General features: G+C 34.5%; 2 protein-coding genes and 1 long non-coding RNA gene across 25 annotated transcripts; 1 reads left to right on the forward strand and 2 right to left on the reverse strand.

Annotated features, from left to right (window-relative positions):
- Positions 1–1,295: 1,295 nt before the first annotated feature.
- LOC143469823 (adhesion G-protein coupled receptor G7-like) lies at positions 1,296–18,898 on the reverse strand. Of its 5 annotated transcripts, none has more exons than XM_076967669.1 (23): positions 18,723–18,898; positions 16,309–16,614; positions 15,418–15,729; positions 11,988–12,056; positions 11,457–11,501; positions 11,348–11,389; positions 11,115–11,228; positions 10,256–10,381; positions 10,093–10,181; positions 9,791–9,952; positions 9,620–9,702; positions 9,424–9,536; positions 9,131–9,286; positions 8,648–8,835; positions 8,251–8,406; positions 8,064–8,170; positions 7,711–7,933; positions 7,503–7,639; positions 5,634–5,766; positions 5,285–5,450; positions 3,251–3,353; positions 2,971–3,027; positions 1,296–2,833 (listed from the first exon to the last, which is right to left on the reverse strand). In XM_076967669.1, exons 1-23 carry the CDS (start codon positions 18,805–18,807, stop codon positions 2,797–2,799), a joined length of 3,009 nt encoding a protein of 1,002 aa, XP_076823784.1. In that variant the 5' UTR covers positions 18,808–18,898; the 3' UTR covers positions 1,296–2,796. The 5 variants fall into 5 exon arrangements, with proteins under 5 accessions (XP_076823784.1, XP_076823793.1, XP_076823776.1 ...); XM_076967661.1 differs by having other exon boundaries at positions 1,298–2,833; positions 16,297–16,614; XM_076967688.1 differs by lacking the exon at positions 18,723–18,898 and adding an exon at positions 17,211–17,521 and having other exon boundaries at positions 1,298–2,833; positions 16,297–16,614.
- A 2,963-nt stretch (positions 18,899–21,861) lies between these two features.
- On the reverse strand, positions 21,862–41,448 carry LOC143460521 (adhesion G-protein coupled receptor G7-like). 19 transcript variants are annotated; one of them, XM_076958066.1, is made up of 46 exons: positions 41,116–41,447; positions 37,237–37,299; positions 37,036–37,083; positions 36,885–36,944; positions 36,632–36,691; positions 36,314–36,361; positions 36,087–36,146; positions 35,896–35,943; positions 35,475–35,534; positions 34,523–34,570; positions 33,829–33,876; positions 33,602–33,661; positions 33,411–33,458; positions 32,982–33,041; positions 32,725–32,772; positions 32,301–32,339; positions 31,662–31,700; positions 31,422–31,481; positions 30,890–30,949; positions 30,525–30,584; positions 30,079–30,117; positions 29,839–29,898; positions 29,185–29,232; positions 28,818–28,865; positions 28,438–28,476; positions 28,167–28,226; positions 27,965–28,012; positions 27,750–27,794; positions 27,594–27,626; positions 27,273–27,386; positions 27,026–27,151; positions 26,855–26,943; positions 26,608–26,769; positions 26,294–26,376; positions 26,090–26,202; positions 25,818–25,973; positions 25,541–25,725; positions 25,256–25,411; positions 25,049–25,155; positions 24,734–24,956; positions 23,906–24,042; positions 23,650–23,782; positions 23,262–23,427; positions 23,032–23,134; positions 22,738–22,806; positions 21,862–22,522 (listed from the first exon to the last, which is right to left on the reverse strand). In XM_076958066.1, exons 1-46 carry the CDS (start codon positions 41,192–41,194, stop codon positions 22,489–22,491), a joined length of 3,672 nt encoding a protein of 1,223 aa, XP_076814181.1. In that variant the 5' UTR covers positions 41,195–41,447; the 3' UTR covers positions 21,862–22,488. The 19 variants fall into 19 exon arrangements, 18 of the variants coding, with proteins under 18 accessions (XP_076814181.1, XP_076814173.1, XP_076814200.1 ...); XM_076958058.1 differs by having other exon boundaries at positions 21,862–22,525; positions 41,116–41,446; XM_076958085.1 differs by lacking the exon at positions 30,079–30,117 and having other exon boundaries at positions 21,862–22,525.
- On the forward strand, positions 26,880–33,608 carry LOC143460616 (uncharacterized). Its single transcript, XR_013117919.1, has 3 exons — positions 26,880–27,185; positions 27,842–27,942; positions 33,369–33,608. It is a non-coding gene; the product is annotated as an uncharacterized LOC143460616 (long non-coding RNA).
- Positions 41,449–53,061: the final 11,613 nt, after the last annotated feature.

A 53,061-nucleotide genomic window follows, 5' to 3' on the forward strand; every position in this document is an offset into this window, starting at 1 on the left:
AAGCATAGTAGCCTACTACATACAGGTTTATCAGCAGGCTACTTGTTATAATCTTGGTAAATATACGTTCAGAAAAGTTTACTTTTTGCAAATCAAATGCATTATGTTACCGTTCAACTTAAAATGTTGGTTCCTCAAACATTGTTCCTAATATAACAGTAATTCTGGTTCCTGTTTGGAAGGGGCAAAGTCCAGAGTGTGAAGATCACATGTCTCTTTATCTACTCGAACAATATCAAAGTAATGCTCCGCAATTATCTACGACAACTTTGCTTGACAAAACCACTACCATACCATACCAATCTACCATCAGTGAATTTAAACAGATTAACAGTTTAAAAACGAAACTTAAACTCCCCACTCCAACTTTGTCCAGTCACATTTGAGGGCAGCATTAATTCATAAAATGATGCAATAATTTTTAACTTTATTGCCAACAGCATAAAGTTTATATAATAAGCTTAGTAACAGTCTTCTCGAACTAGTTGGTAAATAGGTCACACTAAAACAATTATCTCACCATTACCTAACTTCAGCAAAACTTTGCACAGAGAAAATTGTAAGAAATAAATAGCAATTAAATGAAAACCAATCTTACAAAGCTTATTGTCACTATTGTTGATAATATCTGATCTAGTAGTTCATTTTGACGTTCTAATAATGTTTCTTGTTCCTTTATTACCACCTATTCGACTGCGCCAGAATAATTTCAGATGGAGTGTTTTTATCTTGCACAAACAATCCAAAGAAGCGTAAATATTTCAATGGTAAACAGAAACTTAAATTACACGTCGAAGACTATAAAAACATTATTCCAATTATTAAGCCTAAATATAAAGACTAATTACTCATACATTGAACAATGCAGTTTTGAAAAAATAGCGCTCCTTGTAACATGGAGCTTATTGCAAACCGGTTTAAAGCAGATGGGCGGCGGTTTCTGTCATACGTTAAGAGGTTAAGCAAACCGTTTCGATCATGAAACGTAACTTTTAATTGGAATTCCTTGTTGTGGTACCAATCAAGGTTGCTCTGATAAGTCGGGCGCTACACGTCTAATTAAGTGCACCTTAAATTCTTTCACTTGCTAGTATTAGTTGTATGCCTAGGTTTATTTAATTCGCAAACCACAGTTTGCAACCAGGTTTACAGTTACACGAAGTCGATACCCTGTGCACTAGTGTATTAAACCTTGCTAACAGGTTGTTTATTAGTGTTCTTAAAACGTGGACAATTTGGGCACCATAGCAATAAACAGCGGACACCAAATCAAATTAAAGCCAAGATGAATAATATAATCGTTTTCACAGTTTATTAACAATCTAGCTATTGTGACGTAACCGTCACAATGATGGCTTTGATTACATTACGATGCCCGTATTAGGTTGCAAGTCTTAGAACTTATACATAATACTTACCCTTGGGCAAATTGTGTTTAAAAGTGGTTTTACAAATCTCTTGCTTTTACGCTGCTTTGTCTCCGAGGTGGTTAAACAGGACCTTATCTTTCTCAAACACACCTAGTTTGTTAACAGTGAACTCAGGATGTATGTTCGTATTGACCACGTTTAAAATGTCGGACTATTAGCCCAGACGGTCGAACAAATAAAACAGTTAAAAATTAATATGTGTTTATCTGACCATATGCATGTCATTCCTAGCACAATTACTAATCAGCAATAATCATGTCTTGAGATGAGATTCTTCAGTATCGAGGAATAGCTGTTAACGCCTTCAACTTCACTGTTCATCTCGCTAGATTACAGGAATGACAGATAAGAATATAAAAAGCTCAATACGATGAATTGAGAACAGCTTTTATACATAAAATTTCAGCTAATCACCAAATTGATGACTTTAAAACAAGATTTGCAAGAGTATAAAAACGTGTTGCTCAAAAGAACTTCATTGCACTCAGCGCTGAATTTGAAACATGGAAACAATTTGGTAGCTAAGCGTTATTGCTAAGCTAGTATCTTATTGTAACAAAATGTTGCAAGTAATTCGCAATTGTTTAAAATTTAACTGTTAGTACTGTCCACACTTCTTGGTAACATGTTAAAATAGGCTACAACTCACTTTAAAACAGAACTTTGCGTTAACATTACAGCAAGAATAAAGCAGCAAATTCGATCTGGTATGCAAACCCTTATAATTCCATGTTTAATCAAGCATTAAATCCACAACTACGTGCAATCCACACAATACTTTGTCAATCTCAGTTTAGTGTCATTGCCTCATATTATAATCGAGATAATTGTCAATAATTAACAAGTAAATAGCGACTTATACACGGTTAGGTACTGCCAAAATTAAAAATGACAGAAACAGCAGGAAGGGTTGATAAAAAGTATTAACAAACAAACATACATGTCTAATACTATTTAATTGTAAAAATTAGCAGGTATAGATTCAGACAAACGACATACTCCTTACGTCGAGATCACCTCGTGTTTGATATCGATACGTGCAGAAACAATATTTAGCCATAAAACTTTGGAAAAAACGATTTACGAAAATAACGCTGACCAAAGCCCTTGCAGAACGTTTTAACATATATCCAATCAAGAGCAACATATTGATAATAATAATTATTGATACAGTTAGTTATGAAATCTTGTGAGAATCAGAAGCTTTGTGCTTGCTTATATGGTTTCAGTTTTCACTCTGATATTTCGCCGAATAAAATGGACTACAAATCAGTAAAACAATATGATGGATCTTAATTTTACAATTCATTAAGTACTCTAGGAAGCATTTATGTTTTGTTGTTAACGCAGGAACGTTTGCAGCCCGCTATGTACTGGTTGTTTTAACTTCATTGGTGGAGGTCCTAAAAATTTTTTTCAATTACAACACTGCAAGAAAAAAATGGCAACTCGAAGCAAAAACGCTATTTTAGAAAAAAACAAGATTGAGTTATGAAGCATTTAACATAAACATAAAATGATTAGAACCTATCTCACTTACCTGGCAGACATATCGGGACGAGGTATTCGAAAATTGATTGCAACACCACTTGCCAAGCTAAATAACCAGCGTGAATAAACATTTAGCACTGTTAGTGAAATTGCACTGTCGATAAATCCTTATGAACATTGCGCTAATCTTATTGCTGGTTACGAATGATGTATGTTAATAACGTTGCTTCAGATCCACCTTTGACTTAAAATTGGGCATCCTAATAACTTATTTCTAAAAACATATAAATTATTTGAATAATTACTTCCAGGTACATTGTTACATTCACCTTAAAGTCGAAGTCAAACCCGAGTAGGCCTTCCTAGCAAATTCTTTAAACAAGTCCACCGTAAAGTATTGCCGCACAACAAAAAGCACGAACAAGAAAAAACCTGAAAGTAAAACGCAGTTAAAGTGCTTACAAAAATTTTCATTAAGGGAAGTACCCAGCATGACAAATATAATGGCACAGAACCAATATTTCTGGAGGATCAAGAGGTTTGTTGCCTGAAATTTTACAATGGCACCCGTTTTGCATTCGGTCTGTCTGTCGGTTCGGTTGGTTTTGTAGATTAAAAGACTAATATGCCTTTAACCACAGTGCTGGTCTGAACAGTATTATCACAACAATCTTCTTTTATCGACAAGTGACAACAAAATTAACGACATGAAAATATTGTGTTGTACGGGTGAATTTCACAAGGAAAAAATTCTCTACAGAAATTCCTTGTTACATTTCGATGGTTATTGCAAGGAAAAGTCAAACATCAAAAATTGACAATGCCACCATCATATCGTGTCACACCAATGTTTGATCCAGTTGAGAGCTGCCTGATTTCTTGCCTTCAAAATTATTTTATCGGTGCAATGGGAGCTCATGTCTTCGGTTCTGCCCACTTTCACTTTTGTTCTATTGAGGCGTACCTAGGCCCTTTTGCAAAAGTTTGATCCAGCAAATAAATTTTGGACGGTGCAAGGTGAAGCGTCGTTGGGTGGCTGGTGGTCCATTTCCTAACACTTTTTTTATCCTATCTGGAATGGCTCCAGTTCTTCTACAATGACAAAATTTTCTAGACTTTAGCCGCGTGTTTTATTTGCTTTGGAGAAGTTGATGTCTGAGATCATTGGCCGGTTAATGTCTTCCAATTTTTGCTGTGGTTTCGTCGTGAAGATTAGGTGGAGTTATACAGGTAGCTCTGCATAGGGCCTTGAGTGGGGTAGATTTTGAAGTGCCAGTTATTTTTCGGCATCATTTGTTCTATCTAGCTTTGGCTCTGCTTCGTGAGCATGACAAGATTATGCCCATACTGGTGAGCATTAATCTGAAGTGGAAAATTACAACGCCAGGGCTGTTTATCGCAGAGTCTTTGGGTTTGTTCCACAACTTGAGCTGGCCAATTTTTGTTTTAAGTTTTAGGATATGATCTTTGAAGAAAAATGTTCTGTCGAAGGTTACTCCGAGAAAAATTGGGCAGGTGCCATCAGCAAGCTCTTTTCCGTTCCATGTTAACATGAGACGTAAAACCGAATATAATATATTCGGTTTCTGGCTATTGTTACCTGATAGTTAGTTGTTCAAGTGGAAGTACACACCTGACTTTAGCTGTGGTTTGCGTAAAAGTACAAAACATTTGTATGAAACTGTTGGAACGTTACAAAAAATTCTAATGCTGTAAACATGTTAGTTAGACCAATCAGAAGGCAGCACATCCAGGTGTTGTTTTTCAGAATAAAAATTAATTTTGCAATTGGCGGATTTGAAGGTTCCCGGTCGCATACACTTTAAATGTAAAATAAAAATTGGTAAAAAAAGGCCATTGCTTTAGAAAAGCCGTGTGGCAGTTTGAGGTAGGTAATTTTGTAGGCATTTCATTAAGTTGTAGTTTAATAAGAAAGCATACTAAATCCACATGCAAAGTTTTACGAGCCCCAGACGCTACTTTGGGGGAAATGTGTTTATTATAGCTCTCTCTGCATAATGAAACGAACAATTTAGGTTTTTTATTGTTTGACACATCCTGCATGGCAGTCGATCTTCAAAAAGAAAGTCAACATTTCAAGGCCGCTTATTTACTAAAAGTCACCTGCTGTAACTATAACACCAGCAAAAATAAAAATCTGGTTACATAAGCGAATTCAATAAAGTGTCAGTTTCTAAAAATCAGAAATAGACTTTTTAAACCAACGAGTATTTTTTGAAACCGGTTTAATTGCACTGTCAGGCATACGTAATATTATTTGTCAGCAAAATTCATGGGTCACCATAAAAAATAGCAACTGTATCACAAAGTAGTTTGCAAGAAAAACACGATTTTTTCCATACCTTGCAAAGCGGTTAAGATACTGAAAACATAGGCAATGGCAAGGGACACGTCTTTGTTTGTGGTTTCCAATCCTGTCATTGGGAATGCGATTAACCAAGTTCCTCCAATAGTCACAAAGAGAGTCACCGACAAACCAAAGTTTTTACGAATTTCCGACTGTTGTTTCTAAAATTTAAAATCGCTTTACCTGTAAAAATACTTCACTTTCTACGCAATACTTTACGACAGAGCAAATTCACAGCAAAAATTGTTTTGCGGCTTTAAGCTATGATCAGATAGACCTTTTATAAAAACATGTACGTAAAATTGTTTCTCATAAAAACTCATGCAATGCATGCTTAATCTTACCGAATATAAAGTGGGCCTGCGCCTGCAGAAAACATTTGCCAAAATTACAATGTAAAGGATGAGATTGACGCCTAACATCACAGCAGCAGGAATAATTATCAGATAAAGTTCTTGATCAACACGCAACCAGCACCTAAATGCAAAAAAACTGTAACTACGGTACCTAAAAAGAGATGCTAATAAGTATGGACATAAATAATAACACAGGCCAACAAAAAAATTTTTTTTTCAAAAGGCATGATATGTTAGATCGATTTAGGGGTATATCAGGGGTGCTGAGTCCGAAAATGCCATTACTTTTGCTGAATTGGCTCTAGTTTTTGAGATATTGCTTCTTCCTACATATACCATGAAAAGTTAGAAATGTATGCTAGAGAGTAACATAGGTTAATAAAAAATGAAGCCATGTGAAGCAGCTATTCAGTTTTGCCCAATTGTTGAGTTGTTTGGCACAAATTGCTTTCTTGGGAGGTAAATAAGGCCTTAGATTAGTTTATATCATCTCCCATCAAGCACTAACGGTCGCTGGTCCTGAAGAAACTTTCTTATATTGAGCATAACTGTGAGATATGCGTTGATTTGAAAATGGTCAACTTTCTCTTAAGACAACAAGGCGGCCACACCAAGTATCCCTGCTTTATTCGTTATTGGGATAGTCGAGCCACCGATCAACACTGGATTAAAAAGGAACGGCCCATACGTGAACAGCTTGTGCACGGAGATAAAAACATTGTAAACGAACCTTTGGTCTGTCGTGATCGCATCATTTTACCCCCATTGCACATCAAATTGGGTTTGATGAAACAATTTTTCAAGGCCTTAGATAAAGATGGTGCTTGTTTTGATTACCTGTGCAAAGTATTTCCTGGTCGCAGTATTGAAAAGCTGAAAGCAGGAATTTTTGATGAGGCACAAATAGGAAAATTAATTAAAGATCAAGTTTTTCTATCCATTCAGTCACTCGGATCGTTTCCCTGAAAACCTCGGAAATATGAGTGAAGAACAAGGTGAAAGGTTTCACCAAGATATCAAATTAATGGAAGAGAGATATCAAGGTAGATGGGATACTCACATCTCACATGATGGCAGATTACTGCTGGTGCCTAATGCGAAGCTGTCCACATCAAGACTACAGGCGAAAGTCGTACAAGAGAACTTTCCTGCAGATGACTTCAAGCTAATTTGAGTAAATAACTAGAATGCATCTAAGAACTTCACTAATACACATCCTGAGATGGGTATATTTCTTTGTAAAGTGAAATGAATTTGACTACTCCGTGGTAAATGAAAAAAATTGATTGCTTGTTCATTTTGTCTGTTTTTACAAATTGTCGTCTTTCTTGTGTTGGCTTAGGCATGCTTGGTTTGTTATTACCAAATTGCTGCTATTTATTGTTCAATTCAAGCAAGTTTTAATGTGGTATTGGAAGCTTAGTCTCACAAATTGCAACAGGAGAATCTGATGAAAATACGAATAAATGGGGCATTTTTTGTGTTGAATATATGGAAAAAAATAGATTTATGCAGCACTTCTTCATTTAGCTAATCTCATTGTGATTTTAGCTTTTGCTCATTCTTGTGGTTTTAGTGCAGACAGACTTACTACAACATTTAATATAGGCTGTTCCTAAAGATAAAACGCAACCTAGTTTCAAATTTACAAGGTACCAAAAATATCGAAATTCGCTAATATCTTAAAAACTAGAGCCAATTTGCAAAAACTAATGGCATTTTCGAGCTCAGCGCCCCTGATATACTCTAAAATCGTTCTTACCTTCCATGCCAAAATTTTTTTGTTGGCCAGTGTAATCAACAGTATAAAGTTTATGAAAAATTTTATACAATTAAAACAACATTAATGGGAATTACTCGGCATCATTTCTTGTGTAGTTGTTTATGTCAACACCAGCGACTACAGCAACAAAGATTGCAGGCATCAGCCATCCCCATAAAATGGAAGGAATAATCACCATTAAATTGGTTAGCTCGGTACGGGTATACAGTGGCTGAAAATAAAATGTAACACAGGTCAAATGTATGTCTGTGGACTCAGATTTAACCAAACCAGGTCACCAACGTGAACGACTGCAACGTAAATGTTCACTCCTTCCACCATCATCCAAGCTAATGAAGCAAGCAAAGAAAAATGAATTATCACCGCTACCACCATGCACCATGTTGTTGATGTCTGCAAAAACGACTGTTCGCTTAAAATCAAAGAGATATTTAGAACCAACAAAGCCATGGCAAGATTGACCAACAAAAAGGCTGAGCGAAATTTTTTAGCAGACCGCATTTTCCTGACAAAATATATTAAAGCCAATTTGACAGATGTATAAATAAATTTTACATATAGGCTAACTAACTAACTACTTGGCATATTCGGTGAGATTAACAGAACACGCTGCTTTGAAAATTTACACAACCTACTTTACAAACGCATATGCTCCCAACAAGGAAACCAAACTAAAGATTGAAACAGAAGATCCAATAATTGTTATGAGATCAAGTTCCAATGTATTTACCGAGGTTGTGGACTGCAAAGAAAAACAACAAAATTGAAATCAAAAGCTCATTTTAATAAAATGCATTAAATTTGATTAGTCATTGCACTTACAAACAATGTGGCAAAATTTGTGAGATGGTTGAATTGACATTCAGCAGACTCAGCGGTGATATTTTGTTTAAGCAAACCCTCAACCGACCAAAACCCACTACCTGTCTCATTCCAAAACACGCACTTGCCTTCAAGGTTCTTATCTGACGTCACAATCTATGAAATCAAGTTAAGTACAAATTATATTTTAATTCGAGTGATTTTGGCAATAACATAAACAACTTGAACATCAAATACATGAAACAATTCGTAAAATACAGAAATTTGTTTTTGCCAATATTTTGTTTAACCATTTGGGTTAGCTTCGTCAGGCATAACTTAACACAACTTGAAATAATAATAACACAACTTCACATAACTTGAATTTGGACAAGATCATAGCCAAAACAACACTTACTGAAGTAAACGAAAATCGCATCATTACGGGTTCAATGAGATCTGCAATTGCCCTTGTAGCGTTAACTACTGTAGCTGATAAGACAACTTCTGAACCAATAAAATTATTGGTTAACGAAGATGTTTCACTTGTGGAGGTGACTCGAAGAAGCTTGTCATCGGGAAATGCATAGAAGCTGACTCGATTATCTGCAGAAGGTAAAAGTAGTTTATATTTTAAGTAGTTGCCAGATTTTTCAATAAACATATATTTTTTTATTGCATGAAAACAAGCAATATGAAACAAATTTATATACAAATGAAAGAGAACAAGTATTTAAAGACACAAAAAGTCTTATAGCTTTACACATTTTGACATTTATAACATATTTACCGTTCGAAGACAGCGAGTTTGCAACAGCACATTTAAACCTTATAATCAGTTTATGGAGGAAAATTCGTTCCAAAGTGGGGAATAAAATGAAAAAATTTTGAATGTTTATACCTGAGCCTTGTTGACGGGCACTTGGTGGTACTTTAATGTAAGATGATGCAGTTTTACTAGATTCATTGATAAAAGTACTCAGCTGATCTGATCTGAAACCCAGTTCATCTGGTATCGAAAAGGATGTAAATTGATACCCAATGTCAGATTCTGCATCTACATTTTGACAACAAAAATGACAAAACATATCACACCCATATGTTTTAACTTAGGTATGGATTAAAAACAGATGTTACCACCATCAATAGATGTTACCAACATACAACTGGAATACGAAGTTTTGATTTATTTGCCTTGAAGGGTTGGCTGCACCACTGCAATGGCAACTGTGCTGCTGACTTCTTCATATTCTTCACCATCACTCAATTCAATTTTTTCTCCGACCGAGTCCAGAGTTGAGATTAAGCTATTACAATATAATATGTGCTAAAATATTTATGAAATAAATATTTGCTTACTATCCAAATAAGGGAAAATGCACCACTTTACTTTTCCGCTTGACCACTCAGTTGAAGTTCTTCCTCAGGGACACTGAGTAAATTACCTACTGTAGCCACAACTGCAGATGAAGTCTGGAATAAAACAAAAAGAACTGTTTGTAGAAAAATTGTGAATACCAATTGTGAAATGAGCACATATTATTCAACTCTTCGTCGCCACATTTTGATCCAGTGTTTCTGCATCAACAACGTTGTTTAAAGCTTCCACAGTTGATGAAACATCATCTGACGTCAAATTGCCTGGATCTGATGTCAGAATTTCAAGGGTATCAGCTGCCTCTTGACGTTCTTCCGTAGAATTGAATGTTGCATTTATGAAACTCTGAAAATATACTTGGTTTAGAAATACCAGTTACCGTATATACTCGATAGTAAGTTGCGGCTTATAAAGTATTTTGTATCATCACTTTGTCACTTACAATCGAATAAATACTGTAGTGTATTTGCGAAGTAAAATTGTACCTCAGCTGCGGTGTTACATGATGAAAGCCATTTTGGTTGAAGCCAAGTGCCTTCTATACTGCATGATGCTGTTCCATAGGGTTTTCCAGCTGTCAAACCACGAAGTATTTTATATAGGTTACCAATTGTGTCTAAATTTACATAAGTAATAAAAAACAATTACCGTTTGAAGTATCCTCGGGACATTTATCAATGGAAGAAGATTGATATCCAGCTTGAGTATCGGGAAATGTAACTTTTATTTCATCTTCGTTGTTTGGATAATCCAAAGTTTGTGTTGTACAGAACACTAAAATACCAAAAAATGCAATTATTACTAGGCTACATAGTACTAAACTCTTGCTTTGCAAATAACAAATTTTCATTTTGTATCAAGTACAAATATACTTCAATATCATCTGTGAATGGGTGAATGAAAGTTACTGACCACTTTGCTATGGCTAAACAATCCATATTGGTACTGTCTAAATCAGGGTGGTCCACGACTGCGAGAATGAAGGGCCACTTTATGGTTTGACAAGAGAAGCGAGACACAAATAAGCGAAAATCCAGCGTTAGCAAAGTACTGAGTTTACTATTATAATCGACTTGATGTTTGCTGCACGACTAATAACGCAATTCTTGATACTTTCTACTTGTTTGCGACTGTACTTGCAACAAAAGGTTAAAATTATCGCAAGTATGTATCGTCACACAATATTGTGTTAGCCGTAAAAAGGCTTCATCACCTCTTAATAATCACATATTGAGTTGCTCCTCAATGATGTGCGACTTATATTAGGCTGTGGTTAATGCAACCTATTTAAATAAAACGTACGTGTATTTTAACAACTGCGGATTTTGCACTGGAAAATACAGCGTACCAAAACTTCAGAAATATTTGCGAGCCGCACAAAATCTGTCCGAGGGCCAAGTGTGGCCTGCATGCCAAGGTTTGGACCACCCTGGTCTAAATCACAAAGTTATACCATACATGGCTTCACAAAAAATGTAAATGCCAAATGCCCTTAGCGATAACTTACAAGGACTGCACTTGCCATTTGTTGGTTTATATCCAATGAAACACTTACACACGCAGTCACCCATCTCGTCATGATGACAGCTTTCGCAACCTGCACAACTGGAAATGCATGGAGCTTTGTATGCAAAATAAAAGAGTATAAAATTACACAAATAACTTTAAGAGCAATTTCCATGGAATCATTAGAACATAGTTAGCAATAAAAACAACATTGCTATAAAATGATGAACTTGCCAGAGGTGGAGGCGCTTGTGGCATGAAAAGAAGCGGTTGAATCTACAGTAGTATATATGGATTTCAATTCTTATGAATCATACAACTATAGCATGATTTTTGTACATACCTGTAGATCCAGGGGATGATGTTTTGAAATCACTTGTTGAAGTATCTAAAATAAAAAATGATCAGGTAATAATAAAATCATTACTAGGTTTTGTTGTGGAAAACGCCTCCAAATATTACAATGTCATGTCACAATGTTTCGACTTGGTCGCAATTAGTGTCCACAATCCCAGAAAAAGTTGATCAGAATATCTACACATGGAATAAATTAAGCAAATGACTGCAGTTATCAGGACGTATTTCTTGCGTATGTGTAAAAAGATTTCAGCAAAAAACTTTATAAAAGCTAATTTTAAATAAAACAAAAATACCTAATCACGAATTATATTAACATATAAACTTGTTAGCGGGTTATTGCTCATTTAAATCTTCTATAGAAAAGAAACTTACAAACCATTGTTACCCAAAAGTGACACATGCTTACTAATTGCAGTTGTAGTGCACAAATCAGGTAAAAGTATTTAAAAAAACATTATAATTTTATGTGTGTTTAACGCTACAGTAGTAAAATGTGTAAATACTGATTCTGTACCCTCTCCAGATCCAAATGAACTTCCTTCTCCAAATAATTCTGTTTCTGGTTTTAGCGCTTGCGATTTTTCTGTATTTAAAACAAAACAATTGGATTGCTAGAAACTCAAAAGCCAACATTTTTTTTGAATAAAATTCAACAATATACCAGGATACCGATCACCAAATTCACCCTTTACTATAGGGAGATCCTGAATCTCACAATTTTATTGCAATAAAATAAATTTTATTCCTGAGTTAAACCAACTAATTTCCAAAAGAATTGGCCTGTTTGTTATTTGCTTACAGACAATTGAAATGGCGAATGCGGATCTAAAATAAAAAGTGTCATTTTTGCCTAGAATATAAAGTACAGTATATGACATTATAGGTAATCATGTTTTCATCAGCTAAAAACACAGTATAGTGTTTACTGAAAAACATTGGGCCTATATTTAATTTAGAGCAATAATTCCTACGAATGATTAATCAATAGGCATACCTTGTATTTAATTTCTATTTTGTGTCCAGATTTGTCCGACTACAGTACACAAATTAATTTCTACTGAACGGTTTTCATTCAAACTGCTGAACTGAATTGCTTTTCAGAGTAGTAATGAATAGATTAAATGAACAATAATATTATATTTAAATAGATTTAAAAATAAATCCTCTACTTCAGTCATTTTTTCCAAAGATTCAACTTGACTTGAGTAGCTTTCCAAAAAGTACACAAATGACTCAATTTGACTTGAGTCGGTTCGCTTTGATTACGTTTTGGTGTTGAGTTAAAACAAATCTTTATTTATGGTCCGACTTGACTCAAGTCTTCTTAACCAAAAACTCGGCTTTAATCGAGTCATTTATACCAAAAGACTCCATTTGACTTGTGCGTTAAAAGGTAAATTACTTGACTTGCGACTTGAATTTGATGATTTAGTTACTACTGGCTACTTTTATGTAATTGTCTAACCATAACAATAGAAAAATAAAATTTGTTTCTAGTTGTGGTTTCAGTCCACTATATTGCTAATATTATTCAATAGCAAAATATAGCATAGGCCTACACCAGAGGTCGGCAACCTTTAGCATTAAAAGAGCCAATGTTCCCAAGTTTATTTAAATTAAGACCTATTCGGAGCCATAACATGTAACTGTCGAGTTGGCCACTAAAACAAAAGGTAATTATAGCCTACACTTCATGCAGAATTTCTTAAAATTTTTGCTTTGTACATGCGAATATTCTGTAATTTCAACAAACAAAACCCGACTATTAAACACAACACTTTTAAATAATCATTTATTCCACCCAGCTAATGCGATATTTGCTTCTGAATTTCACTGCACAGCACATCTACATTAGCTTGATAAGATGACACTTTGAGTTTCATCTGGGACTGCAAGCTCTCATCTGTTAGGCGTGAGCGTTGTTCATTTTTTAAGTAATTCATGACCGAAAAGCTTTGTTCGCATAAATATGTTGATCCAAATATCGACAGAACTCCAAATGCATATTTTTTCATGTTCATGTAAGAGTCAGGTATGGCATTCCACGTATCGAACACGAGCTTGTCTGGTTTTTGAAGCTTTTCAAGGTCACTCCATTTGTGGTTTTGACGAAGCGTGGCCTTACATATTTAAGATACTTACCTTACAGATTTACATATTTAACAAAGAGTATCTGACACTTTTAAACTGTTTACAAAATGCTACAGGCTACTACACACTGCATCGTGACACTGCCAGGTATAAGATAATGCTAACATTAATTGTGCGGTAAACACGTAACAATATGCTCTTTATCGTTTCACAGAGGGGGGCGGGCAAATCAGAATCTGTCCGCATACATGCATTGTAAGCCGTGATGAGCCGCCATTATTCCAAACAGTCCTGAAGGGTTTTTTTTCTTAGCAAGATAAAAGCATTAAATCTTAATGAAAAAACATACTAAACGGATTTGTAAGTCATAATTTTCAACAAAACTAGTTTAAACTATAGAGTCGTTATTAATTTACAACAAATTTTTTTGTATTGCCCAAGCTCGCAGTGTTTAAAGTCACGGGAGCCAGAGCAGAGGGCTGAAAGAGCCGCATGCGGCTCCGGAGCCGCAGGTTGCCGACCTCTGGCCTACACCATTTAATCGATTTCGCAGTCAATGATATTATTGATAATAAAACACTTTTGCTTTCATATGACATTAATATTGGCCTATCATCTTAGCTAGTTTATTTGTTAACATGTCAATTCAAACATCCTTGTTATTAGTTAGGATTTGCTCTAGTTTTTACGTCGTTTTTTACTTAAACTTACTCTTTACTTTATATATGAAAAAAGCATAGTAGCCTACTACATACAGGTTTATCAACAGGCTACTTGTTATAATCTTGGTAAAAATACGTTCAGGAAAGTTTACCTTTTGCAAATCATATGCATTATGTTACCGTTCAACTTAAAATGTTGGTTCCTCAAACATTGTTCCTAATATAACTAATTCTGGTTCCTGTTTGGAAGGGGCAAAGTCCGGAGTGTGAAGATCACATGTCTCTTTATCTACTCGATCAATATCAAAGTAATGCTCCGCAATTATCTACGACAACTTTGCTTGACAAAACCACTACCATACCATACCAATCTACCATCAGTAAATTTAAACAGATTAACAGTTTAAAAACGAAACTTAAACTCCCAACTCCAACTTTGTCCAGTCACATTTGAGACCATTAGGCCTAATTCATAAAATGATGCAATAATTTTTAACTTTATTGCCAACAGCATAAAGTTTATATAATAAGCTTATTAACAGTCTTCTCGAACTAGTTGGTAAATAGGTCATACTAAAACAATTATCCCACCATTACCTAACTTCAGCAAAACTTTGCACAGAGAAATAAATAAATGAAATATAATGAAAAATATGAAACAAATAAATGAAACCCAAAATTTTACAAAGCTTATTGTCACCATTGTTGATAATATCTGATCTAGTAGTTCATTTTGACGTTCTAATAATGTTTTTTGCTCCTTTCTTACCACCTCTTCGACTGAGCCAGAATAATTTCAGATGGAGTGTTTTTATCTTGCACAAACAATCCAAAGAAGCGTAAATATTTAAATGGTAAACAGAAACTTAAACTACACGTCGAAGACTATAAAAACATTATTCCAATTATTAAGCCTAAATATAAAGACTAATTACTCATACATTGAACAATGCAGTTTTGAAAAAATAGCGCTCCTTGTAAATTTGGAGCATATTGCAAACCGGTTTAAAGCAGATCGGCGGCGGTTTCTGTCATACGTTAAAAGGTTAAGTAAACCGTTTCGATCATGAAACGTAACTTTGAATTGGAGGTTTACGGTTACACGAATTCGATAACGCGTGCGCTAGTGTATTAGACATAAAAACTAGCTTTCGGAATAACAACTATTTTGACACTCATGACACAACTCACCTGTTGTCATTGAGGATGAAGCAGCACTTTCGTCGCTAAGCACATCCCCGGCGTCATCCTCACGACCTTCATCGATTACCACAGCTGCCACTCCGATAGTGTGCACAGTGTTTGCTGACAAATTTTTGATCTTTAGACTTTTTTCTAGAGCACTTTCTTCCGCCGTTTCTAAAACCTCGGTTGAGCCCATCTCATCAGTGTAATAGATGAGATGTTTTGTTGTCATAGATTTAATGTCCAAGTGTTTCCGATCAACTTCCAACGAGCTTGTCCTCACGTGCGATACTGCAACGTTGGTCGGTTTCTTAGGACCTAAACGTACAACAAAAGCATCTAGATCGAAATCATCATCCAGTGCATTTTAGTAATGTTAACTTTATATTATTCATTTAGCTCCTTCATCCAAATGTGACCAACTAACAGTGGCAAACATATTACAAAGTTGCGGTACACAAAGTAAATACCGTAGAGTAGGGCCATTCGAAACATACAAGCGATTTTAAACAAAGTTATGGAAAAATATTGTTTTTAATTTGACTCATTTGTATTACGTAACTAAAAGATAATGGAAAAGGAATTTAGATGTCTAAACTAGTGGGCCATGAAACAAAAATAGTTGGTAAAGTGGGCTGCGAATTAAAAACAGTTAAGAAGCAATGGTAAAGAATAATTTCCTTTGATTGTAATGTAGGTCGCTTTATTAACAAGAGTTTACCGTAACTATTTATTTAAGAATATTAATTACTAAAACTGAACTTTTTAAACTACAAATAAAAGTAACACAATTTCCCTATAACATAGCAGTAGCTTATAACAGATTTATCTCAAACACAGTAGCTGTAGTGTAGTAGCTCAAAACATTAAAAAACACCAATGTACCAACTAGTATACTAGTTCTTTTTATGGTCCAATCATCTGTGGCTACCCAAACAGGACTAGAAACACTTTCCGCTGTAGATGACACAATCGCTACAACTGTGATGCTGTATTCAGTATTTGCCTCCACATTGGTGTGGATAACCAAAGATGTTTCTGTAGCATCTGTAGTTTCTCTGAATCCACCTCCACTACCTTCATCCATTGGAGAATAATCAACTCGATACTTTGTAGTTGCTCCTTTATCCAAATGTGTCCAACTAACATTGAACTGGCTTGAACGAATGTTTGATATTGAGGCAATTTCTGGGGCTATTGGAGCTGAAATAGGAAAACAGATAGCCTAAATAAACACCAGGATAATTGGCTAAATCCTTTTACTAAAGCAAACCGTTAAGCTGGTAAAAATCAGTCATTTGTTACTTTACCGCTCAGCGATATCTCTGTTTGATTTCAATGTGACATGGAACAAATCACGCCTTGGCTAAAGCATATTAAAACCATGTCAACTGCAAATTTAGACCCTTGAGTTACCGTCGCAATTTTTTGAGTGGCAAGATTTTTTCAATCGCCTATACTTAACAATTGAAATTGTCGATCCATTTTGATTCTTATTTTTAATTACAAAAGTTCTGGGCATTAGATTGTATAAATTTCGCTCAGGTGAGTTACATATGGATTCCTTTACGCAGTAGAAAAAAAAATGAAAATATGTCTAATAGTTCTTATTTTAAAGTGGTTTGAATCCTACGCACTGGACTTGTTCGATATGACGTCTAGATACTTCAGGTCAGCGAAACATGCGACGTAAAATGGGTATGAGTTTGCGTATTATCTGCAGCGCGTTACATCTTAGACTAGTTTTGTTTTACATGTCAAGTAAACTTTAAAATAATCAACTAGAAGTAAATACAAACCGAACTAGTAGTTGGCCAGCCAACTTCAATTCAGATCGAAATACAGTATCAAAGCGGATGTGGTAAAGGTGATAAATCTTCCTAATCGCGACCGGTTCAATACGCAGTAAGACGTAGTAGTCGCAAAAAATCACCAGGCAAGCCATTCGGCGGTTGCAATCAGTCGAATCACTAACATTTTACATTCACTAATTTTGCTATTCTTGCACTTTTCAGAAGTATTTGCAATACCGGTAAAATGCAAATCATGCTGCAAAAAAATCATGTCGGCTTGCAAGAAAAGATTTCTTATGATTTTAAAATCTCTTCGTCGTTCTTGTAAAAGCTTTCTGTTTGGCTCAAATATATACTTATGGAGAAAAGTCCAACAATAACACGTTCACAATTTAATTTGCATTGTTGTTGGCCTAGCAGCGCAACGTTGTGAGCATTGACTTCTCTACTTTAAGCTTAGAATTTTGAAGGGTTTGAACGATTAAACTATCGAACACATTTATCAGGGTTTAAGTAAATTTATATGTCAAACATTGTAAAAGGTTTACTTAAGATAATTTTTGATAAGGAAAACGCTTACCACAGAGCGGGACAAACGGATTGACCGAAAGACTGTAGGGCTCGTAACAACAGGAAATAGCATGCAAATCGTTATGTTTTCTAAGTTAATGCAGAGAACAAACCGAAGCTTGGACAACACTGCCCGATTTACTGTAGGTCTATATTGTTTGGTTAAGCACTGTTTTTGTAACATGGTTATCTCACAAAACGTTACACGAAAACACCATTTAAAACTTTTAGTTTCAAAACTGTTGATTACTTTACTGTTACAATTCTTATATGACGTTTTTCTCCACCTTGCTTGCAATCTAAAAAAGATATCAGACAATTGATTGGTGTGGGCTAAAACATGTGCCGATTTGACGAAGCCCAGTATACCATAATTGGAAGAAGATCATATTTAAAGCAGTGTTTTCCAATCGAGGTGCCACAAGATTTCAGACTAAACAAAGAATTTACCGTGTAATGCTTAATCACTGTAACAATTTTGTTTTTTTTAAAACCCCGAAGTCAACTTTTGTACATTACTGTTGCTGGTAACCAGCTTGTTCTTGTTCATAAACTACGCAAAAACAAAAGATGGTAAGCAAATTAGGGTGCCACGAAAGTGTTTTTATTGAGAATGATGCCACAGACTAAAAAAGGGTTGGGAATCCCATGCTTTCGAGTACTCTAACCCATGATATGTGGAAAGTAAAATATCAACAAAGCAAACACCCAACGATAATTATTAATAAAACCGCATCTACAAAGGCTTAACAATCCCTAAAAATATACAATATAAATGTTACCATATTTTTAGATGGAAATGTGAAAAACCACCATTAAAAAATGTGATGAATCCTAACTTGGAGAAGAAAATTACTAATTTGAAATCACCAAACATTATTTCTCAAAACAAAATCAAAGAACACCAATTCGCGAAGCGCTGTAACACAATAAAATGAATTTACTTACTGTCAGCGTAAATTTGTACCAACTTTGTAGCAAATAAGAAGCCAATCAGAGATAATTGCTTGGGAATAATCACTTGACATTCCATTATAGAAATGCCTCGTTTATATTATAAACTTTGTAAGCTACCCTTTCTTGCCGTGTTCTGTACTGTTCAAGCTACTGTAGGCTACATCATCTCTTAGATACCATCATTGCAAACTTACCGGTAAATCATTAATTAACTGTTGAGCTAACGTGTTGCCTATGAGGTCATCACATTTTTTAAACCGATGTAGTAGTGATTGGATTTTCCAAAAAAAATATGTCGATTTGATGTGCAAGCGAATAAAAACATGGACTTTTTCCTATACTGTACATGAGGCACAAACATAGCTAAAATTGATTTTAAACATTTGACTTTTGTACAGAAAAATGTCCTCAAATCTGACAATATAGTTGTTCTAATACCATGATTAGCTTCTAGGAGAGCACAATCTGACGCTGTGATAATAGTATCATAAAAGATTGGCAAACAGGAGAGGGACAAAAAATCAAAGCCGGTTGCTCCAGCATACGCCATACGCCAATGCACGGGAACAATTGACAAAACCAAAAAATCTTTATACGGGCATGAAAATAATAATGATAATAACTTGCTATGAACAACTAGCACGGCAACTAGATCACGGTATAGAAAGAAGCTACAGCAGCCGTGATCAATGCGATGCTTATCAAACTGCATGCTAACAGTGCTACATCTAATTTTGACATCATGTTATATTAAAAAACATTACCTCAAACTCCATAGGCAATACTACTCTTGTTTGCTCTCAACACTTTGCTAGCAAATATTTCCAAAATATCACTTCCAGTTATCTTGGTTAAGTTTTAAAGGTGTTTTTTCTAAATACTTAATACGAAGTATCGCAAAGCCGGAAATTACTTTAGGAACACGTTACACTTGCTTACGTAATAAACATAGGTTTATATATAAGTAATCTGTCTGCCAATTAAACACGGCCGTTAACTTTATATATTTATTTCCTATTTATTTCAAAGCAATTGTTTCAGCTAAGCTGTATCTGTTTCCAACGTCAAATTGTATTTATATTTTCTTTAAAGATCGAAGCTAGGCCTATCTTATTATAATATAGTATAGTGTACTATACACCATGGTCCGATGAAACTTAAGTTCTAAATGTTTCAATCCTTAAAAGCAAAAGTCGACCTAATGGTTACTTTTATAACAGGTAGAAGATCCGCGGTTTGGGTTTGCTTTAATTTATTTGTACGAACTATATAGTGAATACATTTGCATTTTGCTTGTCTTATCAGGGACCTATATAAAGTATCATATAAACATTAAGTTCATGATGCCCATCACTTAAAAACCTTGTGGTTTGTAGAACCAAGACAAAAAAAATTACGTTTTATCACAGATTTACGTAAATGTAGCTAAAATATTGAACATGGTAAGCTTTTTTGTTGTTATCTTTGATAAAACGCTTTACCATGCGGTCAGGCAAAGCTCAGAGTTCTACTAAAAATAACAAAGTATGATAAAATAGATGAAAATTTAAATGAATATCAAAGATGCATACAAGACCGATCAAAGACCGATACAAGTCAACAACATAACCGTCAAAACACAGATTGCCATTATTACCATACTTAAACTGTTAAATTGCATTAATAAACATTAAGAAAATCAAAATATTAATCCAATTACTTACAAGCAAGGTAATTTCTCATTTGAAATGAACGCGCTACGTTACAGCGCAAATATTCGCCAATGGTTAAATAGTTCTTTAAGTGAAAATTTAATCCAACATCAAAGAAAGCAAGAAACCAAATAATAATGTAATTGAAGAGATGATTACAAAATGTACCTAAGTCACATTTTGGGCGAAATGGAGTTAGTACTTGTTTTGGACTGCCTTTACCGTCCTAAGTCACCTACCAAAATTTCCTAACTGGAAGATGTATCGAAATCTCTCTATTACGAAGCGCCTTTTCTCAGGATAGGGGGTTTTTTGTGCAAAATGTACTCAAGCCCACAGCTGCAATGAAAGAAAGACTGAAGTCCTAACAACCAATCAGATGACCCAGCTAACAGCACGTGACTACGAATGCCGCTGTGAGTCTTGTTCTTGCTAAGTTTTGCTGGAAACCTTCGTCCTTCTTCAATACTGGTATCTCATTCTTAGTAGGCAGATAGGCTAGGCCTAGTTGTTGATAGTAGTTTGTTCTGTAATCTTTGCATATGTCTGTATGTATTCTGGGATTAATGTAGGCCTAGTTCAGTGTGCAAGTTAGCTATTGTATGATTGCCTAGCATAACCAACCTTAATTTGGTTTTAGTTCATAATCATACTGTCAATACAGCATATTACATGGAGCTACTAATATTGCTATAGTATTGCCCTTGCTGGACTTACTGTTATCCTAGCATTGGGGCGAATAGTTACTTCACAAACTTGCATGTTGCTTTGTGTATGAGGTGGAAAATTGTGAAAATTACACTAAAAATTATGCAGTTTTGTGCTTACTAAAACTGCTTTCACGATAGCGCTTATGAAATTTCTTGGCCTATCTGTAAATGCAACTATGCGAAAGGCGCGTAACACCTATAAATTAAGAAATAAAAGATATGTTAACTTGAGAAGCTGTTAAGCATGTTAGCTTTTTAGCCTTACGCAATGCCTACTCTGCATTCTTACCTGTTAAAGAGGCTAAGCTCAAATATGTTACGGACCTTCTGAAGCATGTCACCGGGCCTGCACACATGACATAATTATGCAAATTAAAGTGCAACAGGCCATGCACGTCAAGGCAATGAAGATGAAGACGAAGAAGAATAAAGTTACAGTATGCCAACACACATTGTGTCCTATCTTGGTGATAAGTTAGTGATTAGTGACTTCGCATTGTTAGGCCTATTGGCATTCTTTGACACCATTTTTCCGTTTAAGTGTCTCCTGTATTGAGCATTGGGTTCTTTCCTAGAAGCCCGGCGTCTTTTTGGCCGTCAAGTTTTGCGCGCAATTTCGTTTCGGACCGCCATATCGCAAGTGGTGGCGATATGGCGGTAATTTTTATCAAAAATCACGCAAGTGGAATCCATAGCAACAGACGTTTTTTTTAAGAAAAAAGTACTTAGTCACACTTACGCAAAAAGTACCAATTATATTTTGTGAAATTTCTCAAAAACAGCAATGAGCCAGAGACTGGTTTTTATCTAGGAACAATCGTTATGGAACAGCACACAGAAATATGCCACAGGAAACGAAAATTGTTTATCCAGCTGATTCAAGGGAAAATTGAAAAACGTCAAATACTAATAGCTTATAACCGACATTTTTTGACTTGGGTACTTTTTATAATCAGCTCTTCAATTTGACGTGTTTGTAAATGTCTAATGCAAAAAATTAATTTATCGTTATTAAGACGTTACATTGCAGCATTGTTTAAAGTATAGAAATTAAAAAAGCAGTAGTTACGTATAATTATTATTGATCAAACACACTACTAAAGCAAGCATGTCCCTTCCTGTGGCCTGCTGTACATACTACAAAAACAAACAAAGACTCTTGTTGGAAAAACACGCGTGGCACATCCCACATTGGTTAGTTTCTCACTAGGCTTATGTACATCGCAAATCTAAATTGTAAAGATTATGAATTGACAAATAGCTGTATGGTACTTGGCTCTATTTAACATTAACACACGCCTTCAGAGATCTCTGTAATGTTTCCGTCATAAGGATTGCTTTTTACCACTCTACACCTTATGCACTTGCTTCTCCTTCAGTTGATGCCGATCTACTGTAAAGATCGATCGTTCACTTTTACCGGAATAAATTTAATTGTAAGTGAAAGTAACATACTTCATATAAGAAACCTTGTTTTTACAATGAATTAAATCTTAACTGTATATGTAGATCTACGAAATAAAAGAATGTGAAGATTCAATTAAGCTTTAATGTCATTTTTGAAAGGTCCGTAATTGCTGATTTATTGTACAAAAGGTAACTAACCTTTCCAGCACTAAGCCTGGACGTGGAATTTGATAGTTTTCTGTAGCACTTGTAGCGGTATTCCAATTACTGTAACACAGGTATCATTTCTGGTAAAACACCTTTTAATGCTAGTAAAATAACTTTTATTATGAAGAGGAGCGCTAAAAACTTTGGTAAAAACAAATTTAACAGTATTGAAATAACATTGCGAATGTTTAACCTGGCATGTAACGTTTAATGTTGTGGCTGGATTTACTTACAAAAGATTACAAAAATAATCTAAATTAAGAGGTAAGATATTTTCTAATTAACCTGAAAGGTGACGTTAGCTTTGAAAATGATTTCCTAGCAACATCTTTAAACAAATCCACTGTGAAATATTGTCGTACAACGTACAGCAAAAATAAAAAGAAACCTGCCAAGAAAAGAAAAGTTAAGCAATTACATGCAACGAGTAAGAGACAAGTTGCATACCATGGAATACATGAACTTAAACAGCTTTAACTTGGAAGCAATGGCAAATATTTTGTAAAGTAATGTACCTTGTAAAGCAGTTAAAATGCTAAAAATATATGCAAACACTGTAGAAACAACTTCGTTGGCGTTTTGTGTTGCTAACATTGGAAATGCGATCAACCAAGTACCCCCAAGCGTGGTAAAGAGAATCAAAGAAAGCAGCACATTTTTCCGAGTGTCTGCACGATGATTCTAAAATGCATGTATAGCATGCATAACATGCAACTGTTTGCGATTCCAACACCCTCAAATTGCTAATTATTCACTTAACAATTCATTATCGTCTGTACATCTACACTCAAGATGAATACTACGCAGGAACCAGATTCTATTTCAACAACAATAATAATTTTTACTAAAAGCAACACTAAATGTTCTTAACTTAATAACGTGTCAATTGTAGTTGTAAGTTACCTTGTTTGCATTTAGTTCCCGAAAGCACACAACACGTGCAAAAATTACAACGTAAAGAATGAGGTTGATGCCCAGGATCACTGCAGCAGGAATCGCTATTAAGTAGATTTCCACGTCTACGGACAGCCAGCATCTGCAAGTTAATTTGGCTTCAAGTTTTAAATGCCTGAGTCGTTTACATTGATTTCTTAAGAGTTTCTTGCTTACGCTTACCTCATATGATACGAGAACATTAAATTTCATTTCATATGCTTACTCTGAATCATTTCTTGTGTAGTTTTCTATGTTAACGGCTGCGACTATAGCGACAAATATTGCAGGCATCAGCCATCCCCACAGGATTGAAAAACTCACAATACGACGATTGTTAATACGGGCGCGAGCATACATCACCTGGAAGATCATCAAGACACATTAATACAAAGACTTCATAGATATTTGCTAGGAACTTATTTGTAACAGAAGCAATAACGCAAAAGGTAAAACACCTAATGCTTAAAAAATACTAGATAAAACGTTCCTATAAAAAAAAACATCGTTATACCAGAAAAATAAACTACGAAAAAATTAAGTCAGAAATAAAATATTTCGTGTAAAATTTGCTGTATATTTTCAGTAAAGTGTCGCTGTAAAATTTTAAACTTTTTTACGCATCGCTTTGGATTTGATCAATTGTAATATTTAAAGTATTTTGAACACATCAACGTAGCATGTTTTTTAGCCTTTGCATTCATTAAATAATTATTTATAATAACAATGACTGCAATAAGCTTGTTTTTATCTGTCAAACGTACAGCAACAAAATAAATTTTCACATTTGTATTGCCTTCATTAAAAGTGAGAATGACCGTAGCGAAGGTAGAATATTTACAAATATAAATAAAAGCCACATCCTATAATCGAGACCTTGTAGTCGTTATACTGTAACTACAGTAATTGAGACAAACAATTCAGCACTTATGACTTTGCTAGAAAGTATTTTTTATTTGAACGTTTTCTCAATGAGTGTTTTTGTTACAATATGGCGACATTCAGTTCCAAAAAAGTGATCGTTCTTGTTACATGGAAATGAATGATGACTTACATGAACAACCGCAATGTAAATGTTCACTCCTTCCACCATCATCCAAGCTAATGAAGAAAGCAGAGCAAAATGAATTATTACCGCTAACGCCGTGCATCCAGTAGATGGCGTTGGCAATGACGGTACCTCGCTTATGATCAGTGAAATATTAAGAATCAAAAGTGCAATTCCAAGATTGACCAAAAGAAATGCCGATCGGAATTTACCTTTAGTTCGCATTTTTCTGTAACAACATTCACATGAGAATATGCATAACTGGAGATCAAATATCTGATTTAAAAATGAGAAAAATAAGCACAAAGCAAAATTACCTACCTAACAAATATAAACGTTGTCAGCAGAATAATCAAACTAAAGCTTGAGATAGAAGATCCGATAATTGTAATGAGGTCAAGCGGAGTTGTATCGACAGGAATGACAGACTGCAACAATGAGAAGAAAAGAAATATATCGAGTTAAATTGGCCGTTAGAATATACATTAATCAATAAAATTACAAACGCTTTCAGTATAACCTACTTACAAAAAGCGTGGCGAAATTAGTAAGGTGTTTGAAACGACATTCAGCAGACAAGTTAGTAAAATTCTGGCTTAGCAAGCCTGCATTTGACCAGAAACCATTTCCAGTTTCATTCCAGAACACACATTTTCCTTCAAGAGTTGTGTTTGACGCCACGTTCTATGGAAGTGCAAAAAATGGTAGTCAAACGAAAAAAAAAATGCTCATGAAAAAAAATACTACAACATAAACTAAAATTGGTAAATTTAAAATAACTTTCCTTAAAACTTGATACTAAAACTTATTTACCGCGTTTAAGGAAAACTTCATTACAACTGGTTCATTGAGGTCGGAAACAGGCTCCGTGGCATTGACTACAGTTGCTGACAAGACGACGTCTGAACCCAGAATGTTATTTTCAGTATAAATTTCTCTTGTGTCGGTGGCTTGAAAAAGTTTGTCATCAGGAAAAGCATAGAAGCTCACTCGGTTATCTGATAACGACACAAAATTAACACAGCTAGTTCGAAGAGCGCTTACTAATTAAATGTAAGTTTTAAGCTTTCAAAATGAAACTTGGTATCACCTGATGTATCTTGCAGTGCATCTGGCGGTACTTGAATATAAGACGAAGCAGCTACACTTGGCGAGTCAAAGAATGTAATCAATTGATCGGATCTGAAACCAAGTTCATCCGGAATTGACAAGGAGGTGTATTGGAATCCAAAGTTTTTTTCTGCTTCTACCAATTTCACCAGAGTTTTAAGTCAAAATCTGCTGTTCATGATTTGTGATATATGAGCTTTGCAATTGGAAACCAAGAAATACTTGAAATATAACACATTTACAGTTTATAACCTTTACTAGTAGGTCGTACTACAGCAACGGCCACTCTGCTGTTAACTTCTTGAAACGTTTCTCCTTCATCTAATTCTACTTTTTCTCCAACCGAATCCAAAGTTTGAAGTAAACTGTTTTGGAAAATTGGAAATGATTGAACTGAAAAGGATCATTGCAAGACTTACCCTGCACCTGACTTAAATATTAAAGAGCTCTAAGTACTTTTCAGCTTGACCGCTTTGTTGAAATTGCTCTTCAGGAACATTAAGTAAGTTTCCAATAGTGTCTACAATAGCGGAGGAAGTCTGAAAAAAAAATAAAATTTTGAATTTCACTTACACACAGCCGTTTGTCTCACTAGGATTATGTAGGTTCTACATGCGCTACTATCATCAACATTGAGAATATTTGTTGACAGAAAGAAAACATTTCCTGCAAATATGTATCACATTCTTTTGGCTGTTCTATTTCTGCTTTCATTTTTTCAGTTAAGTTGTTTTTAAATTTTAAAGCGAATATTTGGTACAACGTTAAACCTCATTATTCAGTGTTTCGGCATCAGCAACATTGTTTAAAGCTTCCACAGTTGACAAAACCTCATCTAAGGTTAAATTGTCTGGACTTGAAGTTAAAATTTCAAGATTATCAGCAGCTTCTTGTCGAGCCTCCGTTGAATTGAAGCTTACGTTGGTGTAATCCTAAAGGTGCATAGATAACCATAAAATGTTTGTAAATTGTCTTATTACGATTTACAGTGATCTTTAAGTTAATAACTTGTAATACCTCAGCTGTTGTGTTACATGAGGAAATCCATTTTGGCTGGTTCCAAGTGCCATCTACATTGCATGACCTCGTACCATACGGTTTTCCAGCTGCGGTAGAAAATACTACAGTATAGTTTACCGAAGCTATTTAAACGTGCTTGACAATGCTTATTTCAAAATACTTATTTACGATTTGACGTATTTGGAGGACATTTGTCCGAAGATTGATTTTGGAAACCAGCTTGTGTTTGGGGAAATGTCACATTTATTAGATCTACACTGTTGGGGTACATCAATGTACTTTGTTGGCAGAAAACTGAAATGATCGAAACATGAAAGCGATTAATTTGGTAAGAAATCTGACAGATATTTATTCTAATTCAGCTGCGTTTCTTGCTTAAAACAGATATATTGTATAAGAAGTACATGTAACTCACTAGGATCGCATTTCCCATTTCCTGTAAGTTGATATCCAATGATACATTTGCAAACACATTTATCCATGTTAAAACCACAGCTGGCACAACCATCACAGTCTTGGTCACATTGTTCTTAACACAAACAGGTCATAACACTAAGACAAAGTTGCTGACAATAGCAGTGATAGATGTCGTTTGTATAGAGTTTTGTGATGCTATGTCAAGTTGGTTACATCAGTTAAAACCAGTTTGCAAGCCTGTATGTCTAAGACGTTTCGGAATGTCCAGTTATACAGATTATACAAGTTTCGCTTTTGTTTAAATTTGTTTCAAGCCTACCGTTTGTAGCTGTTGTTGTGGCAGTTGTGGAGCCTGTAATTCCATTAAAAACATCATACATTACCATAACTAACTTATCCAGCATTTCGAGCAGTAACTAATGAAAAGGTAAAGACGTAAACGTAGTACAAGTAGGCCTACAACGAAAGTACATACCACTTGTAGTGAAATCGGTAGATGGGCCTTCTAAAATAGTTGATTCTAAATAATTTACAGAAACTAAGAATACAACTGACTTTTTTGTGTAGTCAACGAAAATTGATAAAGTTCAGAAATAACAAGATTTGAGGGTTTTACAAAATATTTTGCGACACTAAGAAGAGTAGCAGCATACAAGGTGTGCATACAGGTATTTATGTTATTTTCTATACCTGTAAAAGTGTCGGTTGTAGACGTTATCAAATTGGTGGTACTTGGGTCTAGACAAAAAAAAGAAATCTAATCATATTTAAAAACAGATTTTACCATGATACATGAAAAATATGCAAGTAGTTTTTTGTATTTGCTAATTGCATATAAAATGTGAATTTCGCAAACATGGTAAATAAAATTGTTTACAGCCTCAATGTTTACCAGCTGTTACGGAGCTAGTAGTTTCTATGACTTCTGTTGATTTTCCAAATGTAGTAGCATCTATACATAAAGTTGATTACAGCAAAGCAAAGTCTAATTACTGCAGGTAAATGATTAGCTTAAATATGTATATAGCACATAGTCATAAAATATTTAGCAGTCAAACACGCTAATTGGCAGCAGGGTAGGCTAAGTATCAATTAAAGAATATTTTAGCTAAAGAATGAAATAAAATGAAACTCTGAATTACTGTAATATACAAACGTATTACCCGTTGTGCTGGAATCACCCGAAGTAGTTACTGTTGTATCTGTTGAAAACAAATTGAAGTACACCACAGCCTTCATGTAGCATTTGAAATAGTTTTCGCTCTTTTGTTTAAAACTGTGTAGCTTATTAACACAACTGGCAGCGTGTTAAGTAATAAATTAGGAAGAACTGAAAAGTATGACTTGGAAACTTTTATATTAAAAAAATGAAACAACACTGGTTCATTGTTTTGACAAAGACGAAATCAATGAAATTTTACTACAGTATATTTAAAATTGTGATTTTAATTGCAAACAGTATGTATAAACCTCGTACCAGTGTTTGATGTATTTGCTTGGATATAAATAAAATATCTTAAAAATCATTGCAAAATATTTCCACCTGTTTTACTTATGGCTGTTGACGTGGACAAAATGACGGTACTTGAATCTAGAAACACCAATATTAAATTTAATAAATACAAAGAATAAATTAATTTCAAACAAATCTAGTACTAATGTAATGAATTTTTTACTATTAACCCTTTATAGTAAGTTTTGTTTAATTAACGCTAGAATTAAGGTTGTCGCCATTTCAAATTATCTTTAAGAAAATTGGTTATGTTGGAAAACATCTGTTTGGGACAGTAGGTCCTTGCAAAATCACTTATGACATTAAGATACAGTATCTTAATGAAAAGCATGGATGATGTGTATATTTAGAATTAATTGGATTAATCAATACCTGTAATAAATGGATTATTCAATACCTGTAAACGTATCCATCGCAGATGTTATTAGATCGGAGGTGCTTGGATCTAAATACAAGAAACTGAATTTATATTACAAAAAAATCCAAAAAAGATTTCACCATTTATGGCTAACCACACTTCAAAGCCTCTAAATGCTGTTGAATGTTTATATCTGAAAACTGTTATAGAAATAGATGCATTTCTGCACTTACCAAATAAGTATGAAAACCAGAAGAGAAAAAACTTTGCATGACATCATTGACTTAAATATAACCATTGCTCAAATTATTTATCTCGTGACGTATTGTGCATTAGTGCTGTGCGTCATGTGTTCTTAACATGCTGGACTTTACTGCTCATTGTCATGCCACACTATTTATTTGTTTGTCGCCATCAATTATAGTGGCCGTTATTCGGTCTTGGCGCATTGTTTTTCTGAAAAGTTAGCCGCTGTTGTACCATTACGTTGTCGTGTTATGTAACAATTCAATTCCCATTTTATTCAATTTACTCTGAGGGACTGAAGTTGGTCCGAAACTTGTTAGACAGTTTCTTATAACAAACAATGATGCCTATTTTTGCACTGGTGCTTATTGCAACACTACTGTATTGCAAATTAGAACAAATTTTTGAAACATGGTAAATAAAATTAGTTATAACCACAATGCTTACCAATTGTTATGAAGCTAGTAGTTTCCGTGACTTCCGTCGATTCCTCATCTGGAGTGGCATCTATAGTACATATAGGTTAAATAAATAACTCAAATGTGTACAGTGTATTGCCATAAAGAGCAGTTGGTTAAATATATTATAATACTGAAAAAATTATATTAAACTAAGGAAAGAGTTTGAGTCTAAAATATGTTAAATAAATTACAAACTCTACAATACTCTAATAGACAAAGGTATTACCAGTTGTGCTATTATCACCCGAAGCAGACATTGTTGTAGCTATTGAAAATAAATTGAATGGTTTAAGTTTGGCAAATGTATTAATCAATGTTCTGTACAACAGCCTAGTAAGTGGAAGGAGATAAGAAGGATACAGAGGAGATAGGAGAGAATAAGAGCAGTGTATCTCAACTGATTAAGTTGATATTTAAATAAATTAAACTAGTTAACATTTTGTAATTATGATAAAAAATACAAGAGTTAAGACGGTGCTTTAATAAGCAAAAAGTGGTAAAGTAATTTTTCTATTTAGTGTGTATACTTCATATATGCAAAATAGATTTTTCTTTATTGGTGGCTGAAGACATTTCACAAATTGTCTAATGCTAATGACCATAGTACATAAAATAGATATTGAAAACGATGTAAAATAAGGAAAATAAGTTGCTTTTAGTCACGATGAATACCTTCTGGAAAGATGTTAGTAGTTTCTGTGGCTTCTGTTGAATCTTCAAATGTAGTAGCGTCTATAAATAAATTTCATTACAGAAAAAAATCTGAGTGAGCCAAACACTTAACCAATCAGTCTGGAGACTAGATTTTAAGCATGAATCGCAGCTTGTTAAAAACAAAAAAACAACTGAAAACTAAAAATTGAGAAGGTGATTGAAGTAAATTATATCCAACACTGAATTAATTTAATACATAAAAGTATTACCAAATATTTAAAATATCTAAATGTCAAACGTACTTACTTGTTAATTGCATATAAACTTGAGAACAAAGGTTTTTAATTATGTTAAATACATTGTGTTACACCCACGATGCTTACCGTTTGTAATCAGGTTAGTAGTTCCTGTAGCTACTGTTGATTCATCAAATGTAGTAATATCTATACAATAAGTTCATCATATAAGCCTAAAGAGTTTACTAGTTAAATAAAAAGCTTAAATATGTATAACATACGGTCATAATTGGCCGAAGTTTAGTGTTAACTTAAAAGTACGTTTAACCTAAAGAGTGAGTTGAAAATAAATTGGGAGGTTTTTAAAATTTGGCAAAGGTTTTAATGATGGTGCAACAGCCTTCATTGACATTTTGAAATCGTTCTTGATTTAAGGACCAACCTAATAATATCAGGGGATTAGCGCATTATTCTTCTGAAAAAGTAACCGTTTTTGTACCATCACATCGAGTTAGGTAAAAATTAAACTCCCATTCTATTCATTTTACTCTGAGTGACTGAAGTTAATGATGCCTATTTTTGCACTCGTGCTTATTGCAACACTACGGTATTGCAAATCAGAACAAATTTTTGAAACATGGTAAATAAAATTAGCTATAAGTTTAACCACGATGCTTACCAATTGTTATGAAGCTAGTAGTTTCCGTGACTTCCATCGATTCCTCATCTGTAGTAGCATCTATAGTACACACAAGTTAACTAAATAACTCAACTGTGTACAGTGTATGGCCATAAATGGCAGCTGGTTAAATATATTATAATACTGAAAAAATTATATTAAACTAAGGAAAGAGTTTGAGTCTAAAATATGTTAAATAAATTACAAACTCTAAAATACTCTAATAGACAAAAGTATTACCAGTTGTGCTAGTATCACCCGAAGTAGTCATTGTTGTAGCTATTGAAAATAAATTGAAGGTTTTAAGTTTGGCAAATGTTATAATCAATGTTCTGTACAGCCTTCCATTTAAGATTTTGAAATAATTCAGCCTAATAAGTGGAAGGAGATACAGAGGATGCGGATACAGAGGAGATAGAAGATAAAGAGAGCGGTGTATCTCAACTGATTAAGTTGATATTTAAATGAATTAAACTAGTTAATATTTTGTAATTATGATCAAAAATACAAGAGTAAACATAATAGGCCTACGACTACAGTCAAGACGGTGCTCTAATACGCAAAAAGTGGTGAAGTAATTTTTTTATTGGTGGCTGAAAACGTTTCATTATTGTAACATTATGTAAGACTTATATCATTAAACAGGCGTATGTCCAAAAAATTATGGATTTCGGAATCCTTTTTTTTGTGTCGTTGCCTTATCATATAAAAGTGAAAGTTTTATTAGTTAAATAAAAAGCTTAAATATATATAACATAGGGTCATAATTGACCGCGCTTTAGTATTAACTTAAAAGTACTTTTAACCTAAAGATTGAGTTTGACTTTGTCAGTTAAAGTAACCAACTCTGCATTGTACTTTAATATACGAATGTTTTACCAGTTGTGTTGGCATCACCCAAAGCAGTAACTGTTGTATCTGTTAAAATAAATTGGAGGTTTTTAAAATTTGGCAACGACTTTAATGATGGTACATCAGCCTTCATTGACATTTTGAAATCGTTCTTAATTTAAGGACCAACGTAATATTAGTGTTTCATATTTAGTGTATGCTTGGAATAAAATATAAGTCTTATTAGCATGGCAAAATCTCCACACCTGTTTTATTTGTGGAAATGGTCTTAGGTAAACTTTCATAAATTATCAGAATTTAGGTTGACACCATTTCAAATTAGACACGAAAAATGGTTTTGCTGAGGTATAGTTGTATTTGGGGAATTAGGTGCTTCTAAAATAGTTTATAACAAAATATGTAGCTTGGACAGCAAGCAAGATATATAAATTTAGAATATTATATTTCATACCTGTAAAAGTGTTGGGCGCAAACGTTATTAAATCAGTTGTAACTTGGTCTTAACAAAAAAAAACCAAAATCATATTTAAAAGAAATTCTACACTCACGGCTAAAAACACTTGAAAACTTCTAAATACTAAAGAATATCATATCTGAAAACTGTTATGCAAGTAGATGTTCTTTTGTGTTTCCTACTGCATTCAAACAGGAGAACCAAGTTTTTGAAACATTATTATAAGTAAAATTGGTTACAGCCATAATGCTTACCAGCTGTTACGTTGAAAGTAGTTTCTTGGGCTTCTGTAGATTCCTCAATTGTAGTAGGATCTGTACATAAATTGGAAAGCTAATTAGTTAAATAATAGCTTAAGAGTGTTTAGCGAATGATCAAGAAATATTTTTAACCTAAAGAATGAGTTAAAATTTTCTTTGTTTCAGTAAACTAATTTGAAGTATTTTAATACACCAGGGTATTATCAGTAACGCAGTTGTTGCTGGTTTAAAGTAGGTAGTTCTTTATTACTTGATGGAAATAAATTTAAAATTAATGACGTATAACAATTCAGTTTCACATCTTTTTGTATTTTGTAAAAGTTAGTAATTTTTCAAAATATTATTTTGGAATTATGTCACGTCTTTCAAACATGTTTACAGTAGCTGGTAAGATGTATATCATTAGAATCGCTGAAGACATACCGGTGACATTGCCGGTTGCAGAAGTTAAAAAATCGGTGGTGGATGGATCTGGGTAACAAAAGACTTAGTAAGTATTAAACCACATGTGGAATATTATCCTGTAAGCAAGTGCATATTTGTATTTTCCAAGTTTATATGAACACAAGAACAGTACTTCAATAAAAACAAGTTGATGAAAGACAGATGCTTACCATCTGTAATCAAGTGAGTAGTTTCTGCAGCTTCTGTTGATTCATGAAATGTAGTCGTATCTATAAATTAATATTTGTAATTACAAGTAAATACGATGAATAGCATAATTCGACTGTAACCAGTTGCTATTTCACTTGCAAATATTAAGTAGCAAGCAATTAGTAAGGTCTATGAAAAAGCTTGAAATTAGTTATACATTTTAAAGGAAATTGCCAAATTAACTCACCTGTTTTATTTGTGCCAATCGGCGAGGTGTAATCAGCAGTGCTTAAACCTAGAAAAGATATTATTAACGTAACGTTAACACATAAGTAGATGTTTCTAAAATAACTATATTTCATTCACATCAACTTATTCTGTCTGCAATTAAACCAATATTTCATAATTCTGCAGTAACGGTGCTTGTATCAGACAATATTGAAAAATGCTAATATTTGTCGTGATAGGTCGTTTAAAAATGTTTATAAAAGTGATAGTTTTATAATTACAGGTAATAAATATGATGCAAAGTACTGTATATCATTAAAATGTTGCATGTCAGACCTGTGAAAATTTGAATTAAAATTTGGCAAAAATTTTAATGATTGTACAACAGCCTTCATTGACATTTTGAAATCGTTCTTAATTTAAGGACCAACGTAATATTAGTGTTTCATATTTAGTGTATGCTTGGAATAAAATATAAGTCTTATTAGCATGGCAAAATCTCCACACCTGTTTTATTTGTGGAAATGGTCTTAGGTAAACTTTCATAAATTATCAGAATTTAGGTTGACACCATTTCAAATTAGACACGAAAAATGGTTTTGCTGAGGTATAGTTGTATTTGGGGAATTAGGTGCTTGTAAAATAGTTTATAACAAAATATGTAGCTTGGACAGCAAGCAAGATATATAAATTTAGAATATTATATTTCATACCTGTAAAAGTGTTGGGCGCAAACGTTATTAAATCAGTTGTAACTTGGTCTTAACAAAAAAAAAACCAAAATCATATTTAAAAGTGTGGCGGCCTGGGTGGCCTTTGTAATACCATTACGTCATTCTTGGAAAAGAGTTTCCCAGTTACTGATTTGAGTTAATGAACTAGCTTTTTGATAAACACTGCAATTATCGTTGGATATTTGAAAACTTGCTCTGAATAACTTCGTGTGAAAACTCCTTTTAGTACTTTACCAGGTCGCTTCCAAGAAACTGTTTCCAGCTTTAACCGAATGTAATTTGCATTGCAAACGCACTGTTTTTCTCGTTCACACGCCTTGAAATGTTCATGCCTTTTTTGTCGTATATTTCCGGCACATCGCACAATGTTTTATAAGCTCGAACTTCTGCGCGAGATGTGCGCAGACGTAAAGTTATAGACAGATGTAATACCGTACTACGGTAGTCATGGTGATTGCAAATCAATAGACATCTTATTAGCAGTGGTTTTACTATGCTTTTGGTTATGAGTAATATTGAGAAAGTGTACAGCACCTACAATAAAAGCCTTTTCTGGTAAACTGTATTTTTTATAATATAATAAGAACTTTCGGCTGTCAAAAAGGTTAGAGAATTCTAACCGCACGCAACAATAGAGTCAGATACTAATGTAGTAGGTTAACTAAGTCAATAACGTAAGCTAAGACCGATAAAACTCTGCATCTGCATCTGGAGGCATCAACTTCTACATTCTAACGACCCCAACCTCTACAAAAGAAGTTCCACACTCGCGGCTAAAAACACTTGAAAACTTCTAAATACTAAAGAATATCATATCTGAAAACTGTTATGCAAGTAGATGTTCTTTTGTGTTTCCTACTGCATTCAAACAGGAGAACCAAGTTTTTGAAACATTATTATAAGTAAAATTGGTTACAGCCATAATGCTTACCAGCTGTTACGTTGAAAGTAGTTTCTTGGGCTTCTGTTGATTCCTCAATTGTAGTAGGATCTGTACATAAATTGGAAAGCTAATTAGTTAAATAATAGCTAAGAGTGTTTAGCGTATGATCAAGAAATATTTTTAACCTAAAGAATGAGTTAAAATTTTCTTTGTTTCAGTAAACTAATTTGAAGTATTTTAATACACAAGGGTATCAACAGTAACGCAGTTGTTGCTGGTTTAAAGCAGGCAGCTCTTTATTATTTAATGGAAATAAATTTAGCATTAATGACGTATAACGATTACATGTTTTTGTATTTTTTAAAAGTTTTTAAGTTTGCAAAATTTTATTTCGGAATTATAGCACGTCTTTCAAAAATGTGTACAGCAGCTGGTAAGATGCACATCATTAGAATGGCTTAAGACATACCGGTGACAGTGCCGGCTGCAGAAGTTAAAAAATCGGTGGTGGATGGATCCGGGTAACAAAAGACTTAGTAAGTATTAAAGCATATGTGGAATATTATCCTGTAAGCAAGTGTATATTTGTATTTGCCAAGTTTATATGAACACAAGAACAGTACTTCAATAAAAACAAGTTGATGATAGACAGATGCTTACCATCTGTAATCAAGTGAGTAGTTTCTGCAGCTTCTGTTGATTCATGAAATGTAGTCGTATCTATAAATTAATATTTGTAATTACAAGTAAATACGATGAATAGCATAATTCGACTGTAACCAGTTGCTATTTCACTTGCAAATATTAAGTAGCAACCAATTAGTAAGGTCTATGAAAAAGCTTGAAATTAATTATATATTTTAAAGGGAATTGCAAAATTAACTCACCTGTTTTATTTGCCCCAATCGGCGTGGTGTAATCAGCAGTGCTTGAACCTTGAAAAGATATTATTACGACACATAAGTACGTGTTTCTAAAATAATTATGTCTAAAAAATCTGAATTACTACACATTACATAACAATATTACATAAAATGTCACTATAATGGGCGAATCCCATCTCAAAATGCTATTAAAAATAATACACGAATGCAGTTGTGTAAATAGATTTATTTATTTATTTGCGAATTGCATAGAAACATGAGAACAAAATATTTATTTAAATATTTGTTATGTTATATAAGTTACTTGGTAAAGATGCTTACCAGCTGTAACCAAGTGAGTAGTTTCTAAGGCTTCTGTTGATTCATCAAGTGTAGTAGCATCTATAGAGAAGTTGCTTACAGTTAGTTAAATTTCTAATGAGCTGAAGAGAACTTTCTAAACGCAGATGAACAAAATATCTGAAAACGTTTACAAAAATAGATGTACTTTTTGTATTTGCTAATTCGGTATGTAAACATAAGCACCAAGTTTTTAATCATGGCAGATAAAATCGCTTACAGTCACGATGCTTACCAGTTGTTATGAAGGTAGTAGTTTCTGGGACTTCTGTTGATTCTTCAAATGTATTAGGACCTATACATTAAGTTAATTATAGCAAATTAAATTTTTAATTAACTAAAAGTTTATGATGTACATTACATCATTATACTGGTTCATATCAAACCTGTGACAGTGTCGTTAACAGGCGTTATTGCATCTGTAGTGTTAGGGTCTAAAAAAATAATTTAATACATTACAGTGTTACATAAAATGTCTTGATTCAATGGCAAAAAATACCCTTAAAAATCCCTAAAAGCTAATAAAAATACACGAATGCTGATTGCATATAAACATGGGAAAATTATTTTAATGACACGATGCTTACCTGCAGCTGTAATCAAGTGAGTGGTTTCCGTGGCTTCTGTGGATTCCTCAAATATAGTAGTATCTGTGCAGTAATTTGATTATGGCAAATTAATTTTCTAATATATCGAAATATTTGACAGTAAGTATACTGAAGAAAAGACTTTTAATACGAAAAGATTTAAGCAGTTATTGCCAATACTGTATCGCAAATTTGACCTTTTTTTTAACGGAGATGGCGGACATTGTATGATATCACAAGGTAAAAACATTAGGTTAATGCCTGGAGTTTATTAGGTATAGTAGTAGTGGTAGGCTATAGCTAACGCGTTTTGGATGGAATAGGTCTCTATGGTGATTGGTAGCGGCTAATGTTTATTTCTAGCATGGCATTGTCACATATGACAGTAGACCAACATCAACTGGTGTAGTAAAGCATGTCTGTTTTAACCGCAGTTACCGGTACCGGACTAAACTGAGCTGGAGCCAACAGCCAAGAATGAAGTGTATTCAAAGTTCAGTACAAACACCTCAACGGTAAGTTAGTTAAGGCTTACTCAGCACAAAATGTTACTGTTATCGCTATAATCGTAGATATACGCTTTAATTAGATATTACTTGCGATTCACACAAAACATTCTATTTACACTTGATCGTAATACCCAAATTTTCCCGATCAGTTCTTCTATGGTGACTTAATAAGGGCCGCCGTCATAGTTCGGCGATTAATTTTCTTTTTTCCACTTATTTATAGCAATAACTACTTACATTTCTCCAATGTATTTACTAACAACCACTCTTGCCAACTTTCTCCTCTGAGAAAAATTAAAAGATTGCGTTTGAACATAGACTTCTCATGTGGTGAGAAAGTGTGCTTCGCAATAATTAGGTAACAAAAATGTCAAATTTACAGTACCTAAAATGAATACGCTATGGGGAGATGCAGACTGACAAACCACTAATATAAGCAATTGTCGTGAGAGCCATCTAAACAGATGGCAGACTTATTCATACAGTTATTGATATTGCGTGTGTAAAAATCTCTGAACCGACATATAACACTTGCTTAGATTCCTAAAGCTCTACTGAACTCTTTGGTCGATAATACTATAATCATCTGAAAGTGTACATTGTGGATAATGTTACTTTTTGCAGACTCGCCACCTTCTAAGCACCAACTATTAAACGATCCATTTCAACAAAACTAAAGCAGACTGTTTTAATATTTTGTATGAGTGAATAAATGTGACACCGATATTTGAAAGGATATGTGACACTTGCTTACATTCCTTACGGTAAGCTATGTAGGCTCAATTGATCCTTGTGGTCGCAAAACTGAAACCAACGGCCTCTAATACGGGAAGGTTCGGAATCAAGTTATGGTAAACCTGGCGAAGTAAAAACTGGAATTAAACAAATTTTAAACCCTTTAATCCTAACTGGCCCGCCAAAGGAATCAAATACCGAAATCAACTGTTTCCACAAAGGGTTCGGGATCAATTAATGTAGAAAACCAGAACCTTATTATTGCCAACCAGGCAAACCCAACGTAAAGCACAATTGCCTCCACGGCAGGGTTTGAGATTTCTAAATAAATAAACCAAAAATGAAACCGGAATTAATTGCTTTCATGGAAGGGTTTGAGACCTAAATGAAAACGGGAATAAGTGCCTCCACGGCAGATTTCAGATTTATAGGAAACAGGGAGTAATTGGTTTTACAGCAACACTTTGAAGTGAACTATCGCCAGCTACGCTGACAAAATTATTAGTGTAATCAACTGCCTCCTTGATAGGGTTGAGAACCTATTCCAAAACCTGAATCATGATGCCGAAGCAAAACCATAGCCGAACAGGCAAACCAAACTAGAACCGAATTTGAGCTTGAAACCAAAACTACCTCTACGGCAAGGTTTGGAAACTAACTACCGCCAACCAGGCCGATCAAACGGAATCAGTCGAAACTAGGAATCTGAAGCAATATAACATGCTCCCGTTGATATCGACAGCTGGGACGCTGGGACGCTGGGACGCTGGGTGGATTTCACCGGCTCTATGCAATTACCACAATCCTAAAAACTCGGCTTTGCTTGGACGCTTTCCTGCCCTATAAGCTGTACCAAGGCAGTTTTAATACCACAACAAATGATTGGTGCATTCGATCCAAGATGTACATAGATATTGTTATCTATAAATACCAACCAGACAAAAACGAGATCAAAGATGGTTTCAAAATTAAGCTGTTGCCGCAGCTTAAACACATGACAACTGACTCAAGAACACGCAACAAAACAGAACGAAACGAACAATCAGACACGTCATAATTACCACAAAATCAGCTACGCAAGCGGCGCTAATTTAAAAAAAGATTTGGCTACAATTAAGATATAAGTTTAAGAATTTACACTCTAGTTAACGCAGAGCATTTTCAGCACTTACGTAGCTCATAGGTTCGAACAGAAAACAGTTTTAAATTTTTGCAACTTTACAACGCATGACTTAATTATTGTCAAGGATATCTAGGAAAAGTTATAAAAAAAGTCAATGCGTTGGAAGTGACTTTTTTACCGTAAAAGTGAGTCACACAGATCGCTGACGAAGGAAAGCGGTTAAATAAAAAAAGAAGGGACAAAAATACCGTTGCTGTATTTACGGTTAATAAAACTGTAGTTTATGTTCTGCGGGATTTAGTTACTTTTTCAAATTTACCCAATTTCTTGAGCAAACTGACAGCGCCGCATAAACAGTCGTAAGTAAAAACGTGTTTTGACATAAGAAAACACCAAGCTAAGTTTTCATAGAAAAAAGGCGTTGATAGATCAAACAAAAGGTAACATTTTAGTCGCAAGGCCTACGCTCAACAAAACAAATCCAACTATGTAAGGTAAGCAGACCATATCATAAGTTTCCAGCTCCTTTATTGTGTTCTGTTATAAAACAAACAGTGCTGCGTGTGGGCCACAGTCAATTCGTTTTCATAGAAAACTTTTGAACACTTTAATGGGGAGGTTTAAATCGAGTGCAAACACTTGAAAGATAAATATCATATCGAAACACATTTACCCGTACGACAACAAAGTTAACGAATTTCTACTGTGAAATCTATGACAAACAAGCTAACTAAACAACGAATCAGGAGCGTTTGGTTGACTTACCATATTGGCCATGGCATTGTATGCAATATTCTTTCAATTTACGAAAATCGAGAATATAACTTGGTAAGCATTGTAGCACAGTGGAAATATGTCTACAAGTCTTCAAGGATCAGAAAAAGAGGTAATATCTATTGCAACGCTCCCAAATTTAACGTTTCATTAACTCAAGAATCTACCTACACTTCACAGCAATCAATTAAAAATCATAACAATATACAAGTGAACCTATACATTACAAGACGAAGGGTAATTGTCACGGCGAGACATATTTACAGTAAGTCACTTCTGTAGCAGTTACACCTTTTCCACCATTTCCCATACAAGTCAATGCACTTTAGCGTTAAGCTTCTGAAACTGAAAATAATTAATCTACCACTGAAAAATTGCTAATACCGTAGAAGATATTTTACTTATCGCTTGTGGACTATACTGCTCCCTTTCCTTTAAATGTTTGCTAAAAGTACAGTTAAAAGATACGCAACTCACTTAGTCCATGACCCAAATTAGCTAGTAATAAAATACAAACTTTCGCTACTACGGTATATGTCTATAAAAAAGAATTATAGTTTGAAACAAGGAAATTTTATCAGCATTTTATCGTGTTCTTCATTTCACGTACGTGGTGCTTTGCCGAAGGAGAATGAGTTTTGTTACAAATCTACTCATATAACTACGATGTACGATTTTTTGCAAAAATCGACATAGGCTTGATGTAAAAGTTATAGAAAATGCTAAAATTTTACTTACTTTGAGCAGAGCCTTGTGTCAACAGGATGACGAAAACAAAGCAAGTAAAATCCAATTTTAAAGCGATCATTTTCGTCATCTGCTTGAAACATTCAATGTGTACGTACACTGTAGATTAACTTTTGATGATCCCGTTATACTGATTGACGCGGATTCAGCTGTCTCACTTTAAAGCTATGTTCATCCGAAAAATCCCCGATGTACATGTGAATCTTTTCGTGTGGCGCCAGACGCCTTTTTTGAAATCTTGCTTTCGAACAATAGCATAACTTGACGTTCCCCGATTCTATTCACAAACGGCAATCTCTAGCAACAATAGCCACTGTTACAACACTTTTGTCACGGAGAACGAATTCAAGCTGCTGTAAAGGTCCGTTATACAAAGGTATCTTTGGTTTTAACCTTCGGACTGAAAAAAGTCACTGGCACGATTTCCCAATACTAAATAAAGAATTGACTTATAGGCTACACTTCAGCACGTTTTGCCATATACTGTATAGTGTATACCATAACAGTACTTCGGTTGTCAATAGCCTATACGTTACCATTAAACGCAATCCTTTAAAGCGATTTATATTGGTTAGTTTGCCTCAACATTTACTCGAAATAAATTTTGATACACCACAATGCTCAGCTTATCCCAAAATAGTCTTTAAATCCAAATTTCATCTCCAGAATCTATTTTCAATCAAACTTCAGCTTAACTGCCTTACCCATAAATTTTTAGGTAGCCTATGCCAGGCTTGTTTTTATTACTTGTGATTGTTAATGGAAATGAGCGAAAGTCATTATTTCGAACACGTTGACATCGGTAAGCAGACGTTGTTGAGTTATAAGTGGGATGAAGTATGTTGTTTGAACTACAAATATCATCTCATCTACCGAAATACCGTTAAATATCAGAAGTAAAATAAATACCCCCTTGCCTTTGTCGTGTCTTGGCTAAGAAACGATGAGTCAATCACTTTTTATGAGACTGCAATTTCCATAATCTTTTATGCGTCTACCAGTTATGTTCTTCTTGCGTGTGAGGCGGCATCAGAGTAATTATTTTGTCCAGGCTCAGCAGCCATTGCACTGTTTTTTTTGTCGAGAGCTGTTAGGTCCACATTTGCAACTCGAGGTGAGTAGATTGGATATTGGTAAAATATATGTTGTGTCGTTTGCGGATCCGATCCAAATTTGCAGAGAGGAAAGGATCGAGAAGGCCCCATGCAAACATGTTGCTGTTGAAACGGTCAACTCCAACGCAAAAGGCAATGAAGCCTCACGCTAACCTTACGAGCCAGGGCTTTGGTGTTACGGGGGACTGTTAGTTTGGTTAGTTTTGCAGTTTCTTCCCATATGTTGCTCCAGGCACAGAGTAGATCAAAGTTGGAGCCTTGAAGGGTGGCGGTACGTCGTAAGAAGTGACGACGTGATTTTAGTCGTTGGTGCATTAGGGGTTGCCCCTCTACAACCAGACGTTTTAAAGGGGGAGCATGCATTGTTGGGTAAGGTGGTATACAATTGTTCTCTGGACCCTCTGGCTGGGGCGATACCTGATAATACTGGCAGGAGCTTTGTGGTAATAGGGCGCAGACATACGCTGGGCATTCTCTAGTGTCGTTCGGGGCGATATCTATATCTTGGCGGCCGGTACGCTGCGGCACCAGACGGTGAGATATGTTCAGCTGTGCGATATAAGTAAGTGCATGGGCATTTGTACGGAGTACCCAGGCGCTAAAACCCTAGGATAACAGCCAGATATATCAGCAGGATGTTTAGTGCTGATAATTTGGCATGGTGGGCATCTATAAGAGCCTTTGATCAAACATCACTCTTGATTATGTAGGAAACTGGTTGTGTATGATTGGTGTCTCGTTGAGAAAGACTGACAATTGACGTCTGGTTGCTTTGTTGTTTACGTAAAAGGATATGGCGGCGGTCTAAGCCACGGTTAGTTTGACCCTCTATAATTTTAGGTGGTTATATTGTTCTACACTAAATAAAATAGCCTACAAGAAACATCGAATTATAAAATTCTTAAAATTTTATTTATCCAAACCGTCCCAATAAAAATTTTTTATTTACATAGTTCCACTAAAATAAAATGTTAGTTGAGAAGTTAGCGTAGCAAACACCAATCTTCTATGTAAATGAGTGTGCACAACGCGTATAAACAAAAGGTAAGGTTTTTGCTTTATTCAGCAAGATTTGTTGTCATCCGGTACTTTATTTTAAGGTAAAACGATCAACTAGTTTTAACTAGGGATGTACCAAATCGAACACGAATCCTAATATTAAAAACGAATATCGACCTTACTGCTTTCTCATTAATCCGAATTTTAACAGCACAATCCGGTCGAGTACTCCATTATTGTATTTACTTGTATTTACAAGCTTTGTTAATGAGACGGACCCAACGAGTGAATGTAATGTAACAAGACGTGAGTTTGTTTATTATCAAGTTCAAGTGAAAATAATAAAAAATCATTTGATCTCAAACATTTATTTAGCAGGTAAAAGGCTGCGACAGTTTTGTTGAATACTTACTCCATCTAAGGACGATAATACCTTAACGTTATCGGTTCGGATTCGCACGAATATTAAAATCTATTATTCGTATTCTCACGAATCCGAATCTTTTTCCATTTCAAACATCCCTAGTTTTAACTGAGCTTGTGGCGCAACAGTTGGTATGGAAACTACAGTACGGTTGTGGCTCAGAAAAAATGCTAAGTAGGGGAGTATTGTAATAGGAGTATTGAATAATAGTAATAATAGTATTGAAGTACACTTTGCCAAAAGCCATTACTACGTCTTTGTACTCAATTTTCTGCGATTGCTGTTTCAAAAATGAGTTTATATGACGAGGATTCGAAATTATGAAGCGGGTTATTTTCCTTCAGCAACAAACTGATTAAATAGAACCCAAGCATAACTGGGGCTTTATAAGCGGCTATGTCTATAAATCGCGGTCTTATAAAGCGGCGATTACTGTACTAGTTTTCTCATTAAATACTGATTGGAATAAAGTACAAGATGCTGCATTAAGTGCTCATTAGAATAAAGGTGTCCGCAAAGTATTGACGCTTGAAAAGAAATTGCAAAAATCGTGACATAAAGCACAAAGTGCAGTGATTTGAACAAATTGTAATGTGAATCTACTTTACACATTGTAATCTTATCTTCCATTTTAAGTCAAAGTAATTAATGGTAGTGCTTTAAAGAAATGTTACAGCGGCATACCATGGAGGACTTTATCAAACAGAAACTTCAAAACGACCACAAAGACGAAAATACATGTACAGTAATTTGCCAAACCTTGATGCACGTAATTTTATATTGCTTATAAAACTTAGGCCAATCTTTGTGCCAAAAGAAATTGGTGCAAAAACGAAAATAGTTTTCAAGTTAAAATATTTTCTCATTTAGCAAAATTTTAGGAATACATGGAAATTTAAATCAAAAAAGGTCAATGATACAAATACGCGTAAAAGTTCAATTGGGAAAATAACATATTAATTATAATTAGTATTAGTCACATAAACCGCAAGTTCAAGTAATTATGAAAGTGCGTATAAGTTAATTGAAAAATTATTAGTTAAATCCATTGTTGTTTAAACATAACATGCTATCACTTGGTGTTCTTTGGTACTTGAATTTAAGATGAAGCAGTTAAACTCGGTTCATCAAAATATATGCTCAGTTCATCTGGTTTGAAACCAAGTTTATTTGGAATCGATAAGGAGGTATATTGATATCCAATGCTTCTTTCTGCTTCTAAAAATTGGACTAAGGAAATTCAGACAGCTGGGCAAGAACGCGCTATTTTTGCAAGGGAGTGATGGAGCAGGATTATTTTGCCATAATGTAGCGTGCTCACAATTTGCGCATTTGTCTGCTAGCCTCAAACAACCATGAACGCACTTTGCAGTTGATAAATTGTAAAAGTTTTCATTGTTTTGAGACCTATTTTCACGTGATAGCTGTGCGAAAGCAAAAGCAGTGATAGGCCTATGGCTTATTTCACCAAACAATTAAGTGTAGGATAGATCCTGACTTATTTAAAACGGCATACACCGCATACCTCCTTCCATCTACTGTATGTAAATGCTGCAAAAAAGTATCGCACGGTACCTAACAAAAGTAGGGGGTACGATGGTATAAACACGATAGTTAACTCATGCATCAAGTGCGTGATGCCAGTAAAATAATTTTTTATTAAAACTTCCTGAACATATAGAATAATTCACTACTGCATTAGGTAGTAAACTGCTTTCCCTGCTCTGAACTCTCCTGGAAATCTTAAATATTTCCGAAGTAGGGCTAATGATCATAAGTTACGGGTACAATTGGGAATAAGTTTTAAATTCCAACATGCAAATGTAACTGAATTTTCAAAAATGGGCGGACATGCCAACAATGGCTTTGATTTAAATGATGAGCTCGAGTAGCCTACGCTTCTTCTCTCATTCAAGAGCGTGAGTAGAAGAGTCAATTTTTATGGAAAAGCGTAAGTATCTTTAAGCGAACATTGTCCCGCTCTGGCTAATCATGATGTACAATACAGAAAACAGTTGCAAACAAGATGCAAAAAACAAATCAGAATCTTTTTACCAGAGTACCACTTGTATCACTTTAACGGCCACTGCACGGCTAACTTCTTGGAACCCATCACCTTCATTTATTTCAACTTTTTCTCCCACCGAATCCAGAGTTTGCAATAAACTGATTGCAGGAAACGGAGTTGAGAAGTTGAGTTGAATAATATCATTAATGTCTTAGTCATTAGCGCTTATTGATCATATAATGTAATATTGATGATGACAATCATGTGCTACCTCCATAAAGAAGAACGAATGTCAAGTGTCATCTCTGATTTCTTGACTACTTATGACAATACAAAAGGGTAGGTAACTTCAATACATAGGGGCCCAGGAAATAACGAATCTAGCCGTTCCCGACTCTTGGGCTTTTGTTAAATTACAATGCTAATATTATGTTGTAATTATAAAGTTTATTATACCTTGTAACTAGGCCACTTTGTTGAAGTCCCTCCAGAGGGACATTAAGTAAGTTTCCAATAGTGGCCACAACAGCAGATAAATTCTGAAAAATTAAATTTAAAGGCATAACTTTGTCTTGACAAAACCAGCTTTCAGACCATCTAATATTGTAAACCGAGGATTTTGTAAAACGTCAAACCTCATTATCCAATATTTAAGAATCAACAACATTTTTTAAAGCTTCAGAAGTTACCGCAATCTCATTTGAGGTTAAACTGTCAGGATTTGATGTTAGAATTTCAAGATTTGCAGCAGCTGCTTGACGTTCTTCCGTTGAATTAAACAATATATTGATGTAATTCTAAACGTAACTTTATAAATAGACTTTAATATTTCATTTTCCGTTTATTTTATACATCACAGGTTAGGTTTACTGCTTAAAGGTTGAATTTGAATTTGAACTTACCTTAATTAGCAGTTGAATTACACTCGGAAAGCCATTTTGATGCGTCCCAAACGCTCTTGACGCTGCATGACCTCATACCATATGGCTTTCCAGCTGCAGCAAAAAACGTTAAACGTTGCTATACAAAATAATTAATACTGACTTTAAATTAGAAATATATTTACAATTCAAAGTATTCGGAGGACACTGATCAGGAGAGAAATTTTGAAAACCAGACTGAGTTTGAGGAAATGTCACATTTATTGGATCTGAGCTGTTGGGGTACATCAAAGTACTTTGTAGACAGAAAACCAAAATATTCAAAAACATGAAATTTACACTCACATAAACGCTTATTGCAATTATTCTTTAGCTTTTAGCTGAGCATACTTGCTACCACATACGTTTTGCACGCACATTATTTTTGATAAAATGATTACACAAATAGAAAACTCACGGGGTCCACACTTCCCATCTGTTATTGCTTGGTATCCAACAATACATTTACAAGCACATTCACATTCACATTGAAATATAATTTGGGCATAAATAAATTGGGTTCCACCAAGCACTTATTTACTCTATACGATAAACAAAAATGAGAAACTCGAACCAGCGGATAGTTCGAGTGGTTCGAGCTCATCCAGCGCTACATTTAATTGTGGTAAAATCTGAAAATAAACACACAAACTTGTGAACTATTTCAAAAGGGATTCAAGTACTGAAGGAGCTTACGTGAACTTTGTATTGTTGTTTAGTGGTAAAGTGGTGAGAGCATTAAGCTTAATACTAATTAAAGCATGTTTGAAGCTAATTGTTTTATGTCGATCAGCACAATAATAATAATAATGATAAAACCACAATGTCTACTCAGATTCAGCGATTCAATACCGATAATTTCGTTACCGGCTGCGAAACGTACATATTTCGGACAAATGAATATGTTTTTGTATTACACAATTTGAAAACAAAAAATTAATTAAACCGACAATGTTGACATTCGTATAGAGGTGGTTGACGTATGAGTTTAAAAGTTTGTGCGGAGCTCTATATACAGCCTATGTTGTGATCCAAATGCATTGTTCTGTTTGTAAAACCAGTACTATCGCATAACTTTGTTGCCATTGGACGCGTCTGTTTAAAAATAAATTTAGAAAGTTCAGCCAAAGAACAAATGCTTTTATCGCGACCTGGTAGACACAATTGAATTTTAATAATGCTTTTATGTATTGAAGCAATTTATCGAGCTTTTAGCCTTAAATTTCCTTCATTGATCTACACAACGGAACAAGGAATTAACTACTGTAGAACTAACAACAAATGTTAAAGCGCTAAATGCAATTACAGTACTTGCTTTGTGTCTTTCCCATTACAATTTTTACAGTACTTGATCTACTTTCTTCAAATCGAAAGAAGCTGGTTAGTCGAACGAGATAAAAGTTAAAGAGTGTTACGCAAAGAGTCATAAAAAATAAAGGTTTTAGATTTAATTTTGAAATGTGGTTAGTTTATGTATTACGGTCAGCTTTGTGCATGGTGTGTTATGAGCTTAAGGATGCCAAAGTATGATCATAACTTGGGTCCAAGAAAATCCAAACTTCTAACCTTAACTTAAACTGGGAAGTATGACTTTGTAAAAAACAAAACAACAATAAATATCAAATGTATACACCCTTCTCTGCTAAGGCTTACCAATTGGTTTTACAAAATCGGTTGGTTTTACGTGATCTTATAGGTAACAAAAGTTCTAAGACTAAGTAATGCAGTTTGCAGACAAGAGTGATGCAGTTTGAAGACGCACGATATTTCGTCTTAAACCACTTTTAATAAGACCTATAGTCTTCTAGCAATTAAACCTGGAACGCTACCGAGGAAATATTCGAACTTTCCCAAAACTATTAGGCTATAGGCCTAATTGGTTGGCGATATATGATGGTATTCGATAATATATAATATATGATAGGTGTTCGCGAAAGGTGGTATAGTGGTTACAAGGCAGAGCTTTGATGTCTTAAACAGATACGCTATCTAAAAGATCCATCAGCAAACAGCATCATTAAACCTTTAATACTTTCGAAACTATTACAGAACCGAGACATATCTTACAAAACAGTTTAAAACCAGTTAAAAAGGGTTTTATACCGCTGAAAGCCAAAAAAGGCTCCACTATCGCTCAAATAACCAAATTTTCCACGTAAAATAACATGGTCACGAGGCAGAGATTTTGCAACCAAGACCAAGTGTACACTAATTTGGATGAGCTGTACGACTATAAAGCAACACATCAATACCAAAAACAACAAAAATGTTTGTAACTTCTCTCACTTTCCATCTCCAGACTCTTTTTGGAAAAAAACTTCCTCAAGTTTACTTCGACACTTCATCGGGGAATTCAAGCTCCTCTGCCACAAGATAGCAGTAGCCCATAGAGGAGTTCTTGTAAACATCGGCTATGTAATTGATTCCATGTACATTTAACTTAGTCACTAAAATAGTACAATATTCAACTATATTAATCAAGTGAAGAATCCTTTTTCTTTTTTGATATCATTTTCACTGTGCCGTTTCAAGAAATAAAAACAAAGTATAGGCACCAAGTTCGAATTCTTGAACGGCGTTTATTCAAAAGTGCCGAGTTAAAGGCATCGCAACGTTGTTCACTGTAAATAATTTCGTTTTTACTGTTTGAATGTAGGGAGTATAATAATAAAACAACTCACAACATGAAAGCACACAAAGAGGATCCACTCTGGTAAAAATTTATGACATATTATACAATCTGGATTGGTTACTTTCAACAATGTTCAATTAAAATACAGAACACCTTATAAACAACTAAGCATGATACCGCAGCTATGTTTATGGCAAAAAACATGCAAATACGAAATTTTTGGCGTTAAGCAAAATGTTGTTGCTCGCAGACAGCCAAGCGGTAAAAAGTTATTTTAAAATATTGATAGAAAAGTAAAAATAATATCCCAGTTAAAATATCCTCAACAAGCAGAAACTTATCAACATATGACGATTAATATGAAAACGAACAATTTTGCCTACAAACTGAATTGTTGGTTAATAGAAGTTAACCTATTTACGGCTAAGCGGTCACATTTTAACAACGAATCCAATAGCGACTAAGAATACAGTAAACACATGTTAAAAATGTGCGTACTATACATTCCTATTCTTTACAACAAACTAAGTTAAAAAACGTCCATGTTTTTACGAAACGACACCAGCAAGAATTGCGAAAGCTGATAATGATGAAAAGCTGAAAAATAGATGTTGGTAGAAATTATGCAAGATTTTTGTGTTAAGCTTCCATCATAAAAGAGTTATTGGGTCTTTTTGTCTTGTCTATGTGGCTTAACTTTCCGTTGCTGTCGACCTAAAGAACAAATAATCATTTTTACAACACAAATACGAAACTTGGTTTTTTATTGATTGACAAAGATTTCATGAGGAAACTTAATTGTCAATCACAAAACTACAATGATTAAATTTATATCGGAATAAATTCAATTGAAATAAACTGTTTCTAACCTTTCCAACACAACATCTGGACGTGGAATCTGGTAATTTCTCATGGTCGTATTCAGATTGCTGAATGTTGTCCTAGATTTCGAAAATGATAGCCTAGCAACAGCTTTAAACAAGTCTTTGGTGAAATATTGTCGTACCACGTACAGCAAAAACAAGAAGAAACCTGCAAAAGTTAATAAAATAAATTATCACCTGTAAGGTTGAAAAGAAAAGCTTTAGAAAGAAAAAAGCAAATAGTCTTGCTTTTTGATAATAATGGCAATAGTTTGCTGTGTACCTTGCAGGGAAGTTAGGACGCTAAAAATGTATGCAAATATGGTGGAAACATTTTCATCTGCGTGTTGTATTGCTGAAATCGGAAATGCGATCAACCAAGTTCCTCCAAGTGTTATAAACAGAGTTATGGAAAACAACACATTCTTGCGAGTTTCTGAACGCCGATTCTTAAGTGCATAATATATATTATATACGGTACTTAAATTTTCACCCAACATTCTGAAACTCAATTTCCTAAATCCATTGACTACTTTTGTACGTCATTATACACGTGCGATACCACGAATTTCCAGTTAAAACAACAATAATTTTAAGCATCACGTAGAAAACAATCTAATCTTCTGGCGAATATAATACTGAAAATAGGTAGGCTATAGATACCATAGTTACCTGGCTTGCAGTCAAATTTCGTCTACAACACACGACACGTGCAAAAATTGCAATGTAAAGGAAAAGATTAACGCCCATTATCACTGCAGCAGGAATGACAATCAAATAAATTTCCACGTCCACAGATAACCAACACCTGCAAAACAATTTTAAAATAACTATAAATTGGTAACGTTATTAACGATTTTTTCATTGCAGTTGCTTTGATATTTTCAAAATACAGAATGAGAAGAATTATTTTCATCGTATCTCCTTACTCTGAATCATTTCTCGTGTAGTTGTTTATGTCAACACCAGCGACTATAGCGACAAAGATTGCAGGCATCAGCCAGCCCCATAGAAGAGAGAGAATAATCACTCGTCGATTGGTGATATGGATACGAGCGTACATCGTCTGGAATACCATTAAAACAGAATAAAGAAAAATATTGTTGGATTAACTTTAAGAGTTTACACTTCACCAAGAATAACTAAAAGCATACGACTTAAACACAATTTGCAGTTTTGTAGGTTACCTTGTTGATTAGTACGTATGATAATCAATTTTACTTTAAGTGACTTCGAAACTTTATCCATCAATTATAATACAGTAGTTGGTAAGAATTGATCCAATTTCGTTACTTACATGAACGACAACTATGTAAATGTTCACTCCTTCCACCATCATCCAAGCTAATGAAGAAATCAGAGCAAAATGAATTATTACCGCTAACGCCGTGCATCCAGTAGATGGCGCTGCCAATGACGGCGCCTCGCTTATGATCAGTGAAATATTAAGGATCAAAAGCGCCATGCCAAGGTTGACCAAAAGAAATGCCGATCGGAATTTACCTTGAGTTCGCATTTTTCTAAAAATATGTCATGTATATTAGAACTTAACGTGTCACTTATAGTATATCTGTTGCTTTAACAAATTTCTGTTGTCTTCAAAAATAAAAATGTCTAAAGACAAAGATCGAAAAGCGTCACTTACTTCACAAATGTAAACGTCGCTACCAGCAGAACCAAACTAAAGATTGAAATAGAGGATCCAATAATTGTAACAAGGTCAAGTCCAGGTGTGTCTACGGGTATCGTGGACTTCAACAACACAAAAATGTTACATACGAGACTTGCAGATACGTTACTTAAAATGTTACATATGTCATTTACATATACCAAATCAGTGCACTGTACATACAAATAACGTGGCAAAATTGGTGAGGTGATTGAATCGACACTCAGCAAACTCATTACTGATATTCTGGCTAACCAAGCCTTTATTTGACCAGAAACCATTTCCAGTTTCATTCCAGAACACACATTTTCCTTCAAGGGTTGTATTTGATGTAATGGTCTGCGAAAATTGCACAAATAGCAAGAAGTACTGTATGTTAGCTGATTGTCAAAACAGTTTCAAACATGCCTCTTGGCATAAATGATAACCAAAAATTACTAAAACGAAATTACAAATATAAGGAAAGTTATTAAAGTGTTTACTTTTAAGGCTTACTGCTTTTTTACCGAATTTAAAAAAAACTGCATTACAACTGGTTCATCAAGATTTACAACAGGTCCTGTAGCATTGACAACTGTAGCTGATAAAATGACCTCCGAAGCAACAAATTCATCTCCAGAATACATGTTGCTCGTGTCGGTGGCTCGAAAAAGTTTATCATCAGGAAAAGCATAGAAGCTCACTCGGTTATCTGTAGTTTACAGCAATGACAAACTTTAAGTAGGGTCAACTATATCTTTCAAAGTGCAGATGAATTAATTGAAAAACTGCAAGTTGAAACCATGCATGTTTAAACATACAGTAACATGCTATCACCTAATGTTGTCTGCAGTGCATTTGGTGGTACTTGGATGTAAGATGACGTAGTTAAACTTGGTGCATCAAAAAATAAGCTCAGTTGATCTGACCTTAAGCCAAGTTCTTTTGGAATTGGTAAGGAAGCAAACTGATATCCAATGTTTCCTTGCGCCTCTAAATATTTCCCAACATTTAAAATCTATATCTTCACTAGTCATGAATCTACATACAAAAACTACAGAAAACGAGATACTTGAAAGCAATATCACAATTGTCATCATTTCACCTGCACTTGTAAGTTGCACTACGACAACTGCCACTGCGGGGTTAATTTCTTGAAATATTTCGCCATCATTTAGTTCAACTTTTTCTCCAAGTGAATCCAGAGTTTGCATTAAGCTGATTTTAGGAAACAAAAAAAGACGTTTGTAAAAAATTATTAAAGGCTAAGCAATTTGATTTTAAAATATGAACCATAAAATGTTACATTACATTTAAGAAAGTCATTT

Source organism: Clavelina lepadiformis, chromosome 1, assembly GCF_947623445.1.
Source record: "Clavelina lepadiformis chromosome 1, kaClaLepa1.1, whole genome shotgun sequence".
In the NCBI taxonomy this organism is placed as follows: domain Eukaryota; kingdom Metazoa; phylum Chordata; class Ascidiacea; order Aplousobranchia; family Clavelinidae; genus Clavelina; species Clavelina lepadiformis.

What these genes read in the sequence shown, in the direction of transcription:
- LOC143469823 (XM_076967661.1), bottom strand. Translation starts at nt 18,807, where the DNA reads ATGGAATGTCAAGTGATTATTCCCAAGCAATTATCTCTGATTGGCTTC. An exon ending in CTGAGTGGTCAAGCGGAAAA is followed by an intron (nt 9,537 to 9,619) that starts GTAAAGTGGTGC and finishes ATATTGTAATAG; the next exon opens with CTTAATCTCAACTCTGGACT. An exon ending in TACACAAGAAATGATGCCGA is followed by an intron (nt 5,767 to 7,502) that starts GTAATTCCCATT and finishes TTTTGCATTTAG; the next exon opens with GTGCTGGTTGCGTGTTGATC.
- LOC143460521 (XM_076958058.1), bottom strand. Translation starts at nt 41,194, where the DNA reads ATGACGAAAATGATCGCTTTAAAATTGGATTTTACTTGCTTTGTTTTC. An exon ending in GGGTGATGCCAACACAACTG is followed by an intron (nt 31,701 to 32,300) that starts GTAAAACATTCG and finishes TATTTTCAATAG; the next exon opens with CTACAACAATGACTACTTCG. An exon ending in TACTAGCTTCATAACAATTG is followed by an intron (nt 30,950 to 31,421) that starts GTAAGCATCGTG and finishes CTTATTGTATAG; the next exon opens with ATATTACTACATTTGATGAA.